The 59,248-nt window shown below is 49.2% G+C and overlaps 2 protein-coding genes, 1 non-coding gene and 1 pseudogene across 10 annotated transcripts; 3 read left to right on the top strand and 1 right to left on the bottom strand.

Annotated features, from left to right (window-relative positions):
• Positions 1-289, top strand: part of LOC101338367 (RWD domain-containing protein 1 pseudogene) — a 420-nt pseudogene extending 131 nt beyond the window's left edge.
• A 16,333-nt stretch (positions 290-16,622) lies between these two features.
• On the top strand, positions 16,623-37,351 carry ABCC10 (ATP binding cassette subfamily C member 10). 2 transcript variants are annotated; one of them, XM_033864194.2, is made up of 22 exons: positions 16,627-16,816; positions 17,063-17,234; positions 19,907-21,125; positions 22,266-22,493; positions 23,133-23,289; positions 23,518-23,627; positions 25,869-25,948; positions 26,577-26,748; positions 28,134-28,232; positions 28,646-28,835; positions 29,573-29,650; positions 29,806-30,000; positions 30,413-30,566; positions 30,761-30,950; positions 32,888-33,231; positions 33,542-33,711; positions 34,215-34,375; positions 34,661-34,914; positions 35,843-35,988; positions 36,086-36,183; positions 36,429-36,541; positions 36,867-37,351. In XM_033864194.2, the coding sequence occupies exons 2-22, from the start codon at positions 17,074-17,076 to the stop codon at positions 37,018-37,020; spliced, it is 4,473 nt and encodes a 1,490-aa protein (XP_033720085.1). In that variant the 5' UTR covers positions 16,627-16,816; positions 17,063-17,073; the 3' UTR covers positions 37,021-37,351. The 2 variants fall into 2 exon arrangements, 1 of the variants encoding a protein (XP_033720085.1); XR_012334447.1 differs by lacking the exon at positions 36,867-37,351 and having other exon boundaries at positions 16,623-16,816; positions 34,661-34,808; positions 36,429-36,524.
• On the bottom strand, positions 37,282-42,273 carry DLK2 (delta like non-canonical Notch ligand 2). 7 transcript variants are annotated; one of them, XM_033864200.2, is made up of 6 exons: positions 42,110-42,273; positions 41,138-41,264; positions 40,799-40,862; positions 39,672-39,802; positions 39,061-39,205; positions 37,282-38,201 (listed from the first exon to the last, which is right to left on the bottom strand). In XM_033864200.2, the coding sequence occupies exons 2-6, from the start codon at positions 41,211-41,213 to the stop codon at positions 37,466-37,468; spliced, it is 1,152 nt and encodes a 383-aa protein (XP_033720091.1). In that variant the 5' UTR covers positions 41,214-41,264; positions 42,110-42,273; the 3' UTR covers positions 37,282-37,465. The 7 variants fall into 7 exon arrangements, with proteins under 7 accessions (XP_033720091.1, XP_033720086.1, XP_033720089.1 ...); XM_033864195.2 differs by lacking the exon at positions 42,110-42,273 and adding an exon at positions 41,665-41,998 and having other exon boundaries at positions 41,138-41,453; XM_033864198.2 differs by lacking the exon at positions 42,110-42,273 and adding an exon at positions 41,665-41,998.
• A 1,631-nt stretch (positions 42,274-43,904) lies between these two features.
• TRNAA-UGC (transfer RNA alanine (anticodon UGC)) lies at positions 43,905-43,976 on the top strand. Its single transcript has one exon. It is a non-coding gene; the product is annotated as a tRNA-Ala (tRNA).
• Positions 43,977-59,248: the final 15,272 nt, after the last annotated feature.

Here is a 59,248-nt window from a genome sequence, read left to right as displayed (position 1 = left end):
CTCCTGTTACCATTAAGAATTTCTTAAGTTGGAAGGCCAAGTTTGATGCAGAACTCTTGGAAGTTAAAAAGAAATGAATTAAAAAGAACAAGCAGGAAAAGCTAAATTAAGTGGGAAACAGTTGTTTGAAACAGATCATAATCTTGACACATGTAATATCCAGTTCTTGGAGGATGCTGGATACAGCGTGGAGGTAGATGAGTCGTTGGTCCAGGAAATGAATCATTTGGAGCTACAGGATGAGGTGGATGATCCAGACTACCATCCTGCTGACCACAGAGCGACTTGACCAACTAGTGAACTATCCTCATCTTAGAGAGGCTTGACTGCCACAGCATCCGTGTCTATGCTGAGAGTGTGTGTTGATTTTCTTTTCTTTAGTCATAAGAAAAAATAATTTTCAGGAGAACAATTTTCTGACAGCTTTCATCATTAAACTTAATAAACTGACCTTAACATTTCAATCAATCGATCAATAAATAAAAATATTGAACTCCAGGGGCTTCCCTGGTGGCACAGTGGTTAAGAATCCACCTGCCAATGCAGGTGACACGGGTTCGAGCCCTGGTCTGGGAAGATCCCACGTGCCACCAAGCGACTAATCCCATGAGCCACAACTACTGAGCCTGCACTCTAGAGCTCTTGAGCCACAACTACTGAAGCCCACGTGCCTAGAGCCTGTGCTCCACAGCAAGAGAAGCCACCACAATGAGAAGCCCACGCACCACAACAAATAGCAACCCCCGCTCGCCACAACTAGAGAAAACCTGTGCGCAGCAACAAAGACCAAATGCAGCCAAAAATAAATTAATTAAAGTTTAAAAAAATATTGAACTCCAGGTAGTGATATGTGTGCTGAAGTGTTTAAGAGCAAATGTACTAATGTCTGTAACTTCCTTCGAAATGAATCAAAAATAAGATCCTTGAAATTGATAGAAGAAGGGATGGATAAATGGAAAGTTCTGTGATAAGGCAAATATAGTATAGTAAAATCTTAACTGTAGAAATTAGGTGCTGGGTATTTGGGCATCACTACAATTCTTGCAACTTTGTGAACATTTTCAGAATTAAATAAAAACCTCATCAGATTGTGAATCACTATATTGTACTTATATAATATTGTACATCAACTATACTTCAATAAAAAAATAAGTGTAGGAACAACCCCCCCAAAAAAAAACCTTCATTGGATGCAGATAAAGTGATTCATAAAGAGAAATGTGTAGTCCTAAATACTTATATTACAAAAGAAAAGTTAAAAATTATTCATCTAAATTTCCAGTTCAAAAACTTAAGAAGAAAACAAGCACAGTAATCTTGAAGAAAGAGGAAGAGTGGCAGTAATAAAAAATGAAAGCAGAGGGCTTCCCTGGTGGCGCAGTGGTTGAGAGTCCGCCTGCCGATGCAGGGGACAAGGGTTCGTGCCCCGGTCCGGGAAGATCCCACAAGCCACAGAACAGCTAGGCCCGTGAGCCATGGCCGCTGGGCCTGCGCGTCCGGAGGCTGTGCTCCACAACGGGAGAGGCCACGACAGAGATATGCAGAGATGGTAAAAAGACAAATAAAATAAAAATAAATATTTATTTTATTCTTTGAAATAAACTAATAAAATAAGCAAAACTCTGGCAGAATTCATTGATCAAGAGAAAAAAGAGAGAGAGCAAATAAATAATCTTAGAAAAGAGGGCTACAGATAAGTTATAGCTAGGCTACCACTAGCCCTTACAGTACCTTTGTGTGAACTAGGAAAATGTTTCCCCTGTGGGTGGCCACAGCCCTAATACCTAGGGCTTGTTACTTGGAAAGCCGGGTACAGGCTGCTCCCACTCACTCCTTGTCCAGACAAGCTTGTGCTTAAACCACCATATTGGCAGTCGTGGATCAGCATAGTTTAAAAAGTTATGAGACAATATGAACAACCTTGTGCCAATTAATTTGATAATTTGCACAAATGATTGGTTCCCTTTAAAACTACAATTTACCCAACTATATCAAGGAGACATAGACAACCTGAATAAACCTATAACCATTAAAGAAATCAAATAAGTAGTTACAAGATCTACTTTAAAAAAGCATGAAAATTCTTATTTTTTTCCTATAGTCTAGCATAATTAAACACCATTGGAATCATCTGTTTGCTAAAAGAAATAAAATACAGCTGTGAAACCATGTGGTTCTGGTGCTTTCTTTAAGGGTAAATCTGTATTCATCTTCCTGATCTTTTTTTGTGATAACTCGTCTTTTCAAGTTTTCTATTTCTTCATAGGTCAGTTTCGGTAATTTTTTTTCTTTGAGAATATCCATTTCCTCTAGTTTTTCACATTTGTTGCTGTAGAGCTGCACATAATTCTCTCAGCCTCTTTTGTGTCTGCGAATGTATCTCCTTTCTTATTCCTAACCTTGATTTTTCTTTTTTTTTTTTGCTGTACACAGGCCTCTCACCGCTGCGGCCTCTCCGGTTGCAGAGCACAGGATCCGGACGCGCAGGCCCAGCGGCCATGGCTCACAGGCCCAGCCGCTCCGTGGCACGCAGGATCTTCCCGAACCAGGGCACGAACCCGTGTCCCCTGCATCGGCAGGCGGACTCCCAACCACTGCGCCACCAGGTAAGCCCCTAACCTTGATATTTTTGCTCTCTTTTTTCCCTAACCAGATTCATGAAATGTTGATATATTTTATTGGTCTTTTCAAATAATTAACACTTGAACTTATTTTTTTCCATTCTACTATTGTTTTTGTTTTCTAATTCATTATTTTCTGTTGTTGTCTATATTATTTCTCTCCACTTGGGGTTTATTTTTTTATTTTTTATTTTTTTGCGGTACGCGGGCCTCTCACTGTTGTGGCCTCTCCCGTTGCGGAGCACAGGCTCCGGACGCGCAGGCTCAGCGGCCATGGCTCACGGGCCCAGCCGCTCCGCGGCATGTGGGACCTTCCCGGACCAGGGCACGAACCCGCGTCCCCTGCATCGGCAGGCGGACTCTCAACCACTGCGCCACCAGGGAAGCCCCACTTGGGGTTTATTTTGTCATTCTTTTCTTAGTTTCATAAAATGGGCAATGAATTCTTAAAAAAAAATTATTTCATAGTGAAATATTTAAGGCTATGCATTTTCTTCCGCTGTGTCCTGTAGGATTTTACATACAATGCTTTTCTTCATTCCTTTCTAGATGGTTTATCACTTCATTTTAAAAAGTTTTACAAACAAAATAATTATTAAATTAAAAAGAACCAGGAACCTTAATTCTAAGTAGTTATACTCTGACATAATTTCATTTCAAAACAAGACAAATTAATCACTCATTATAATTTTAGCTCTTCCCTAAAGTAATTAACTTGATTTATACACACACACACACACACACAAAATAATCTATAGACCTAACCATCTTTCCTGTAATACCTCAGAAACCTTGATTTATTAAGAACAGCAACATTAAAAAAATTGTATAAATGGGGGAAACTAGGCCTACAGGATTTCACCCTTGCAATAACAAAGATAATTTTCCTATAGAAATTCCAATTGAAAGTTTTATTTGGTGATTTAAATAAACCTTAATTTAAGGCTGTACACCTGAGCTAATCTAGCTCTTTCTTAGTACAGTTGGTATCTATCCCAATAATAGACCAGCTATCTAGCCTATTAACAGATAGGTATTATCTGAGGCTAACCTGGTTTCCTAATTAATCCCCATTTCAATTTTTTATTTCCTCTTGATCCAAAGTTGCTGTAGGCACGTGCTTCTTTTCTTCTCGTTTTTTTATTTTGTATTTCTTACATATTTTTATTTTGAAAAAAAAGTGCAAATTGTACAAATTGTAGAGCTTTTCCTGTTTTTGAGTTGTTTGAGAGTAAATTGCTACTTGTTACCCACTGCTCCTGAGTACTTTAGCAGGTATTTTCCAAAATAAGGACATTCTCCTACATAACTCCAATACAATACAAATCAACATTGATACATAACTACCATGTAATTCTCAGACTCCTTTCAAGAGTCTCTAGTCGTCCCCAAAAGATCCAGATCGTAATCATAAATAATCATACATTGCATTTCATTGTCATATCTCTTTAGTCTTATTCATCAAGAACAGTTCTTCACTCTTTGCTTGACATTCATAACCTTGACATTTTAAAAGATTACAGACCAGTTATTTCATGTCCCTCAGCTTGGGTTTGCTGGGGTTTCCTCATGATTGGATTCAGATTATGCAGCTTTGATAGGAATAGTATAGAAGGGATGATACCTTACTCTCATTGCATCCTCTCAGGTGGTGCAAGGTTTCAAACGTTCCCTCCCAGTACTGATAATGTCCACTTTCGTCACTTGATGAAGGTAGTGTCTGCCAGGCTGTGAAGTTACTTTTTTCTTTAGTAATTAATAAATATTTTGTGGGAGGTATATGAAATTGTAAATATCTCATTCCTCACTGTACATTCAATTCATTTATGTCACTATAGACTTGTGGTTTCCTATTCTAGTCAATGAATAGTAATCAGTAATTATCGTTATCTCCATTAACTCATGAATGGATAAACAAAATGTAGTATACCCATACAGTGGAATGTTATTTGGCAATAAAAAGGAGTGAAGTTTTTTTTTATATATAAATTTATTTATTTATTTTTGACTGCTTTGGGTCTTCTTTTCTGTGCGCGGGCTTTCTCCAGTTGCGGCAAGTGGGGGGCTACTCTTCGTTGCGGTGGGTGGACTTCCCACTGCGGTGGCTTCTCTTGCTGCGGAGAACAGGCTCTAGGTGCACGGGCTTCAGTAGTTGTGGCGTGTGGGCTCAATAGTTGTGCCTTGCGAGCTTAGTTGCTCTGCAGCATGTGAGATCTTCCTGGACCAGGGCTCGAACCCATGTCCCCTGCATTGGCAGGCGGATTCTTAACCACTGCGCCACCAGGGAAGTCCCAGGAATGAAGTTTCGATACATGCCATAACAGGGATAAACCTTGAAAACATTATTTTAAGTGAAAGAACCCAGACACAAAAGGACACATATTGTATGATTCCATTTATATTAAATGTCCAGAGTAAGTTAATCAACAGAAACATAAAGAGGATTACTGATCACCAGAGGCTGGGGAGAAGGAGAAATTGTGAGTGACCACTGTTAGGTTTATGGTTTCTTTTTAGGGGACTGAAAATTGTCTGGAATTAGATAGCGGTGATGTTTGCACAACCCGGTGGATATACTAAAACCATTGGATTGCGAACTTTAAAACAGGTGAATTTTATGGTATGTGAGTTATATATATATATTTAAAATAAATTTATTTATTTATTTTATTTTTTGGGCTGCATTGGGTCTTCGTTGCTGTGCCTGGGCCTTCTCTAGTTGTAGTGAGCGGGGGCTTCTCTTGTTGCAGAGCACCGGCTCTAGGCATGCAGGTTTTGGTAGTTGCAGCACGTGGGCTTCAGTAGTTGTAGCACGCAGCCTCAGTAGTTGTGGCGCAAGGGGCTTAGTTGCCCCGCGGTATGTGGGGCCTTAGTTCCCCAACCAGGGAGGGATCGAACCTGCGTCCTCTGCATTGGAAAATGGATTCTTAACCACTGGGCCACCAGGGAAGTCCCTGTTATTATTATTATTTTTAATTTATTTTTGGCTGCTTTGGGTCTTCATTGCTGCGCCTGGGCTTCCTCTTGTTGCGGCAAGTGGGGACTATTCATTGTGGTGTGTGGATTTCTCATTGCGGTGGCTTCTCTCGTTGCAGAGCACAGGCTCTAGCCGTGCGGGCTTCAGTAGTTGTGGCACACGGGCTTAGTAGTTTTGGCTCGCAGGCTCTAGAGTGCAGGCTCAGTAGTTGTGGCGCATGGGCTTAGTTGCTCGCAGCATGTGGTATCTTCCCGGACCAGGACTCAAACCTGTGTCACCTGCATTGGCAGGCAGATTCTTAACCACTGCGCCACCAGGGAAGCCCCCCTGTTATTTTTAAAAATGAAATAAATCTGCCTTTTTCACAGAGGATTGTAAGGAAAATTGCCTGTTTTGACTCTTACTGCTGAACAGAAGAAAAAGTTCCTTTCCTCAAAATTCATACCCTCAATACAGTCCTGTAGTCTATGAAAAGCACCTACAATTTGTTGGGAGAAAAACAAAGACCTTAATAAAAAAATAACCAAAATATATGAACGGACAGTTCACAAAAGAGGAATATAAATGTCTAATAAATAAATTAAACCGCTAAAAGATGATCATCTTCATAAAGTAATCAACACACATCACATTGTGGTTTTGTGATGATTAAAAGAGGCAAACACTTTCAATATTTTCAATACCAGATTCCTTCCTGTCTTTGTACTCATTTTCTCCATAATTCCCTGTAATTGGCTTCTACCTCCACACTTGCCTGAAATTGCCCTTGGTCACAAGACACCCCTCTCAATCCAAATACGAAGACCACTCCTACTCTCCCTGGAACTCTCCAAGGCTCTTGACCTCTAACCTTTCCTTCCTCGAATGCTCCTTCCAGGCTCTTCAAGGCTCATTCCCACTACCTTGGACCACTACTTGAACTCTTGACTGACCATTCCCTTTCTTTTCCTGCCCTCTAGCTTTGGCCAATTGTAGGTGGACACTTCTCTTGCGGCGGGGGGATGGAGGCTGTTCAGCATCCCACCTTATGAATATTTTATGAAGCAGACCCCACTTCTCACTATAGAAGCTGAAAATGCCAGATATTTGTTTTCCCGACCCGCTTTTGAAGCTGGGTGCTGGCACTGACCTAGGCTGGGTCAATCTGATGCAGCTATTTTAGACTTTGACTCTGGAGTTATTGGCGAAAAGAAGCAGAGTCAATGGAAGAGTGTTCCTGGCACCAGCAACTTCCAGTTTCCATGGCAGCTGTGGCAGCAGTGCCGAGCTCAGGTCGCTGCCTGATGGTGTCAACAGTGTGAGGTGTGACATCTAGTGGACAACAGTGTCCTCACTAGACACTATTTATAGAGTGGTTTGGGCCATGGTGGTAGCTGTTTAGGCTCTGAGCCTGGTTCTCCAGCTTTCCCAGTGATTCTGTGTGCTATTTTAGCTTAACTTAAAATCAGAATCTATTTCCATTGCTTGAGACTGAGAACTCTGACAAATATAGCTTTTTAGAAAGCTGTCCTCAGCTCTCTCTATATACCATCTAAAACCACACTTTTCTCTATATTTTCTAAGTCTCTATTGCATTATAAAGAATCGGTGCAACTTAGCACATTATCATTTGTTACCTTATACTTAAAATTTTCATTTTCATATGTTGTTTATGTTTATTTATGGGCCTTGTTGGGCCTGTAAATTGTCTCTCCAACAACACTGTGAACCATGAAAACAATTAAAAATAGACGATAGGGCTTCCCTGGTGGCGCAGTGGTTGAGAGTCCGCCTGCCGATGCAGGGGACAGGGGTTCGTGCCCCGGTCCGGGAAGATCCCATATGCCGCGGAGCGGCTAGGCCCGTGAGCCATGGCCGCTGAGCCTGCAGGTCCGGAGCCTGTGCTCCGCAACGGGAGAAGCCACGACAGTGAGAGGCCCGCATACCACACACACACACACACACAAAAAGGATGATAATATAGCCTTATATATTTGCTGATGGGAATGATGGGAATGGGACAAACTGAAGATAGAGGGGTGAACGGCTGACAGGCCCAATGTCCTTGAGTCGTTAAGAGGAAAGGAGATCTGTTTTTTTTTCTGGCCGTGCCTCGGGACTTGTGGGATCTTAGTCGCCCCGCCCCGGACCAGGGATTGAACCCATGCCCTTGGCAGTGAAAGCACAGAATCCTAACCACTGGACTACCAGGGAATTCCCAAAAAGAGATCTAGTGCCCAAGTCAAGGAGTTGGCCTTGGGAGCAGAGACAGTCCACCTATAGCAGGAGGAGGGCAGGCAGATGCTAGGTACAGATGCTACCAGTGGGTAGCTGTGGTGGTGGATGCCTTAATTTTCTCTGTAGATTAGGAAGCAATGTCATCAGTAGAGAATGAGAAGGGGAGAAAGTGTAGGAGGTTGGAGAAGGCACAGAACAGTCATTCAGGACAGCAGTTTGGGGAATAAGGCAACTTTCCAAGATGTTCACAGTATAGATAATTTTAAGAGACTCAGTTTCCAGATACTCAATTTCCAAATGTTCTTTTCCTAAAATTGATCTATTTTCTCAAAATAGATGCCAGCTGCCCTTCCTCAATTGCCTTTCTCCCACTTTACATAAGTCATACCTCTCACTCAGCCCAAATCTCACTATAGTTAGGCAGTGTAGCACAGTGATTATGATGGTAGCCAGTCTCCAAGATGGCTTGATTCCTGATATTCATATCCTTGAGTTGTCCTGTACCTCACTGAATCAGGTCTGGTCTATGTGATTAATGTATGACTATTGAGGCTAGGCCATAAAGGGCATTGCATCCTCCACCTTGCTCTTTTGTATTGCTTGCTCTTGGGAACGCCAACTACCACGTCATAAGGTCACTCAAGCAGCCCTAGGAGAGGTCCACGTGGAGACAAACTGAGACCTCCCCAAACAGGCAGCACCCACTCACCCATGATGTGGGTGAACTGCCCTGCAAACAGAACCACCTGCAAACAGATTCTCCTATCCCAATAGAGCATTTAATGACAAGAGCCCCAGATGATATCTTCCTGATATCTCATGAAAGACCCCTAGCCAGAATCTCCCAGAATCTCCCAGCCAAGCCATTCCTGAATTCCTGATTCATAGAAACTGTGAAAGATAATAAACGGTTCTTGTTGTTTTAAGTCACTACATTTGGTGGTAATTTTTTTTTTTGGCTGCACTGCCCAGGGATCAAGCCCACACCCCCTGCAGTGTAAGCACAGAGTCTTAACTACTGGACCACCAGGGAAGTCCTTGGCCGTAATTTTTACACAGCTGTAGATAACTGTAGGGCAGATTGCTTAACCTCTTTGAGCCTCAGTTTCCTCATGTGTAAAATAAGAATGATAACACAATAGTACCTGAATCAGGATTGTTATGAGGGTTAAATGAGTTAATATTTGTAAAGTGCTTAGAACAGAAAAGTAAAAAGTATGAATTTGTTAAATAAAAATAAATGTGATCTATTCAACACAGCACTACTGTACTGGGAGATCTAGATAGTGCAATCAGGCAAGAAAAGGAAATAAAATTTATACAGATAGGGAAGGAAGAAATAAAAACTGTTCCAATTTCAGATGGCATGATAGTCTACATAGAAGATCTCAGGGAATCTACAAAAACTCCTAGAGCTAAAAAGTGAATTCAGTGGAGTTTTAAGATACAAGGTAAATACACAAAATTCTGTAGTACTTCTATAATTAGCAACGAACACATGGAAACAAAAATTTTAAATACAATACCACTTACAATCACTCAAAAAAATGAAATAGATTTAAATCACAGTTTTAAATATAGAACATAAAATTAATAAACTTTTAGAAGAAAACATAAGAGAAAATCTTTGGATCCTAGGGCCTGGCAAAGAGCTCTTAAAATTGATACCAAAAACATGACCCATAAAAGAAAAAAACCCCATAAATTGGAATCCATCAATTCAAAAACTTTTGCTATGTGAAAAACTGTTGAGAGAATGAAAAAACATGATATAGACTGGGAGGAAATATTTGCAAACCACATATCTGACAAATACTACTATCTGGAATATATAACTAACTCTCAAAACTCTACAGTAAAAAACAAATAACCGGGCTTCCCTGGTGGCACGGTGGTTGAGAGTCCGCCTGCCGATGCAGGGGACGCGGGTTCGTGCCCTGGTCCGGGAGGATCCCACATGCCGAGGAGCAGCTGGGCTCGTGAGCCATGGCCGCTGAGCCTGCGCGTCCGGAGCCTGTGCTCTGCAACAGGAGAGGCCACAACAGTGAGAGGCCCGCGTACTGAAAAAAAAACACACACAAAAAATAACCCACTAGAAAATGGGCAAAAAGCATGAAGAGACACGTCACCAAAGAGAAGATACAAATGGAAAATAAATACATGATTAAAATTTTCAACATCACTAGCCATCAAGGAAATGCAAATTAAGGGGAGTTCCTTGGCTGGTCCAGTGGTTAGAGCTCTGAGCTTCCACTGCAGGGGGCACAGGGTTGATCCTGCAAGCTGTGAGGCACGGCAAAAAGAAAAAGAAAAAAAAAAAAAGGAAATGCAAATTAAGACTACCATTAGATATTAGGTCTATTAGATCAGTTAAAATTAAAAAAAAAAAAGTGACAGTACCAAATGCTAGTGTGGATGCAGAGAAACTGAATCTCTAGATCTCTCATGCATTGTTGATGAGAAAGTAAAATGGTATAGTCACTCTGGAAAATAGTTTGGCAGTTATTTTAAAAAACAAAGCATACATTTACCATGTAACACAGCAGCCCCACTCCTCTACATTTATCCCCACCAAATAACAATTTGCATCCACATAAAAACTGATGCATGAATGTTCATAGCAGCTTATTTGTAGTAGCCCCAAACTGAAAAAAACTGAAATGTCCCCCAGTAGGTGAATGGTAACACAAACTGTGGTACATCCACATCACGGAGTACTACTCAGCATTAAAAAGGAACAAACTTGATACATACAACAACCTGGATGGATTTCAAGGGCGTTATGCTGAGTGAAAAAAAAGCCTCAAAATGTCGCACGATTTCATTTATATAACATTCTCAAAATGACAAAATTACAGAGATAGAAAACTGATGAGGGGTTGCCGGTGATTAAGGACAGGAGTTGGGGGAGGGGTGTTGTGACTCTAAAGGGTATCAGGAGATCTTTGTGGTAATTGAATAGTTTTGTATCTTCATTGCAGAGCTGGTTACACAAATCTATACATGATAAAATGATATAAAACTTTATACACATATTGCACCAATCTGTTTTCTGGTTTTGATAATGTACTACAGTTATGTAAAATGTAACCAATGTGGGGATGCGGTGAAGTGAAGGATACAGAGGAGTCCTCTGTACTACCTTTGCAGCTTCCTGTGAATCTATAATTACTTCAAAATAAAAAGTTGAAAAAAATTCAACAAAAAAGCATGGATTAATTCCCTAGTGTGTAAAAATTTGTGGAACAAGGGCAAAAGGGTCCTCTTTCCTCAGGGTTCTGTGGTAGGACTTGCTGTCTCTTTCTGTCTTATACAGCAGACACTATGTATCCACATATGTCAAACCACAGATACAGAGGGCCAACTGCACAATGCCATTTTATACAAGGGACTTGAGCATACTCGAGTTTTAGTATCCATGGAGCTCCTGGAACCAATGCCCTGCAGGTGAGAGGGGTGGCTGTATATGTTTCTGTCTTGGGCAAGCATGATTAAGAATGGGGTATTTTGGCCCATGATGGGGTTTCCTGAATTCAGATATGTTGTGGAGTGTGGCTGGAGTGATGGTAATTTTTACCTAGCCACCTCCCCTCTTATGCTCCCTGATTACTATCAAAGACTCTCCTGAGGGAAGGCCCTGTGAGAACAAAACAAAGAGAATGTAGGTAAGAAACACAGCAGGTGATGCCACCTTATTTCATTCAAGGATAAATTCATGGCAAGATGCCATATATTCTCAATTTATTTAGCATTAAACTTCAGAGTGAGATGTTGTCATCACAGGGCCATTATTAACCTGTTTATTTTAATTGAAAGATGAAGTATTTGACAAAAGGGACTGACTTTGCCAGTACTCTTGAATGAGTTAAAAAGACACTACAAGGGGCTTCCCTGGTGGTGCAGTGGTTAAGAATCTGCTTGCTAATGCAGGGGACACAGGTTCGAGCCCTGGTCTGGGAGGATCCCACATGCTGTGGAGCAACTAAGCCCGTGTGCCACAACTACTGAGCCTGCGCGCCTAGAGCCCACGCGCCACATCTACTGAAGCCTGTGCGCTCTAGAGTCTGTGCTCGGCAACAAGAGAAGCCCACGCACTGCAACGAAGAGTAGCCCCCACTCGCCGCAACTAGAGAAAGCCCTCACGCAGCAATAAGGATCCAACGCAGCCAAAAATAATAAATAAATATAAATAAATAAATTTATTTAAAAAAAAAGTACACCACAAGATTTGGATTAGAAATGTATATTTAAAATATATAAGGGAATTTCCTGGAGGTCCAGTGGTTAGGACTCATCATGCTTTCACTGCCAAGGGCCCGGGTTTGATCCCTGGTTGGAGAACTTAAGATCCCACAAGCTGTGCGGCGTGGCCAAAAAAAGAAAAAAAATATATCATAAACACATTGTAAATTTTCCATATATTATAATGGTTTGACATCTTTAAAAAAACCTTTCTGTCTGGGGAGAGACTGCCCCTCCCAAGGTAGGTAATTCGTAAAGATAATAACTTACCTACAAGCATACCTTTCATATGTAAACCAACCAATCCAGGGTTTATATCCCCAGCTACCTTCTTATCTAACTCTCACACACCAAACCTATATTTCCCTTACCCTAAATCATGCTAGGTCTATGTGCCAGCTAACTAGGGACTACCCCTACAGCTTATAGCCCACCATAGTTATTCAAAGTAGCCAATCCTAAACTGTTTCTCTTGCTCTTCCTTGTCTTTCCCATGGAAACCCCTATAAGGGCCATGGACTATGCTTTGCCCTACCTCCTGTTCAACATTATTATCCATCAGGGAAATGCAAATTAAAACCACAATGAGATACCATCTAACACCCATTAGAATGGCTAAAATAAAAAAGATAGACAATAACAAATGTTGGCCAGGATGTGAAGAAACAGGAAATCTTACACATTGGGAAGGTAAAATGGTACCAGCAACTTTGGAAAACAGTTTGTCAGTTTCTTAAAAAGATAAACATAAATTTACCATAAGACCTAGCAATTTCACAATTAGGTATCTGCCTTAGAGAAATGAAAACCTATGTCCACACAAAAACTTTTACAGGAATGTTTATATCAGTATTATTCATAATAGCCAAAACTGGAGACAACCCAGATTTCCACCAGTGGATGAATGGATATACAAAATATGATGTATTCATACAGTATAATACTATTCAGGAATACAAAGGAAAGAAATGGAATGCAAGATTGGTTCAATATCTGAAAATCAATGAATGTGATCCATTCTATCAATAGAAAAGAAAACAAAAATTACATGTTCATCTCAGTAGACAAAGAATAATTTTACAAAACCCAATACCCTTTCACGATAAAAACGCTCAACAAATTAGGAGTAGAAGGGAACTTCCTCAACCTGATAAAGTTCATCTATGAAAAACAAATGGCTAGCATCATACTTAATGGTGAAAGACTGAATGCTCAGGGGATTGTGGTGGTGGGATGAATTGAGAGATTGGGATCAACATATATGCACTAATATGTATAAAATAGATAACTAATAAGAGCCTGCTGTATAAAAAAATTCAAAAAAAAAAAAAAGACTGGATGCTTTCCCTTGAAGATCAGGAACAAGACAAGATGTCTAATCTCACCACTTCTATTTAATATCGTAGTGGAGGTTCTAGCCAGGCTGGTTAGGCAAGAAAAAGAAATAAAAGGCATCCAAGTTGGAAAGGAAGAAGCAAAACTATTTCTGTTTATAGGTGACATGATCTTGTATATAAGAAATCCAAGGAATCCACTAGAAATTATTACAACTAATAAACAAATTCAGCAAGGTTACAGGACCCAAGATCAATATAAAAATCTATTTTATTTTTATACTCCTGTAAACAATCCAGAAAGTAAATATATAAGCCAGTGAAATAAGCCAGTCTCAAAAAGACAAATATTGTATGATTCCACTTACATGAAATACCTAGACGAGTTAAATTCATAGAGACAGAAAGCAGAATGGTGGTTGCCAGCGTCTGGAGAGAGGGGGGAATGGAGAGGTAGTATTTAATGGGTCTAGAGTTTCAGTTTGGGAAGATGGAAAAAGTACTGTAGATGGGTAGTGGTTATGAATGTGAATGTATTTAATACCACTGAACTGTGCACTTTAAATGTTTAAAATGGTAAATTTTATGTTACCACAATAAAAAGAAAAAAGGAATGAAGTACTGACACATGCTCCAACTTGGGTGAAACTTGCAAACATTATGCCAAGTGAAAGAAGCCAATCACAAAAGCCCACATAGGGAGTTCCCTGGCGGTCCAGTGGTTAGCACTTGGCGCTTTCACTGCTGTGGCCCCAGGTTCAATCCCTGCTCTGGGAACTAAGATCCCGCAAGCCACATGGCCCAAAAAACCCCCAAAGCCCACATATTATATGATTCCATTCACATAAAAGTCTAAAATAGGGAAATCGATAGAGACAGATAGACTAAGGCTGGGGATGGAGGGGGTCGAGGGGGAATAAAAGATGGATAGCTAAGGTACAGGGTTTCTTTTCTTTCTTTTCCTTTTTTTTTTTTTTTTTTAGATGCGCTGCGCAGCAGCTTGCGGTGACCTGGCAGGGAGATGATGTGGGCAGGACGAAGCCTGGGTGTGGCAGGGGCTTTGCCCAGTTTCAGTCCTAGCCACACTTGCCCCCTTGCCCTCCAGCAAATCACCTTGCTGATAATTATGGAGTAAAGTGCAGGCAGAAAGGAGGAAGTAAGCCAAGACAGGAGCAGCTAGACAGAACCTACTGCCTTGGAAAACCACCACCAAGGAGAGTTCTTCTTCATTTCAGAGGTACCTCCACTGCCCTCCCTTCAATCCCACCCCCTCCTGGGCACTCAGCTGAATGTGCCCACCCCCACTCCCACCAGCTCCACGGGTGCCTGATATGCTCAGTTCACACCAGTCTGAAAACTGAAGTAAGTTTACAAAGGTGTAGAAACTTCCTTTGGACATTCAGGTTTTGGAGAGGTTGGCCATCCTTCTGCTCTATGGATTGTGAATCATCTAGTGACCAATGATTTCCTCCTCTCCCTCTTCCGCTCTCCTCTTGCTACCTAGCTGTTACTCCAACCGTTCCCCAAAGTGGAAGGAAGGAGACAAACTTGTAGCTTTGGCTTCATTTTTCGAAACCATGGTATAAAATTTCTCCAGGAAACTTGGTGAAACTAAGGGGCCAAATGATATTGAATGCAGGAATTATTTGTTTCAAATTGTGTTTCCTCCTCTGTCTGGGAAAATGTAAATTGGTTGTTTGTGGCTGTCAGAAAGGATCCTATCGGTAGTATGACTCCTTTGCCAAAATTCTTATTGAAAATTAGGACACTGGGTTATTATGAAAATGAGGGGATCACCCCCTGCCCCACTTTCTTCAGGTGGTCAGTGGGAACTTGGGCCCTCCCGGTGTGCCTGAGCACCAAGTTGGCCATAGGTGGGGGTGGAAGGTGGTAAAGGAGGAGTAACCTTTAACAGAACCATTAACTGACCCTCTCTTCAGAAGTGGTCTCTCTAAAGAGCCCTCCTGTCCTCTGGTTCTTAGATTCCCCACAATTAACTTCACCCCATCCTGCTCATACACATGCAGTGAAACACATTTTAGCTTTGTATAGGACGATGTACTTGTTTATAGTGGCTAATATAAACTTGCAAGTAGCTCTGTATTGTTTAACTGTGTCCTGTGTTTCTTGCAACTAGATAATTAGATATAGTGGCTCGATCAATTCAAGTTAGATTTTTTTGGCAAGAATATTTTACTTTTCATAAGGAGGCACACAACTTTTGGTTGTCTCTCTTTTTGTGAGTTAGCAGCCATTGATGATCAATGCCTAAATGATCCATTAATTATTAGGGGGTGTGAAATGTACACCTACACTTCTAAATTTGTAAAAATAGGACCATTAATTTCATTTAAATATTTTTATTGAAGTATAGTTGACTTACAATGCTGTGTTAGGAACATTAACTTCTGACATTAGAGAATCTAATGAGAGGCTTCTTACTGAGATTAAATGGGATTATCATAGTTATTTGCTGAGCTATTTTCTTTGGGCGCTGCACATACTTGTGTCAGATCTATACCAATACCATGCCCCTTAAACAAATAATAAAACTAAGATGCAGAAGTGACTTGCCCAAGATCACACTGCTAAAAATTGGTGGGGTCAGGATTCAAACTGAGGTCCATTGAACTAAAAGCTTATGTTCTTCCACTGCTTTCCTAAAAGATTTATTTATTGCGTTACTACTCTAAGCAAGGCACTTGCACTTAGCACTGTAAATGAATTATTCAACTCTCTCAACACTACTTCGGTAGTGGTGTTATTGCCCCCTTTGTAATGACAAAGAAGCTAAGGTTCCTAGACGTTAGGCAACTTCCCCAAGGCCATACAGCCTTGGAGTAAGGAAGGAAATGGTTCAAGTGTCCGTAAGCGGCACGAGGCTCGCATGTTTGGCTTCCCATCGCTGTCAAGCTGTAAGAATTAGAGTGCAATGCATGTGCCTGCTAGTAAACAGTAAACAGATGGGAGCGAGTACTCTACGTGAGAGGGTATGGCTGACGCTGCATTAGAGGAGCTGAGATCAGTGCATTTGCAAGTGTCCTGAGAGGCAGCATAAGCGCGCCATAATACAAGGGGCTCGCCTCCATAGAGAGAGAGGGAGGGGGAGGGGGAGGGGGAGGCGGAGGTGGGGGGAGGGCGAGATGCGCAGGCGCACAGAAGCCCTGCAAAATTTGGGAGGTCATCCCGCCTCTAGGGGGTGCCATGCGAGCCTGGTCAGGGTCCCAAGCCGGCAGCACGCTCTTTTGCTCCCACCAGTGCTGAGGATCTCGGGATCCGGTGGAAAAACAGCTTCTTCAGGTGATAGGTTCCAGATCTCTGGGGGCGGGGACGCAGGGAGTGGGAAAAGCGAAGCCCGGCCAGGTGACCAGTCCAGAAAGCCGCCTGCTCCTGGGAGCCAAGCCAACTCCCTTTCTACCGCTGAGGTAACGCAAGAACGGGCGGTGTCTGGTTTCGGGGCGGCAGCAAGGGAAGGTCCCGCTTTGTGGGCGGGGTTGAAGGCGGGGAGGTCCGGCAGGGGACGCGCTGTCACTCTGCTCCATCCCCGCTTCCTGGTCAGCGTCCCGCCCCCTCGGGTGCCTGCTGCCTGCCTGCGCCTAGCACTTGGGAACGCGGATTCCCCTCTCTCTGGGAGGGTCCTTCCCTCCCTCCACCCTCTGCTTTCCTCTCAGGTGAGGCCTCCATGGAGCGGTTCCTGGCCCACCTGTGCGGCACCAGCGTGTCGCAGCCTCTCCCTGTGTGGGAAGGGGACACCACCGGCCACTGCTTCACCCAGCTGGTGCTCAGCGCCCTGCCCCACGCGCTCCTCGCTGTGCTCAGTGCCTGCCACTGGGGCAACCCGAGGTGGGTGCAAGAGATCTGTCCTTGTGTTCTTGCAGACCTCACTCGAAACCCACATCTCCGCGGAAGTGTAACCGAAATAGTGAGATCTCTGGAGTAGGGGGCAAAAGTAGAATAAAATGTGGGCATAACCACTCTGCAGCATTGTGGCTGTTTGGGGCAAGTTACCTGGCTTCCCTGAGCCTCATAACATTGTCGGGAGATTTAACTTAGATAATGCATTTAAGCATATAGTGCAGTGCTTGGCACATTTTTAAAGGCCTGATGCATGATAGAAATCATCACTTTTGTAGATTTTCAGATGCGCAAACACAGTTGTCACGAATTGGAGGCAAAAGTGGGTGAGCAATGTTTTTAAGCCAAAAAGGTTAACGTGTGCCGAAGATGTTGGACCAGTTTCTCACCACTTCCATCTAGGAAACCTCAGTGTTTCTAGGCTAAGAAAAGCATATGTACTCGTTGGAGAGGAAGCAGTCGGTAGAAGAGAAGAGCAAAATCAGAACCTTAATCCTTCCTGAATTTGGGGCTATAAGGTGTAGGTGCTAAACTCACCTTGATTTTGTACTTAGTTCCTGTATGTCTAGATATGGCTAAAGTTAATCTCACTCTGGCTACTGATAAGGCAGGAGGAATGTCTGGTCTGTCTTTGGGAGTCCCTAGTCCAATGGACAGACTATGTCCTTACCTAAGATGAGTTAGAGGATGATGAATCCCTTCCTTGTGTAGGAGAGGCTTCAGAATTGCTTGGTCTGGGAGTAATCCTGATTTGTCTCTTATGCAGAGACAAAAGTCTGGAGAGGGTTAGTCAGTCAGCACAGAGTGACACTGACTAACTCAGAAGGATTATCTGTGCTCAGAGGAGTATCTTTTAAAAGTTGGCCTAGGGCTTCCCTGGTGGTGCAGTCGTTGAGAGTCCGCCTGCCGATGCAGGGGACACGGGTTCGTGCCCCAGTCCGGGAGGATCCCACATGCCGCGGAGCGGCTGGGCCCGTGAGCCATGGCCGCTGAGCCAGCGCATCCAGAGCCTGTGCTCCGCAAGGGGAGAGGCCACAGCAGTGAGAGGCCCGAGTACCGAAAAAAAAAAAAAAAGTTGGCCTAGTCCTTTGGGAACTCACAGTGTAAGGAGAAGGCAAGAAAGACCAACATGTAATCCACAGAAATTGTGGTTATCTCACTTCATTTAACAGATTTTTGCAAGTTGCTGAAAAGGTTTAGAGAGATCCAGAGTCTCAGACAGGAAAGGACCTCAGAGGGCTTTGGGTCCAGACTCCTCACTGCTCACTGTGCTGATGAGGAAAATGAGATGCAGAGAAGGAAAGAGTCTTGCCTGAGTTCATAAGACTGGTTAATGGCCAGCTTGGAGCCAGTGTACCAGCCTCCAAGGGCTCACAATGTTCTTCTGTCCCCACATCTTAGAAAAAAGAATTATTAAAGGTTGACTTTTATCTGAATGTAAACCCCTCCATATAACTGTGATCACTGAATTTTTTAAAAGAAACCCAAAACATTTTAACCTACAATTAAAATTTTCAGTAACCCAGCCCTACCAACAACAAAGGGAATACAGATTTATGTGTTTTTATATGAACCTCTTCTTATATGAACCTTCAAGGTGTTCTGATATGTACTGTTGCAGGTGTGTTTTCCTGCACTTGAGTTTTTAAAAAATTAATTAATTAATTTTTGGCTGCATTGGGTCTTCATTGCTGCGCGCAGGCTTTCTCTAATTGCGGCGAGCAGGGTCTACTCTTTGTTGTGGTGCGCGGGCTTCTCATTGCAGTGGCTTCTCTTGTCGCGGAGCACAGGCTCTAGGCGCGCGGGCTTCAGTAGTTGTGGCACGCGGACTCAGTAGTTGTGGCTCGCAGGCTCTAGAACACAGGCTCAGTAGTTGTGGTGCATGGGCTTAGTTGCTCCGCGGCATGTGGGATCTTCCCAGAGCAGGGCTCGAACCCGTGTCCCCTGCATGGGCAGGTGGATTCTTAACCACTGCGCCACTAGGGAAGCCCCCCGGTACTTGATTTTTAATGCAGGCAGATAACCCTTTTGTTTATTAAAAACGCTTTTTGCAAGCCAAGATGATACAAACAAAACTGAAAAGAGGTTTTTCTTCAGCTAATGGAGTCACAAAAATGATCCACACCATCTTCTACAGCCATTGGAGAAACAGAGAGTAGAATATTCTGAGGCTTCAGAAAATTTAGGCTATAGTGTTAGTGTATAGAAGCTGTATGTAAGTCAAATTTTTATCCATCTAATAGTGCTTCGGATGAATTTAAGGGTTATTCTATGTAGATACTTTTGTAAAAATGAAAACTCATCTCTTAGTTGTTATCTGTAAGAAAATTCAGGTTTTGGGGGATTTTTTTGTTTGTTCTTTGGTGTTTTTTGTAATTGGGGTCTTCATGTTCCGTACAACATTAACTCAGAATTTTTTATTTCTGTGGCAAAAGAATGACAAGAAATGGTATAGGTAGATTAGAAAAATGGGTTAGGTTAATCCAGGAAGATTTCCTGGGAGAAAAGACCCTGAGTTCCAGAGTAAAATGGGATGGAAATAAAGTACACAGGCAGGAAAGTGAGTTGATTCCCTCTAGGTAAGTGAGTTACTGGAGGTATGTCTGGACCCTGAGTCAGCCGCGATATGCCTCCTTTTCTCTTTTCCCCCTTGTCCCCAGGAATCCAGGTTACATCCCGCGCTGCAGTCCTGGCTGGCGGGTCCGACTTGCAGCCTCCTTCCTGCTCTCCATTTTTCCACTGCTAGACCTCTTTCCAGTCGTTTTGCCACCGGGGGCAGGCCCAGGGCCCATAGGGCTAGAGGTGCTGGCCGGGGGCGTGGCAGCTGTGGCCTGGATCAGCCACAGCCTGGCCCTGTGGGTGTTGGCTCACTCCCCTCATGGCTGCTCCCGGGGGCCCTTGGCCTTGACTCTGACTGCCTTCCTGCCAGCCCCAGCCCTAGTGCTGACCCTGCTATGGCACTGCCAGCGAGGCACACTTCTGCCTCCACTTCTCCCAGGGCCCCTCTCCCGCCTATGCCTTCTCATCCTGCAGCTGGCTGCACTCTTGGCCTATGGACTGGGCTGGGCAGTCCCTGGGCGGCCACAGGAACCCTGGGCCCAGGAGCTCCTTCTCTCCGAGGGACAGGAACCCGAGGTAGCTGAAGATGGGGAGAGCTGGCTATCACGCTTTTCCTATGCCTGGCTGGCACCATTGCTGGCCCGTGGGGCCCGTGGAGAGCTCCGGCAGCCCCAGGACACTTGCCGCCTCCCCGACAGGCTGCACCCAACCTACCTAGCCCGTGTCTTCCAGGCACAATGGCAGGAGGGGACCCGAATGTGGAGGGCCCTGTATGGGGCCTTGGGGCAGCGCTACCTGGCACTTGGACTGCTGAAGCTGGTGGGAACCATGCTGGGATTCTCAGGACCCTTGCTACTGTCCCTACTGGTGGGCTTCCTGGAGGAGGGGCAGGAGCCACTAAGCAATGGCCTGCTCTATGCCCTGGGGCTGGCCGGTGGGGCCGTTCTGGGCGCTGTGCTGCAGAATCAGTATGGGTATGAGGTGCGGAAGGTGACACTTCAGGCACGGGGGGCTGTGCTGAACATCTTGTACCGAAAGGCTTTACAGCTGGGGCCCGGACGCCCTCCCACTGGGGAGATCCTGAACCTACTAGGCACCGACTCTGAGCGGCTGCTCAACTTTGCTGGGAGCTTCCATGAGGCCTGGGGCCTGCCCCTGCAGCTGGCCATTACCCTCTACCTGCTGCATCAGCAGGTGGATGTGGCCTTCGTGGGTGGTCTGATCCTGGCACTGCTGCTGGTTCCCGTCAACAAAGTGATTGCCACCCGAATCATGGCCAGCAACCAGGAGATGCTACAGCACAAGGATGCACGGGTTAAGGTGAGGGGCCGTTTGGGGTCCCTCAGTTATCCAGAGTCCCCAGGTCCTCCCATGCACTGTGCCTGAGAGAGTGAGTGTGATCTAGAAGTTGAGAGCTCAGACTGGAGAAAGACAGACATGGGTTCACATCCCAACTCTACCACTTACTAGTTTAATCACTTCAGACAAGTCACTTAACCTCTTTGGGACTTCGTTTCCTCATCTGTAAAATGAGGATAATAATAGCTTGCCTCATAACATAGTTGGAGGATCGTATGAGATACTGCTTGGCAAGTACCAGTCCCAAAGTAAGCACTAAGTAAGTGTAGCCTGTTAGGAATATTATAGTATTAGCTCGTGCAGCCCTAAGAGCAACCCTAGGAGGTAGGAGGTAACCTGTCTGGGGCCAAATGGGATTTTAGTGTTAGAGCCAGGACCCAATCTCCCACCTCCTCATCTCAGGCACAGAGCACCCCACAACCGCATGTGAAGAGGCCTAGGAGCACCCCAGCTACCTCTTAGGGGTGGGCTGTGGGGAAAGGAGTAGGTCTCTCTCCTGCCTGGGCCAACTCTAGGTGTGAGGGTCTGGCTGAGTCGTTCTGGGTTGTGCAGTGATTGTAGTACCTTTCCAGAGGGGATGATGGGCTTAGGGAATCCATACAGCGTGGTTGTCAACCTCTTACGGCAGTAGCTCCGAGTGCTAATGGGGAGGGTGGTGTCTCTGAAAGCTGGTTATGGCATGAGGCCTTTTCCCCTACCCATGACAGCTATTGACTAGTCTCCGGGGCCACCTGGGAAGGCTCCCAGTGCCTCCCTGGCTTGCAGGCTGGGGATGTTTGAATGTTAGGATTCAAGGAGTTCCTCTGGCCCTTGCCTGTCTTGCCTGGCCCTGTCATCTGCCTGACTCTGGGCTGTGGTGTGCCCTCCTACACCTGTATACTCCGATAGAAATAGTTCCCATACCACCTGACCCCCCCTTTACTTTCCGCCGCTTCATCTAGGAAGGTGGGAGGATTCCAGCTCCAGCCTGCCCCCAGCTGGAGCATATGGGGGCTCAGAATACCTGACATCTTGTGCCAGGATCCTGGGGGAGACTGAGCAGAGGAGAACACACGTGAGCAGTGTCTCCACTTTGTACTGCTCTCTTGTCCCCACCCCTAGCTCGTGACAGAGCTGCTGAGTGGCATTCGTGTCATCAAGTTCTTCGGGTGGGAGCAGGCGCTGGGGGCCCGTGTAGAGGCCTGCCGAGCTCAAGAGCTGGGGCGACTCTGGGTCATCAAGTACCTGGATGCAGCCTGTGTGTACCTGTGGGCTGCCCTGCCAGTCGTCATCTCCATCGTCATCTTCATCACCTACGTCCTCATGGGGCACCAGCTCACTGCCACCAAGGTGAGGACCAGGAGGGGAGGGGACGGCTGTAGGAATGCATGGGAGAGAAGCAGCAGCAAGGAGACTGCAGTGGAGTGAGGGGTGGACTGGGGCCCTCAGTGCTGGCTGGGAAGGAGGGATGGAGGGTCCCTGGCTGCCTTATCCTTTCCCAACCAAGGAGAAATTCTCTGAAGGGACCTTTCATCTGGAGCCTCGGATATATAACCCTTCCCTCTGCGAAGGAATTCCTTTCTTTCCTCTCCTCTTTCTGTCCTACTTCTGGTTAGGTCCCCTTATCCTCATTCTGATGGCCTTGGAGGAAAAGTTCATGATCCAGTGCAGGGTGGATCCAGTGCTGGGTATAGCCAGGTGATGTTGTACTTGGAAATTCTGAGAAGGTCTCAGAGTGAGCTAGGTGTGTGTGCTTATCAGGGAGCAACCTGGATCCCTGGAGGAGTATCTGGAATTTCTGGGATTCTTGGACTGGCCACCTCTGCCACCTCTAACCCAAGATTGTCCAGCAAGCTCCTCAGTTTTGCTGCTGCACTGTTTTCCCCTCCACAGACCTGTCTGCAGGGCCACCCATAGAGCAGGCCTTCAGATAATTCCCAAGCTTCAGGTGATGCTCCAACCTTTCCCCCCACCTTCGACCCCACTTAGGTGTTCACGGCCCTGGCACTGGTGCACATGCTTATTCTTCCCCTCAACAACTTCCCTTGGGTGATCAATGGCCTCCTGGAGGCCAAAGTGTCCCTGGACCGGATCCAGCGTTTCCTCGACCTTCCCAACCACAACCCCCAGGCCTGCTACAGCCCAGGTAAGGGGAAGCTGGAGGGCAGAACCTGGCACAGGGGAGGAGGGAACTGTAGCCCCTTGGTTGCTGTACACAGATGCTGCCAAGAGGAGCCAGAGGCAGCAGAATTTAGGCGGGACAGGTGGCCATTTCCTGGGGGAGAATCCTCAGACCAAGACTGAGGCTGAATTAGCCCTGGGCGGGTAGATTGTGGATTAGAAGCCCAAGCTGAGTGGCTTCTTCCTTGTTCAGATCCTCCGACAGAGCCATCTACAGCCTTGGAGCTACATGAAGCCCTCTTCTCCTGGGACCCAGTTGGAACCAGCCAGGACACCTTCATCAGTCACCTCGAAGTGAAGAAGGTTGGTTGGTCAGACACCCTAGTAGAATCCCCGGACTGACGAGGGACATGCAAGCTCAGTGACGGATAAACAAGGACAGAGCCAATCATAGCAAGATGGCCCAGTGGCTCTAATTACTGAGGGAAGGACCAGAGAGGTTTTGGTGAGCAGGTTCTCATTGGAGAGGAGATGATACCTTATCTCTGAATGTCAGTTTTCTAACACACAACCACTTCAGAGCAGTCACATCTCTCCCTGGTCACCAGACCATTCACATCTACCCAGTCCAGTCCAACAATTGCATTTTTCTCTCCGTGTCCCTCAGGGGCTGTTGAGTTCAGAACAGACTCCAGAACTTATCCAGCATCTTCCCCGGGGTAGGGACCTCCGGGAGAGGCCCAGCAGCATCTGCTCAGAAGGATTTTGAAAATGGTATAGATAATCCTCTATTTAGCCTGGTGAAAAGGAATCACACCCTGTGACTCACACTCTGGCATACATCATCAAAGAAGCACTTGAAAGAACATTCCTGGCAGGACGGCAACTCCTCTTCACCGAGTCCTGAGTTTTCACTCTCCCCTGACCCGTGTCCAACCCTTTGCCCCACAGCTCAACCCAGCGTCCTCCAGTGGAGCCTGAACTGCCTCTGCCGCGTTTGGCTCATGTTTCTGGCTTGCGCTGAATGTTTTGTTTTTCCTCTTAGTTCAGGCAAGACAAGGCTGGAATTTTTGAAAGGAATTTTACTAATGTGTCAGTTGGGGCTTTTTTGGATATAAGTCATAGAAACCCACTGGAGCTAGCTTAAGCCAACAAGAATTTGTAAGAAGGATATAGAGATGAATTGCGGGATCCACAGGCAAGCACGTGGGCAGATCTCAGCAGCAGCCCAGAGCCAGGCCTCGACTCGCCGAGCAGCTCCTTCCGTCTGCTTCTCTTTCTGTATCTGCCTCATTCTTCTCTCTCTGTGGACCTGCTCTCCACGAGCAGAAGACTGCAGAGAGCCCTTCCACTTACAGGCCACAGCCAGAAAGAGGGAGGCTTCCCAGGGAAGGGTCTCAGGTTGGTCTGGTGTCCACTCGAAGATAGGCTAACCCTGGCTGGCAGTGTGGGACATCACAGTCAGAGCTGCTAGGAGCCCCACCTGTTTCTTTTTTTTTTTTTTTTTGCGGTACACGGGCCTCTCACTGTTGTGGCCTCTCCCGTTGCGGAGCACAGGCTCCGGACGCGCAGGCTCAGCGGCCATGGCTCACGGGCCCAGCTGCTCTGCGGCATGTGGGATCTTCCCAGACCAGGGCACGAACCCGTGTTCCCCGCATCGGCAGGCGCACTCCCAACCACTGCGCCACCAGGGAAGCCCCCACCTGTTTCTGTGGAAGGAATTTTTTTCCATTGTGTACAAAGAGTATAGCTCCATGAATGTATGTTACAACTAAGCAAGGAAGGGAGCACAGAGAATTTTAAACTGCAAATCACAGAAATGGGTACCTGTGCAAAACATTGTTTTTGCCCTGAGCTATTAGAAATCTAGCTGCAGGGACTTCCCAGGTGGCGCAGTGGCTAAGACTCTGCCTGCCAGTGCAGGGGACACAGGTTCGAGCCCTGGTCCAGGAAGATCCCGCATGTGGCGGAGCAACTAAGCCCGTGCGCCACAACTACTGAGCCTGCTCTCTACAGCCCGCGAGCCACAACTACTGAGCCTGTGAGCCACAACTACAGAAGCCCGCACGCCTAGAGCCCATGCTCCGCAACAAGAGAAGACACCGCAATGAGAAGCCCGCACAGCACAACGAAGAGTAGCCCCCTCTCACCGCAACTAGAGAAGGCGCAAGCACAGCGATGAAGACCCAACGCAGCCAAAAATATATAAATAAACTTATTATAAAAAAGAAAAAAAAAGAAATCTAGCTGCAGGTGGAGTTAGCCAGCCCAGCATCCGGGCCCCAAAGCCTGGAGTCCTTCCTTCCCCTCACCCCATCCTGGGTCGCCTGCCTCAGACCTTTCCTTGGAAGTTCTCAGGCAGTTTTCCTCCCGTGCTCTCTGGCACACTGCTGCTCTCCAAAGGCCCTTCACACAGTGAAACTGATGCTTCTCTGAGTGGAGAATAAAACACCCTACTCCCCTGGGGCCACACGGCATCTGTCACTGAGGCACAGCTCAGCCTGTGGGGTGGAGAATTCTTTCCCTAGAGAGAAGCCTCCATGGGATGATTGCTATCCCAGGGCCTCAGGAGGGAGACCTGACACTTGTGTGGCTTCCTTGCAGGGTATGCTGGTGGGCATCGTGGGGAAGGTGGGCTGCGGGAAGAGCTCACTGCTGGCTGCCATCGCGGGAGAGCTGCACAGGTAAGCAACTTCCAGCGCCCTGTGTCCTCAGCTCTGCCCTTCGTCAGCACTTTCCTGGCCCCTGCTACATGGTGGACACCTTTTTAGAGGCCACAGGATGCCAGGATGAGCAAGACATGGTCCGTTTCTTGGGAGAGTTCTCAGTCTGTAAAGGGGAAGGAAGTGAAAGTGGGTTCTCAAAACCATCACCACAGAGTGTTAGAAGTGCTGTAATAGTGAGTGAAGAAATAAATGGAAACAGCCGGCATCAGCTACTCTTTCAGAAAGTGTGCTTGTGCACGGGAGGGATCCAGAGAGGAGCAGAGGTGTGAGGGAGGGCCTTCTTATTTCATGGTGAGAATGAATGAGTGCAGGGTGGTGGCCACACTCTCTTCTGAGCACATCGACATATGACAGCTGCTTGGCTGCAGCCGAAGAGCAATTTCTTCCCTTCCCCGTCCAGAGTGAGCCTCCAGCCTCATTAGGATCCCTCGACCTCAGTGGCTGCCCATCTAGAGAGCCATGTGACATGGAGCGGGACCCCGTGTAAAAGACAGCAATCTGGAGAGGCTTCTGAGAGGCAGGGGCTGGGCAGAAAGGGGACCAGCGGGGCGCCAGCCTCCCATGCTGCTGGCCTGGTTCTCTGCAGGCTGCGGGGGCGGGTGGCAGTGTGGAGGCTGTCCAAAGGCTTTGGCCTGGCCACCCAGGAACCCTGGATCCAGTTTGCCACCATCCGAGACAACATCCTCTTTGGGAAGACGTTTGATGCCCAGCTGTACAAGGAAGTGCTGGAAGCCTGTGCCCTCAACGATGACCTCAGCGTGAGTGCCTGGCCGCCCGCTTCCCCGCGTCCCTAACACCGCAGGTCAGAGACTTGCTTCTCTGGGAAGGGGTTGCTTGTACTCAGGCATCATTTACCCAGGACTGGCCATCAGGCTTTGATCCTCCCAGAGTGTCCAGCTTCTGCACAGGGCCTGGGTGGGGGTGGGGGGGAGACTGGGTGTTCCACACAGCAGCCGAGGGAACCCTGCAGCCTTTGGGACTAGGGGAGGGTTTCCTATGAGGCTTAGCTCTCTGTACATCTGGCTAATGATCTGATTCAAGAGGCCTTCTCCCACCTCCCACTGGAAGAGTCAAGGTTATTCTAGAGAAGTCTGGCAAGCCCATCAGACCCCCCACATCCAGAATGCTAAATTTAAGGGGGATGAGAGTCCAGCTTTCTCCCGTGACTTTCCCACCCAACCCCCATATCCCCTGCAGGACTGTCATCAGCACAACCCTGTCCAGGTAGATGTGGAACTTCCCTGGAAAGGAGGACCTTTGACTCCAACCATGGAGCATCTTATGTCCACTTATCATTTGTTTCTACATCAGGCATTTCCCAAATGCCTCCTGGGTACAGGGAGCTGTTCTGTGTACTAAGAAAAATGAATCACAAAGCTTTTCCCTCAGGGGAGCCACCATCTGGTCGACCACAGGTGCTTCCTCTGGTATGGGGACCCCTTAGCTAAGGAGACCTCTCCCAAGGCCACAGGATACCTCTTCCAAGGCTCGGGATACCTTCCTTCTCTAAAAACCTAGGAAAGTTTCACTTTGAATTTGGCCATCTTCATCCTTGCCTGTTGAAAAGGCAGGGTAGTGAGTGTGACAGAGTGGTTAAGGATCTACATTCGTGTCCTGCCCTTTGCTAGCTGTGGAATGACCTTGGGCAGGGTACTTACTCTGAACTTTGGTCTCATCTGTGAAAATGAAATAACGTCAACTTCATAAGGTTTCCGTGGGGGTCAGATGAGATGATGCCTGTAATGTGCTCAGCACATAGAAAGTGTTCAACAGGGGACTTCCCTGGCAGTCCAGTTGTTAAGACTCCGCGCTTCCACTGCAGGAGCCACGGGTTCGATCCCAGGTTGGGGAACTAAGATTCAGCATGCTGCGTGGCGCAGCCAGAAAAACAAAAAACAAAAAAAGGAAAGCTTATTAAAAATTCCTCAAGAAAAAAAAAGAAGAAAAACGTGTTCAACAAATGCTCTTTTTTGTTGGAGTTGTGGTTTGTCCCCTCTGGCTCACATACCCCAAAGTCAAGTCCAGTCTCCTCAAGTTCCCTGGCTCTCTGACCCCCTCCATCTCTTCCCTACAGAGGGATAGGAAATGGGGTGGAAAGTATTGGGGGGCTCGCTGACCAACACTGCGGTGCCTGTCCTGTCAGATCCTGCCTGCTGGGGACCAGACAGAGGTGGGGGAGAAGGGTGTGACCCTCAGCGGAGGACAGCGGGCCCGGATTGCCCTTGCTCGTGCCGTCTACCAGGTAAGTTGAAGATGGGGGAGCCCGGAGCCTCGGGAGCTTCGCTGGGGAGGGGGCAGTGTGGGGATATTTTCATAGGCATCCGGTTTCTTCCCTCTCCCCTGCATACTCCTAAGGTGTTGGTCCCTTGGCCATCCCAGCCCCCTTTTGTAGATTGAAGGCAGAATTAAAGGCTCTTTAAAAAGCATTATGTGGCTTGAGGCACTGGGACCCAGCAAAGCTGAACACTGGCCCTGGGGCACTGGCCTTGCATAACTGGAGGGAAGTCCACCCTCTGGTCTCACCACCTTCTTTACTGCTGTAGCCCCAGAGTTCCTCTCAACCATATTCCGGGATGGCCTCAAGATCACGTCCTAGGAGAGGTCTGGGTTCTGGCCAGAGGACTTGATATCCATGATGCCCCCACCTCTCCCTAGGAGAAGGAGCTCTATCTCCTTGATGACCCTCTGGCCGCCGTGGATGCGGACGTGGCCAACCACCTGCTGCACAGGTGCATCCTGGGAGTGCTGAGCCACACCACGCGGCTGCTGTGCACCCACCGCACCGAGTACCTGGAGAGGGCTGACGTGGTGCTGCTGATGGAGGCCGGGCGCCTCATCCAGGCTGGTAATGTGGGCCACCAGGGTGGGAGCCCGGCTGAGCGAGGGAGCCATCTGCTCGGGTGCGACAGATGGATTGTCAAGTGCAGACTCTGCCACCCCCTCTGTGTGTGATCTGGGCCCCGTCATACTTCTGTCTAATGGGAGACCCTCTTCTGCCTTCACAAAACTGGTGTGAGGAACAGAGAGCAGGAGGGAAAGGAGCCTGTGGCTTTGTGACGCAGGCTTTGTGACTGGGAGCTTTGGGAACTTAGAGGCCCAGGATCTCAGAAAACAGTTTGATGTCCTCGGAGAAAGGAAAGCAGTCAGGTTTAGAACAATCATTTTATTTAAAAACAAATAAACAGAAACTCTGGTGGATTATTATCCAGAGGGACATGACCATTGGCACGTTCAGTGGAGAGAAACAGGAGCAGATGAGGCTCCACCAGCGGGTTAGGAGTTCCAGGAAGCATGAGGAGAAAGCCCAGCGGTAGTGAGAGGTGCCTCTGGACAGGGTTCTCACAGGTGGCCGTGACTCTCCTCCCAGGGGTGAACATTTTCTGTCTGTGCTGATCGGACTCCAGACAGAGAGGGATGGACTTGATGGTCCTGCTCAGAGTCTGCGGGTCCAGGGCACAGCCCTGCTAGGGTAGGTCAGGGAGGGGGTCCAAAGAGCATGGGAGGTGGATTGGCTCACATGTCTAGAAAGGCATAGAATATACCCAGAAGAGCCCCCTCCTAATCTCCCCTGCTGCCTTCCAGGGCCCCCTTCTGAGATCCTGCCATTGGTACAAGCTGCCCCCAAAGCCTGGGCTGAGGATGGACAAGAGTCTGACCCAGGTACGGCCCGGGGTGAGAGGAAAGAGCCTGCTCTTCGCCACCACACTTGTAGGGAGATGTTTCTAGGAAGCTTGCCTGCCCCTGAAAACACTAAGGTTTTCAACTGTCATCCTGTAAGCTTAATACCCCCCCGCCCACCTCCCTGATTCTCACAGTCACAGCCCAATCAGTACAGAACCCAGAGAAAACAAAGGAGGGGCTGGAGGTGGAGGAGAGCACGTCTGGCCGCCTGCTGCAGGAAGAAAGCAAGAAGGAGGGCGCCGTGGCCTTCCACGTGTACCGTGCATACTGGAGGGCCGTGGGCTGGGGCCTGGCCCTCGCCATCCTCTTCTCTCTGCTCCTCATGCAAGGTAGGAGTAAACCCTGCAGGCCTTCATCCCACCCCCAGCCCTGTCGCCTAGGTCCCCATCACATCCATCACCTTGTACTAATCACTACAAAGCCCAGACACTCGACCATGTGTGGGCGACAGCTGGGACTAGAGACATGTCCCCAGTTCTGAGGGTCCCAGGAACCGGGAGCCGGGGGGGAGCGGGGATGCTCCGTAGCCTTCTTCTGATCTGCCCCCAAGGCTGACTCCCGTTCTGCAGATTCAAGATCACGCTCTCCCCAGAGTTGAAGGGTGATGGGCCCAGGAAAGAAGTGGACACTGGGGAGGACATAAGGTGGGGACGGCTGGGGAGGAGGGTGGAAACGGGGCTGTCTGAATAGAAGGAAGAAGATGAGCTGTCTGGCAGCTTTCTCCTTCCCATCCCCACCCAGCAACCAGGAATTCGGCTGACTGGTGGCTCGCCCACTGGATCGCTCAGCTGAAGGCAGCCAAGAATAGCTCCCAGGAGGCGCCAGCTCCCACCAGCCTGGGCTCCGCAGGGCCCCTGTCTGCCCAGTTGCTCTTCTTCTTCCCTGGAAGCCTCTAGTGAGTGGCTGGGGCCAGGAGCAGGCCTGGGGCTCTCAGAGTGGTTGCCAGGCAGGGAGTGAGTTGGGGGGCTGGTGTTCCAGGGCCTGTGTCTCCTGGAGGGTGGGGAGCAGTGGCGTTGGGAGGGGCCGTGGGGAAGGGACCCCTGAGTGGCCCCACTTTTGGTTACCCACAGCCCCCTCCCCACCACCCAGCACCTCAGTGTTCCCACTGCCCAAAGCTGCCCCCAATGGCTCCTCAGACATCCGTTTTTACCTCACCGTGTATGCGACCATTGCTGGCGTCAACTCCCTCTGCACCCTTCTCCGGGCAGTGCTCTTTGCAGCGGGTACCCTCCGAGCAGCCGCCACCCTGCACCGCCGCCTGCTGAGTCGAGTCCTCATGGTGAGGGGATGGGAGGGTGGGGGTGGCATGGGGGGCCCTTCCGGTACCTGGGCTCCATCAGGGGCCCGTCCCCCCTCCTGGTCCTCAGGAGAAAACAGCCCCTCACAGATGGGTGCAGCACTTGAGACCTGGAGAGGCCAAGCACAGAGCAGCTGCCTGGGTTCAAACCCAATTACTTAGGCCTATAGCTTCCTCATCTATAAAGCGGGGAGAAGAGAATCTTCCTCAGATTTACTTCCGGCGCAGAGGACTGAGTTAATCACCCCTTAGTTCACGTGAGATCCCTCTTTAATTTTATGTATTAATCCATTCCTATTTATCTGCAAACCCTGTTTTCATTTCCTCTCCTTCCCTTGATAAGCAGCCATCCTAGGTGTGTTTAATATGTATCTTTTTGGCTTTTTGCAAAATGCCTGTGTTTTGTGTGCACATAGTTTCATAAATGACATTCCTTTTCTCAGTTTTTATTTAGAGTCTTTCTAAGGTCCATCCCTGTTGCTGTGTGTATATATAGTCTGTTGCTTGCCCCATAGGTCATCATGAGGATTAATCAGTACATCGAAAGTGCTTAGGATATAGTACCTGGCATATACTAAGTGCCCAATTACAATTATTATTAACGATGTTGTTATTATTACGAAGCTCTTTTTTTGTCTGTTATCTTATTAGGGTCTCATTATAACCCTGTGAGGTGGGTACTATTATCCTCATTTTACAGATGAGGAAACAGGCTCTGAGAGTGTGTGCAACCTGGGCAAGGCTAGTTCTGTGGCCGTGAACCCAGGACACGTGGGTCTTTCCCTTGCCTCACCAGGAGCAGCTGCCCACTGTCTGCCCACATCTTCAGGCTGTGAAGGAATTAATTTCTCATAAGCTGGCTTTAGGAAATGCTTCAGCAAGCCCTTTTTTTTTTTTTTTTTTTTTTTTTTTTTTTTGCGGTACTCGGGCCTCTCACTGTTGTGGCCTCTCTCCTGTTGCGGAGCACAGGCTCCGGACGCGCAGGCTCAGCGGCCATGGCTCACGGGCCCAGCCGCTCCGCGGCATGTGGGATCTTCCCAGACCGGGGCACGAACCCATGTCCCCTGCATCGACAGGCAGACTCTCAACCACTGCGCCACCAGGGAAGCCCTCAGCAAGCCTTTTGACCTAGTGCCCTGCCTTAAGATAGGACTGATCCCCAAGTAAAGGCAGAGAGTTGGGGGACAGGGAAGGTAGAGAAAGGGAAAGGGTCTTTGAGACCGTACCTCCCAGTAGTAAGTAGTCTGAATAGCTAGCAGTTACCAAGCACCTGCTCTGTGGCAGGCAGACCCTACTAAGCTCCTGACTGCTGTCTGTGGCTTCAGTCCTGCTGTCAGCCCCGGGAGGTACAGTTTCATTACTATCCCCCTTTTTGAGATGAGGGACAGGGGCCTTGAGGAGATGAAGCCCTCTTACGTGGGGTCTCACATCTGGTAAGTGGCAGGGCTGGAATCCAAGAAGCAGTCTGACTCCGGAGCCTGAGCGCTTGACCATGGGACAGTGTGGACTTTGACTGCCGCCCTCACCACTCTGTCCCGCCACAGGCAATCAGAATGTTCCTCCTAACGTCTAACTAAGTCTCACTCATGGCCTGAAGACTCCATCTTCTGGAAAGAGATTAGCTACCTGCCCTTGAAAGGGGGGTAGGCACGCCTAGCACAGAAGTAGAGGGGTGGCCCGCCTGGCCTCTCAGGGCCCCCGCTAGCCAGAGGGATGGGAGAGACTGTCTCTTTCCCACCTGGGGTATTCTTCCTCTAAGCTCCTCCAGCCCCGCCTCAGTGCCCCCAAACTCTGGGGACACTTTACTCCTTTCCTCTTCTCTACCTTGGGCCTTTCCCCCCAGCCCACCTCCCCCAGGGGCTGCCTCCATGGCTTCTCTGCTGACCCCTGCCCTGGCCCACCCACACCCCTCCTCCCAGGCGCCGGTGACTTTCTTCGACTCCACGCCCACGGGCCGGGTCCTCAACCGCTTTTCCTCCGACGTGGCCTGTGCGGATGACAGCCTGCCCTTCATCCTCAACATCCTCCTGGCCAACGCGGCAGGCCTGCTGGGCCTCCTGGCTGTGCTGGGCTCTGGCCTGCCCTGGCTGCTGCTGCTGCTGCCGCCTTTGAGCCTCATCCACTATCGCGTGCAGCGCCACTACAGGGCCTCCTCGAGGGAGCTGCGGCGCCTGGGCAGCCTCACCCTGTCTCCTCTCTACACCCACCTGGCTGACACCTTGGCGGGCCTCCCTGTGCTCCGGGCCACTGGGACCACCTACAGGTGTGTGAGGTCCGCCTCCTCCAACCAGTGCGAGGGGGGTGAGGTGCTGGGGGGAGGGGGCACCCCTGAGAAGAAGGGGGTCGGGTCTCAGTCTCCTGAGAAGGGAAGGGTGGGTGAGGGCATAGGGGGAAGAGGAAAGAAACAGAAAAGGGGGAGAGTGACGCTGAGCAGACCCCTACGAGAGAGCACATTGGCTCCTCCGTACCACTGAGGTGCAGCCTGTGGGCGTGCAGGTCAGCTCCGAGCAGGAGGCATCCTACGGGCAGGGCGTCTGGGCAGGTCCGTGCAGCTGTGGCGTGGCTCCCCCCAGGTTTGAGGAGGAGAACCAGAGACTCCTGGAGCTAAACCAGAGGTGCCAGTTTGCTGCCAGCGCCACGATGCAGTGGCTGGACATTCGGCTACAGTTAATGGGGGCTGCAGTGGTCAGCGCCATCGCAGGCATCGCCCTGGTGCAGCACCAGCAGGGCCTCGCCAACCCAGGTGCCGCCCCGGGACCCTTCACTCTCACCTCAGAAGTGTGTTCTTCCCAGCACCTGCCCCAGACCTCTCCCTGCACTGCCCCTACAGCCCCAAGCATTTTCACCTCCCAGCCAGGGTTCCCTGTGAGGATATGTTGTCATTCTCATCACCCACGCATTTTAGAGTTGAGGAAACTGAGTCTCGAGGAGTCACTCACCCTGGTGGTCGTGGATCTGGGACTAGTCAAGTCTTCTGATCTCCGCCCCTCCCTGCTCATCCGTCCTCAGTACTTAGCAACTGGCCCTAGCCCACCTGCCTTCCACCCGTCCTCCCTCGTAGCCTTTCCACTCTGCTGCAGCCAGCCTCCTGTGGGCCTGGGCTGGCTCCTGCATCTTCTTGCATCAATGCCAGCTTCCTCTAAATGCCCACGGTCCACAGCTCAGGGTTCACCCGTTCTTCCCAGCCATCCCCACACACATCCCAGCGTCCAAGCCTCCCCTGGCAATTGTGTTCCCTTCCCCCAGGACTTGTGGGCCTGTCACTGTCCTACGCCCTGTCCCTGACGGGCCTGCTCTCCGGCTTGGTGAGCAGCTTCACACAGACAGAAGCCATGATGGTGAGCGTCGAGCGGCTGGAGGAATACTCCTGTGACCTGCCCCAGGAGCCCCAGGGCCAGCGGCCGCAGGTAGCCTGCGCCCTCACCCCAGCCTGGGTGCTAGAACCCTGAAGGATCCTCCTGACGGCCCCAGTCTCTCCCCCAGTTCCTTTCCTTGTGCCCCCCACCATTTTTTCTCTGCTCCTGTACCGTCCCCTGTGATCTTCCTGATTTTTGTGTCCATCCCACCATCACTCCTCGTTTCCCCCACCTCTCCTCTCAGGGCATCCATCCCTCATTCCTCTCCCTTCCACTCTCCTCATTCCTCCCCATCTCACCCATCTCCCTCCCTCTCCCACCCACGGACCCCACCAGCTGGGCATTGGCTGGCTGAGCCAGGGGAGCGTGGAGTTCCAGGATGTGGTGTTGGTGTACCGGCCAGGGCTGCCCAATGCCCTGGATGGGGTGACCTTCTACGTGCAGCCTGGAGAGAAGCTGGGCATCGTGGGCCGCACGGGCTCTGGCAAGTCTTCCCTGTTGTTGGTGCTCTTTCGGCTGCTAGAACCCAGTTCTGGGCGAGTGCTGCTGGACGGCGTGGACACCAGCCAGCTGGAGCTGGCCGAGCTCAGGTCTGGGGGAGGGAGGAGAGGGGACCAGACTACTGGCACTTAGAGGAAGGCCCAGTTAGGAAGGCTTTATATAAACTCAGGGCAGACAGGGTTGATCAGGTGAGACGGAGGATGGGACAAGCAGGCGAGGATAGTGAGCTGCCAGTGCTCAGGTCGGGGTTCACAGCTGTGGTCCTAAGGTTTTCACCTTCCCAGGTTCACCTTGTACTTCCCAGCATACACCTTCCGCTCTAGACCACCAGTCACTGCCTCCTGAGTCAGAGCCTCCCAGGTGCTGTGACCTCGGGCTTGGCAGGCGGTGCTTGGGACAGCTGGAGACCTGGGCCAGTTTCCTCTGGCCACAAGGGGTCTCACCTGGAGCTAAACACGCCTCCCAACCACGTTGCCCTAGTATCATTTTTTCTGAGTTCCATGATGTGGAAAAAGGTAGGGATGCTCTGTCCTAAAGCCCATTACTGATCCCAGGCCCTGGCCCTGGCCTTCCTGCCTTCTCTTCTAACCTGTGGTGGCCATAGGTTGACCATATGGCTCCTCAGGACCCGATTTCAGGCCCGCTTCCAACCTTGAAGCATCCCCTATCCAGTCATTCCTTGGTCCCCTCTGGTCATTCTTTGCCATCCACTGCTGTCCCATGATGGGAGTCAGTACCATACGGTTTAGCTCGTGCTTGTTCTGTTTTGCCCCTCAGTGAGATGTAAGCTCCTTAAGGGCAGAGTCTAGGCCTTTGGTTCCTTTGGTATTCCTCATAGCACTGGCACAGTTCTAGGTACATGGCTGACCAAGCGGGGAACAGGACGGGGGTTACCTTCAGGTCTTATCCCCAAGCTTTTCTGAAGGGCTGGACCTATAGCTAAAACCTGTGCTGGGAGCAGAAGTGGCCACATCTCCAGCCAAGACCCCCATGTCCCGTCCCGTCCTCATCCCCCAGATCCCAGCTGGCAATCATCCCCCAGGAGCCCTTTTTGTTCAGTGGAAGTGTTCGGGAAAACCTGGACCCCCGGGGTCTGTACGAGGACAGGGCCCTGTGGCAGGCCCTGGAGCAGTGCCACCTGAGTGAGGTGATCATGTCTATGGGTGAGTTCTAGGTCCTGTCCTGCATGGTGGCAGGAGTGAGCAGGGAGGGGGTTGAGGGAGGCTCAGAACTCAGGGATGAAGATGCTGCGCTTTGCAGGTGGTCTGGATGGCGAGCTGGGCGAGGGGGGCCGGAGCTTATCTCTGGGGCAGAGGCAGCTGCTGTGTCTGGCCAGGGCTCTCCTCACAGATGCCAAGGTAAGACAAGAGGAAGGGACATTCGAGAGGGCCAGGAAGAAGGCAGGGGACGTGTGAGGGGTGGGGGGTGAGGGAGTGGACTGGGAGAGGTCTCAAGGGACCTAGTTAGCGTTTCTTTTAGAGCTGGAGGTGGGGAGCTGTGGGCTGGCCTGCGCCAGACCAGGAGGCGGGGGCTGGGGCTTATGTAGCAGCCACGGCTGACTCTCTTCTCCCTCCTCCCTGCTCATCCTCTCCACATGGTCCAGATCTTGTGTATCGACGAGGCCACAGCAAGCGTGGACCAGAAGACAGACCAGCTGCTCCAGCAGACCATCTGTAAACGCTTTGCCAGCAAGACAGTGCTGACCATCGCCCACAGGTGTGTAGGCATCCAGAGTGAGAATCTAACCAGGGGCTAAGGTGTCATGGACCCATAGCCTCCCTTCCTTTCAGAAACCCCAGGGGTCAGGGCTCCAGAGATTCCAACCTCCATGAATCTCAGCTCCGTGTTCTCCAGGCACCAACCCAGGCCCTTTGTAGCACATTGTCTGAGGGAGCCTGCAGCCCCTCCCCTAGCACAGAGCCAGGGGCTGAAGCCTGTGGGGCAGGCTGGTGCTGTCCAGAGGAGAAGAGGAGGGAAAGCAGGTCAACTTTCTCTAGGGCGTCGTCCTCCATCCCCACGCTGACCACCCTCTCCCACGCAGGCTCAACACGATCCTGAACTCAGACCGGGTGTTGGTGCTGCAAGCCGGGAGGGTGGCGGAGCTGGACTCCCCCACTGTCCTGCGCAGCCAGCCCCACTCGCTGTTCCAGCAGCTGCTGCAGAGCAGCCAGCAGGGAGCCCGCTCCTCTCCCTGAGGGCCCCGCGTCCCTGCCCACAGGGCCTCCCTCTGTGCTACCCACTGCTGCCTGGTACGGGGGGCCTGCCGCTGTTTACACCCTTCTGTGGCTCTACCTCTCTCTCACCTCCGCAGAGGGGAAAAGGGTACCCTGGGCTCCTCTTTACAAACCACTCCTTCTCGGGGGCAGAGTCCTGCGGCTTCCCCAGAAGCAGGCCTCTGCTCTGGCCCTCTTGCATCTGGGACTCCAGGCGGGTTTTTTCTGACAAAGGAGCCCACGTGCACTTCCATAGTTTTATTTGATAAAGTTCCATCTTACACTCTGTATTAAAAAAATAATATTTCTGGCATGAGGCTGAGGTCCCTCAGTGTTGGGTATCCCAGCTGAGGGGTGGCGAGAAAGGGCCAATCCACTCTGAGCGGCAGAGGAGACGAAGGAGGGGGCAGGAAAACCCCCACCTCCATCACAGTGCTGTGGTCTTCCCAGGCTCAGGGGGCAAGTCAGGCGGCAGGGGGAGCCCTGCCGACAGCATGCTAACCTGACACTCCTGGTCCTGGTGCGCCGGGGCATAGTGTGGGGCAGAGTAGCAACAGGGTCCAGGGGGGCAGACACCCCGGCGCCAGGCCCTCAGGGTCAGCAACACCGTGGACAGGACCAGAGCGGCAGTGACAGCCCCAAACAGCACCACGGCCACCAGGCTGGATTCGCCCAGCCTGGCCTCTTGCCTCCGCACTACCTCCTTCACGGAGATGCGCAGCAGACCGGCGCCCCCGCTGTGGGGAACAGGCCCCGTGGCAGGTACCACCACAGCCAAGGTGGGCCCCGGGGGGATGTCCGCTATGGTGGCGGGATCTGGGACGGGTAAGACTAGCTCGCAAGTCTTGCCACCATAGCCACTTGGGCAGAGACAGTCAAAGTCGTGGACCCGGTCCCGACAGCGGGCCCCTCTCTGGCATGGGTGGCTGGCACAGTCATCCAGGTTGATGGTGCAGAAGCGCCCAGCAAAGCCCTCAGGGCAGAGGCAGGAGAAGCGGTTGATGCCGTCCAGGCAGGTGGCGCCGTTAGCACAAGGCCGCATCAGACAGTCGTCCACGTTCACCTCACAGCGGGCACCCACAAAGCCCGCCAAGCAGCGGCATGTGAAGTTGAGGGCGAAGCCCTGGTCGTCCTGGCACTGCCCGCCATTCCGGCACGGGGAGCTGAGTGGGGTGGGAGAGGGCATTTTACCGACTGCCATCTGCAGGGTAGCCCGGGTGGACATCCTGATCACTGCCACCACTACCACCCCCCTTCTAGCTATGTCACCTTGAGCCACTTTTCTGTGAGACTCAAATGCCTCATTTTAAAACTAGGATTAGGGGAATTCCCTGGCGATCCAGTGGTTAGGACTCTGCTTTCACTGCCAAGGGCCTGCGTTCGATCCCTGGTTGAGGAACTAAGATCCCACAAGCTGCACAGCACGGCCAACAAATAAATAAATAAAAGTGTTAAAGAAATTTTAAATAAGTTTTTTAAAAAAATAAAAATGGGATAAGAGCAGTACCCAGCTTCCCAAATGGTAAGGGTTAGATGAGATAATCCAGGGTCAAGCAAGTAGCAGAGGGCCTGGCCCCAAAGCAAGGCTCAAGGCAAGTGTACAGTTATTATCCACGCAGGCTCTCAGGCTTGACCTGGAAATGAGGAAGAGTCCAGACCTGTAGGCCATTTCCCCATTCACCACGAGGCATAAGGCTGCTGTGTGGAACAACTTTAGGGGCTGCGTGCCACCCTTCCTGGGAGGATGAGGGGAGTCCTAGGCCCTCAGCCTCCCCACCCAGGGGAGTCACACACTGATGTGTTACACCTCCAGCCCCTGTAGATTTTTGTTGTTGGAGAAATGGTTCACATGGTACCAAAAAAGTTGAGAAACCCTACAGATACTCTGACAGACCGGGTTTTATCTTCGAGTACCCCCGTGTGGGACTTCTGACCGTCAGCCCTAACGCTGCCCCACCATCCTCTCAACAGTCCTCTCTCCTCCATCACCAGATCCTCATCTAACCTGGGGCCAGCACTCACCCTGCCTGCTCACAGGGTCCGGCCTTGCGCTCACAGTCACGGCCGTGGAAGCCCGGTGGGCACACACAGTGGTACTTGCCGCCCCCGTCATATACGCACTGGCCTCCGTTCCGGCAGGGGGACTGTGTGGTACAGATGTGCTCATCTGGAGAGGAGACCAGGAGGGCTCGGGGTTAGCCCCTCATGTCTGGCACCCAGACCTGCCCAGGCCCCACCCAAAGTTCTGTGGGCGTGGCTCATACTACAATCCCAGCCTGGGCTGGTACAGTGTAGTGGGGGAAAACAACAACACTGAATTTGGAGTCGGGAGGCACTCAGCCCTGGCCCTGTTAGTCTGTCTCAAAGTGCCTTTGGGCAAGTTGTATCTTGCCTGTAGATCTCAGTTTCCTCATCTGTGATATGAGTACAGTTTTCCGCAGGTGTCTTGCCTACCACATAGGGTTGTGTTTAGGACCAGTTCAGACAACAGATAGGTATAAAGTCTAAAATTATAAGCTACCATATATTTTCGGGTTTGAGCCAGACACAAGAGGCGCTCAATAAATAAGGATGGACGTTCTCCCAAGACACATGGGGTCCCCAAACAACAGCTACCCTCTCTACTCCCCTACCTTTGTCACAGAACTTGCCTGCCCAGCCACTGTGACAGATGCACTGCCAGGGCTGGTGGCAGGTACCATGCTGGCAGCCAGGCATCCTCACACAGCGCTCACAGTGCAGCCCCTCCCAGCCCGGGTCACACCTGATGGGGAGAAGCACAGGGTCAGGGCTCTGGGTAGAAGGATGTGAAGAAATGGAGGAGGCAAGATCAAAGCTTCTAGGAAACAAATATGGCAGCCCCCAAGTGAAAGCAGGCCTATCCCGGGTTGATATAGGGCTGTGCAAGGTCACGGGACACATATATGGTATCAGACCATCAGACACCAGCATTCAAGTCCTGGTTCTGCACTTTGTCTAACCTTTCTGAGCCTCAGTTTTTTTCACCTGTAAACTAGGGATACACCTGGCAGGGATGTGTGGAGGAGGAAATTACGATGATGTCTAAGTGCCCCCAGCACAACTCCTGGCATGTCTGAGGTGCTTAGAAACATTTTTTCTAAAAAGAGTGACCTTGAAAGGTCATCAGGACTATCTTCCTACCCTGATTCCAGGGCAAAGGCCTGCTCTACTTCAGAGAGTCCCAAGCACCCTCGGGACCTTGCCCTGTCAGCTCATTTCCTTATGACCAGACACTCTTTTCCTCCTGCTGCAGAATTTGCCCAGCCCCACCCCAGTGAGTCAATTACTCAAATTCATCAGAAAAGACTCTCGTAAGCGCTTCTCCGCAGCAACCCTTGCAACAGCCTTTCTTTTCCAGGCTAAACCAATTCTATTTATGTCTTTCCTTTATCTCCCCTTTTCCTTATGGCTCCCACTCTCCACACTCCCTCAAGCTTTGGGTCTTTCTCCTGGTATCTTGAAGAGGAATGTTGCAGAATGCCTGGTTGGGAGAGTGAAGTGGGGAGCTGTAAGCTAGAAGAAGCAAAGGAGAGGCAAGGCAAAGGGGAACTGGGGAGGAGTAAGCACAGGGTGAAGGGCTGGCCTTCTGCCCTGTGTGCCATGTGCACGAGGGGATGGGGAGAGAGCAGTAGAGTCTTAAGCCCCTAGACATTCTGCTCTGGGGCTTGAGCTGGTTGTGGGTGTGGAGGCCCGGGAAATGTGGAGCACAGCGTTTGGGAGCACGTGCTCGGAGAGGTACCTGCAGGAGCCATCAGGCGCACAGCAGCCGTGGGCCAGGTCACAGTGGGAGCTGCAGTCATCAGCTGAAAGAGATTGATGTGAGAGGGGTGAGCCCGGGGTCAGCGCTCAGCTGCCTGAGATGCGGGGCTAGGGAGAGGATGCAGGGTCCCAGTAATTGGGTGGACTCAGCTCTGGGACAGGGCAGAACAGAGACTCAACCCATTCCAAAGGGATGTCCTGGGTGTCGCCAACCCCGCGGGTCGGAGCGCCTGCAGTGCCATCTCTGGCCGGCAGAGGTCAACGTGCAAGGGAGGGACAGCCGCACAGGGCCGTGACCTGAGCCCAGGGGAGCGCTCACCTCGGGCAGGCTTTACGGGTGCCCCCAGGATGCACAACAGGCACACGAGATGTAGGCAGCGGCAGCCGCTGGGCATGGTCAGCCCCGGCCCCGGGAGGGACAGACGGACCGCCAGACGTGCGGACACCTGTGGGACGGCACAGGCTGGGAGGCGGCCGGACGCGGAGATAGCGGCACAGATTCCGGTTCCGAGTGATAACGAGCCGAGAGGGGAGAGGGGCATCCAGACAGAAAAAAGCGGTGGGGGCAGCGGAGGGAGGGGGCTGGGAAGGTCTGAGCAGACGAGGGGATTGGAGACAGGAACCGGGAGGGGGCTCTGTAGGAAGGAGTTGAAAGATGGGCAGCGCAGAGCGAGGTCAGGACACTGGAAGGGCCGGGGAACGCAGTCGGACGGAGAGGGACAGGGAACAGCGCCGAGGGGCGTCCTCGAGCACGGGGGCGACTAGGGGGCTGGTTCCCGGCAGCGAGCAGTCTCTGCCCCCCACCTCCGACTCCCCGCAGGACTTGCTCCCGCATCCCCTTCCTACCTTCACGGCACTCGGCTCGGCCGCGGCGCGGGGCCTGGGCACCCCAGAACGCCCCCAGCCCAGCGCGCCCCTGCCCTCGCGGTCCTCACCTCGGGCTGGGAGGCGGCGCGCCCCGGGGCGCAGAGCGAGGCCGGATCCGACGGACTCAGCTGAAGGGCTGGGCCGGGGCGCTGGACCGCCCTTAGCGGGTCGCGGGGCCGGGCGCCCAGGCGGCTGCCATGCGAGCCAGCGCTGGGGAATCTGGGGCTCAAGGCGACCCCGAGCGGCGGCGGCGGCGGCGGCGGCGGCTCTTCGCACGCGCTCAGGCCGCCTGCCAGGCGCGGCGTGTGCCGGCGGAGCCCGCCTCCCCCCTCCCCTCCCGGCCCGTAGCCGGCCCGCCCCACACCCGCCCGCGCCCGGCGCCCACCCCCGGCGACGCACCGCGCACCCCCAACCCGGTGCTCACCCTTCCTCTGGGCCTCGCGCTCTCCTGGGACCCCACCCTCCGCAGCCGCCCGACCTCTCCGCACCTCGCTCTCCCTGATGGGAGGAGGAAATTATGGGAGTCTAAATGGGAGCGGACTGTAAAGGGTCGGCCAAATGTGCACAGCCGTTATTCTCCATCTCACATCTCCGCTTTCGTGACCCGCACTGCTCACCCCACGCCCCACCTCTGCTCTCACCAGCCCGCTTCCCATCACGCTTCTCATATATATCCCATGCACGTTCAGGGCACACTTGCCGCTCCTGGCCCTCCTCCTGTCACCAGCCCACGCCTCCTCCATTTGTAAATCCTACATCACCTACTTAATCTGTCTGCTCCCCTCCTCCTCCGCCCCGTCCGCTTCTTGCCGCCCTCATTGCCAACCACAACCTTCCAGGATCGATCCGTGCCTAAGTATTAGCCTGGCCCACTCACCCACCCCCTCCGTCCCTCCTTCCGTCACGTCTGTCTTTCCTACCCCACTACTTTCGTGACCACTACTGGGAAGCTTCTCTGAACTGGGAACGCCCCTGACTTTGTAAATGTGCCCCCGCAAGTTCCCACCTGTGTACCCCGGAAAACATCCATTCTTGACCTCAGGCTGATCGTCGACTGCCCCAAACTCAGAGCTCAGACTGAGAGAGTTATGTAGGGGGAGTGAGGGAGCTCTATCCCTCCAGGCTAATGGCTCAGAGATATCTGTTCAAGGCAGAGGCAAGGGCAGGAAACCGTTTCTTGTTTGCACAAGGCAAGAGGGCAGAGATCAGGACCACCATTGTCCATCTCTAGTCCTTCAAATCAAGATTTCACCAACTTTGGACTTCCCTGGTGGTTCAGTGGTTGAGAATCCGCCTGGCGGTGCGGGGGGACACGGGTTCAAACCCTGGTCCGGGAAGATCCCACATGCCATGGAGCAACTAAGCCCGTGTGCCACAACTACTGAGCCTGCGCTCTAGAGCCTGCGAGCCACAACTACTGAGCCCGCGTGCCACAACTACTGAAGCCCGCACGCCTAGAGCCCATGTTCCACAAGGGAAGCCACTGCAATGAGACACCTGCGCACTGCAACGAAGAGTAGTCCCCGCTCGCCACAACTAGAGAAAGCCCGCATGCAGCGACGAAGGCCCAACGCAGCCAAAAATGTAAAAAATAATTTAAAAAAAAGATTTCACGATCTTTAAGTTCAAAACATGGGAAGGAGGAGTCCTAGCCCGTGCAGAGCAGCTTCCCACAGACACCCCCCAACAAGTTGGAGCCGCTGGACTAATTTTTCTTGCATTCTCCATTGGACAGAACAGCCACACCCACCCTATCTTCTTAGCCACCTTCCCTGCAACTCTGATCACCTCTTTCCTCAAGAGCTTTCTAAATTTGAGTTGAGTAATGCCACAGCTCTGACCATTTATTTTAATTTTTTTCACTGAAAAACTGCAAAGAACCTATCATGTCCAAAATTACTGTAAGTCAAATAGATTATGGTATATCAACCCTATGTGACTATTAAAAGTCACCTCTTGGAAGTCTAAAGATATATTTTTTTAAAAGCTAAGAATACGTCAGGTGAAGGGAAAAAAAAGCAAGAAGCAAAACAGAATGTGTCTCAATGTTGGCAGTGATTTTTTTTTTCCTGGATGATGGAGTTATAGGTTATTTTTTCTTATTGCTGCCTTTCAACATTTCTCATCCTTCCAAAATGAATGTGTTCAACTTTTTCTTACCATAAAAGAAATTCAGTAACATTAAAGAACTTTTAGAATAAACTAAAAATTTGGGGAATTCCCTGGTGGTCCAGTGGTTAGGACTCGGCACTTGCACTGCCTTGGCCCGGGTTCAATCCCTGGTTGGGGAACTAAGATCCCACAAGCCTCGTGGTGTGGCAAAAAAAAAAAAAAAAAAAGTAAAATGTTAAAAATCACTCATGATTCTATTTGCTTCATAAAACCACTGCTGTTGTTTGACTCCTTTTCCTATCCAGCTGTTTTTACACAGAACCTGTAATGTTATATCCTGCTTTTTTTTTACTCCTCATCATATATTGATAGTCCTTAAAATCATAATTTTTGTTATGGCTGCATGATAGTCTATGAAATAGATACACCCAAATTTAACCTAGCCCTCATTATTGGATACTTAGGTTGTATTTACTTTTTGCCATTATAAATTCATTCAACAAATATTTACTGAGCACCTATGTGTTACTACTCCATGCCAGACATCATCCTAGGCACTGGGGCAGGCACTGGGGCTACAGCTCCCAGATAAATAAAAGTGCTACAAATTTTCATGCATATAGATTTTTTCCCCATGTTTTAGGTTCCTTCCTTAAGATAGAGTCTGAATTGATGAGTGACTGACTCAAAGTTGTGAAAAATGAAGAGTTCCTTTTCATTAATGAAATTCACTCGCATTCACTGATGAAACAATAAAGATACTTGAAGCTTTAGAAGTTGATACCATCAGATTGTATCACTTACTACTCCCTCATGCTTTGAAGATTTTAGCACCTGGCTTGTCACTCTCTTCACTCTCACTTCTGTCAAATTCTTGGTGATGCCTGATTTGGTACCACATAGACAATTTTTCCAACATGTGCGATAGTTTGTTTGCAAAGATGACCACGCCAGTTCCTCTTGTCCCACATGACACTTTGCAGTGATTTTGCTGCTCCTTGCAACAAGAGGTGGAGTCTGTTTCTCAACCCCTTGCATCTGGGCTGGTCCTAGGACTTGTTTTGACTAACAGAATGTGGCAGAAATGACACTGTGTAAGTCCCCAGAGTCTGGGCTTCAAGAGCTCTTGCAGCTTCCCCTTTGCCCTCTTAGAAAACTTCCAACATCATGTAGAGAAGTCCAGTCTGGCCTGCTGGAAGATGAGACGCCACATGAAGGAGAGCTGAGATGCCCTGAGCAACATCCACCCCATATGAGGTCCTGTTACCCAGCCCCAGTCAAGCTTCCAGCTGACTGCAGCCTCATGAGAGAGCCCTGGCAAGACCAAGAGAAGAACCGCTCAGCAGAGCGCAGCCATATTACCAGATCAACGGTGGATGAGCAGATAAATCGTCGGTAAACAGATAAATGGTGAGTGTTTTAAGCCACTATGTTTTGGGATGTTGTTAATATGGCAGTAGATAACCAATAAAACCAGCTTCCCATCGCCTTGGTTTCTTCTCCACCAATGAGAAGGATGTTCCCACCCAAACCTTGTTACTACCAATTGCTTCACACAGTCCATAATCTCAGTTTTAAGTATCACACTTTCCTATTACCAACTCCTATCTTTTCAGCCCGTCGTACCTGGACTCAAACAATTCTGGATACTTAAGTATGTTTACTTTTTTGCCATTATAAATGAATTCAACAAATATTGAACTTGGATCCACTGGGATCACTCATAAGGGTCACCAGACACTTCGCCTTCATGGGCCCCTCCCTCTATGAGAGAATATTAAAAGTTATATTTTATGATTACCTTGGTATCAGGATGAATATAATCCAGGCTGGATCCATTATTATATATTCATTTTTATTATATTCACTTTTTTCTTCTGATTTTAAACATTAAAATTAAAATATTTTGTGGGCCCCTAAAACTATTGTGGGCCTTCGGCACTATGCCTCCAGGGATAAGACAGCCCTGTCTCTCATCCATTGATCCTACCCCCTTTTCAGCAACACCGACCCCCATCACATCCACCCTTCCCTCCTTACCCAGCTTTGATTCAATGATCTATCATTATCATCAGCTCCTTGCATATACCAACTCCCCGGCCCTTCTCTCCCATCATATTCATCTGGGAAGACCCCACCGCGGTGACTTCTCCAGCCTGCACCCAAGCAGCTGAACGTGGCCAGAAATAACACATATCTAGGCTGACTGGTCTCCCTTAAATTCATGCCCTCAAACACCCTTTGTGTTGACCATCCATGCTCCTGCCTTTCCCCAGTTCTGTGCACTCTCTCAGCCCCCTCGACGGCTATTTTTACTTCCTCCTCTCTCCTCCAAACCTCCAGCCCCTCCTGTTCCTCCTCCCTCTGCTGGTGGTCTTGTTTCCAACTTCATGAAGAAAATAGAAGCAGTCTGAAGAGAATTTCCACGTGCTTCCTCCGCCTACCTACATCTGTCTCCATACACTCGCATCTGTTACCATTGATGCGATGCCAGTGTTCTTACACAGGTGAAGCCCTCCCTCCTCCTGGGCACTAGTTCCCATCCCTTCTCACCTGTGTTACTATGGGGCCCCAGCGGTTCTCCACATCCCCTCTGCATCATCAGTTTGCTCTCTATGAGACCATTTTCATCATCCTGTCTCCCATCTTAAAATAACTTCCCTCAATCCCGTATTCTCTTCCAGCTACATTTTTCTGCTTCTCTTTACTGAAAACTCTTCAGAAACATTTGTCTATACCTGCTGTCTTCGCCTCGTCTCCTCTCATTTTCTGTGGAACCCACTCTTGCCCCATCACTCCACGAGATTTACTCTTGTCAAGGTCACCAGTGTCCTCACCATTACCAAATCCAACAGTTGCTTCTCAGTCTTCATCTTGATGGCTCTGTAAGCTGCACTGGACACAGTGGTTCCCTGGGCTTCTAGGCTCAATCTCAGGAGCCTCTCTACCTACCACAATGGCCGCCCCTCCTCAGTCTCCTTTGCTTCCTCCTCATCCTTCCAATTTCTTCCACAGCCCCAGGGCTCAATCCTCAGACCTCTTCTCTTTTCATTTATTTACTTATTTGGTTGCACTGGGTCTTAGTTGTGGCAGGCAGGCTCCTTAGTTGCAGCTTGCCGGCTCCTTAGTTGTGGCATGTGAACGCTTAGTTGCAGCATGCATGTGGGATCTAGTTCCCTGACCAGGGATCAAACCCGGGCCCCCTGCACTGGGGGCATGGACTCTTAACCACTGCGCCACCAGGGAAATCCCCCTCTTCTCTTTTCTACCTTCACCCACTCCCTTCGTGATCTCATCCAGCCTAATGACTTTAAATACTACCTCTAAGCTAATGACTCCCAAGTTTATATTTCCAGCTAAGATGTATCCTTGAAATCCAGCCTCGTGTATCCAACTGCCTGCTTGACGTCTCCACTTAACCACTGTCCAATAAGCAACTGAGACCTAGCATGTTCAAATGCAAACTCCTGATTTCCAGCCCCCAATAGTCTTCCTATGTCAGTCTCACCCGTATCAGTGAATGGCCAAGTGTTTTAGGCTAAAATCCTTGGCATCATACTTAACTCTCCTCTTTCTCTCACATCCCATGTCCTGCAAATCCTGTCGACTCTGCCTCCAACCGAGAATTTGTCCGCTTTCCACAATCTGACCTCTAACACTTGGGTCCAAGCCCCACTATCTCCTTCCTGGACCACTGCAACAGCTTCCTAATGGATCTTCTATTATCATGAAGCAGCTGAGGTGATCCTGATAAAGTGGAAGGCAGCTAAATGCCATGTGATATTCTAAACTGAATCCTGAAACAGAAAAAAAAAAAACATTAGCGGAAAAACTGGTGAAGTCTGCGTAAAGTCTGGAGTTTAGTTTACACAAGGTACCAATACTGGCTTCATAGTTCTGACAAATGTACCACGGTAATGTATAATGTTAACACTGGGGCAAACTGGGTGAATGGTATATGGGAACTGTCTTTACTATCTTTACAAACTTCCTGTAAGTTGAAAATTATTCGGGGACTTCCCTGGTGGTCCAGTGGGTGAGACTCGGCGCTCCCAATGCAGGAGTCCCAGGTTCGATCCCTGGTCAGGGAACTAGATCCCACATGCATGTCACAACTAAAAGAGCCCGCATGCCTCAACGAAGATCCGGTGTGCCACAACTAAGACCTGGCAGAGCCTAAATAAATATTTTTTTAAAAAGGAAAATTATTCAAAATAAAATGTTTATTTAAGAGATAGAGGTCATAATTAAGTCACATCTCTGCCCAAAACCTTCCAGTGGATCCCATCTGACCTTGTTCCCTACATTCCCCCTGCCTTGCTCTGCTCCAGCTAAATTGGCCTCTGTGTTGATCCTCGAACACATCAAGCATGTTCCCTGCCTCAGGAGCTTTGCACTAGCTGTTCCCTCTTCCTGAAATGCTCTTACTCAGATATTTTTGCAGTTCACTCCCCCCATTTCATTCAGTCTTCTGTTCAAATTTCATTTTAGTAAAGAGGCCCTCCCTGGTTATCCTACATAATAACCCCATTCCCACCCCTGGCATATTTCCATTACCCTACTTTATTTTTCCCCAGAACACTTTTTCCACCCGACATGTGTATGTATTAGCATATTGATATATAGACTTGCTGCCTCTACTGGATTATAAACTCCGTGAGGGGAAGGACTTTATTTTTCTTTACTGCTGTAACCCAGCTCTTGATTTATCATATCACATCTTGTACTGTGTAGCACTGAATTTGTTTTTCTGTCTTTATTGAGACTTGGGTTTGTTTCATGGTCAGGGTGCAAGATTTAGGTTGATGGTGTGTTCACTGCTTTCTCATAAGTTGGAAGAAGAAAAAAAGATGAATTTTCTGTGGGCTAGGCCCTTCCATTTAATCCTTACCCCACCCCTGCAAGACAGGCATTACTACTTTTTTTTTGACAGGCGTTACTATTATTCTGGTTTCGTGGATGAGGAAGGAGGAGATACAAGGGGTTAGGTGACTCCCCCAAGGTCACAGAGCTAGTGAGTGATGAAGCCAGGGCTTTGACCCAGGCTGGCCTTTGCCCTGTGCCAAGCTACCGATCTAGGCAATTGTACAAGGGTATAGCAGATTGTGGTCTCCAAAAGCTGCTGCCACAAGATCTCCCACCCCACATGCTCTTCTTATGTGACTTTGACATTCCTCCCCTTGAGAGATAGGGTCTACGTTCCCTCCCCTTGCCTTTAGACAGGCTTGTAGCTATGGTGGAAGTGATGCTATGTGACTTCTGAGGTTAGATCACAAAATATGATTCAGGTTTGACCTGATTCTCTTGGGACACTTGCCTTTGGAGACCTGAGTTGCTGTGTAACCAGTCCGATTGCCCTGAGGTCACCATGCTGTGAGGAACCCAAACTAGCCCCAGTGGAGAGGCCACATGGAGAGGACCTGAGACACATGGCTAAACAGAGAGGCCCGGAGAGCCCAGCTGCTCCAGCTCCTGCTGTTTCAGCTCCAACTGACAGTTGCATGAGAGACAAAGTCAGAACCGCCCAGCTGAGCGCTTCCTGAATCACCCACAGGAATCTGAGAGATAATACAATGATTGTTGTCTTAAGCCACTAAGTTTTGAGGTGATTTGTTATATTCGGTGATAGATACCTGGAACAAAGGAAGTAACAAAATGTCAGAAGCATTCAGTGGGCAAGTCCCTTCTTTCTGGCCCTAAGTTTCCCTTGTAAACAGTGGGCATTAACTCAGTGGCCTCTAAAGATGGTTTCAGCCCTAATGGTTGGTGCTTATCCGTAATGATGCCACATCCCTCATTGTCCATTTTTTGCTGCCTCCTTAATACCCAGTCATTATCCCACCACACCATTATTCCCAGAGAGAAAACGAATGCCCTCCAACATCAAGGAATGTCTGTGGATCTGCTGGGGAAAGGAGATGGGCGCCTCTGGCCCTAATCTGCTTGAGATGTCTTGAAGTGGAGGTGTGGTGTAGTGAAGTAAAATGAACAGGATTTGGAATCTGGCCACTGATTGGCATTGGCTGTGTGACCTCTGAGAAAGTCTCATAACTTTTTGGGCCTCAGTCTCCTCGTTTGTAAAATAGGGAGAATAGTACCAGCCTTCCTCTCTAACGGGGTTGCTGCGAGGGCAGGATGAGATAGTGTGTGTACAAGCGAAGATATGTGTATAGGAGGTGGGAGAGTGGAGGCTGGGGTGAGTGGTTGCTGAGGCTTTGGGGAGGGGGTGGTCCCTGGTAAAGTCAGTTTCCTGCCCTGGAGTAGGAGAAGGGGTTAGTGATGAGAGCAATAATGGGAAGTTGAACTGGGCTGTTCTGGGCTGTGCTGGGGCTTCTATCTCAGCATCTGTTTCTGTTCCACTATCTTTTTTTTTTTTTTTTTGGTAGCACTGGGTCTTAGTTGTGGCAGGCAGCCTCCTTAGTTGTGGCAGGGGGGCTCCTTAGTTGCGGCTCGTGGGCTTCTTAATTGCGGCTCACCAGCTCTTTAGTTGTGACATGCATGTGGGATCTAGTTCCCTGACCGGGGATCGAACCCAGGCCCCCTGCACTGGGAGCGTGGAGTCTTAAGCACTGTGCCACCACGGAAGTCCCCCGTTCCAGTATCTTTGAGAATCCACTACTAGGGGTGGAAGCACGTTGACGTAAAGGACACCACTAAGTCCAGGCTTCGGCCTCTGCAAAACTTTCTAACACACACACCCCTCGCCTATTTAACAGTCACCCAGGAAAGAGGGCTTGTCTCACTGCTTGGATTTCCAAGAATCCCCTGAAACAAACCTATTTCTGGCAGAGAACTTTCTATTCTCTGGGTAACTGAGGCTTCAAACCTTAAAGCCATCCTCACCTCCTCTCTCTCCTCTATTCCCTTGTTCAGGCTGCTCACCAAACGTTGTCCAGTCCTCTTTCTCCTGGGACCCTGGGTCCATTCGGTCTCACTGTCTCAGTCCTTGTCCACCTTCCTCACCACACCAGACTCAAGACAAGCATTTCCTACCTGGTCTCTCAGCTTCAGAACTTCTTCTTCCTCCCACGCACCTGTTCTGCAGCATGCCTTGAGGTTAAACACTCCGCATCACCATCCTTGTCACCTCCCTCCCTGGCTCAGCAGCCTGAGATTGCTCCTATTACTCTTCAGGCCATGTGATGTCAAGGCAAGAGTACCAGAAGCTGCTTCAAATCCTGGCTCCATCATCCGCAGCTGACTGACCTTCAGGAGATAACTAACTTCTCTGAGCCTCAAGGTCCTCGCTGATAAAAGAGAGGAACACCCTATGTACCAGGCACTGTTCTAAGCACTTTACGTGCATGAACTCATCTGAGCATTACAACTCTGTGAGGTAGGTACGATGCTTAACCCTATTTTACAGATGGGGAAACTGAGGCACAGAGCACTTCAGTCATTTGCCCATGTTTTGCAGCTAGTTAACTGCAGGATAGCAACCCAGGCAGTCTGTTTCAGACACCCTGCTCTCTTTTTTTTTTTTTTTTTGGCCGCGCCTTGCATGTGGAATCTTAGTTCCCTGACCAGGGATCACACCCTCGCCCCCTGCAGTGGAAGCAAGGAGTCCTAACCACTGGACCACCAGGGAAGTCCATCAAAGACCCTGCTCTTATCCTTGGGAAAAGTGACTGGTATGGGCTGTCTGGTGCTAATCAATTCTTGTCTTTAATTTCTGCTTCACAATACAACTTAGTGGCTCCTCTTCGGAGGACTTTGGGAACAGGTTGGGCTGGAAGACTGATGACTTTGGGATTCTCCTAAACCTACCTGAATAGTGGCCTCTTTTGGAGGGGTGCCAGTAGACATCTGAGACTCATTTCTGGCTTTGATCCCAGACCCTACCAGTAACTACTGCTCTAGAATACCCCAGATTCCCAACCCCTTGGATTTCCCACTTCCCTGAGCATTTCCTTTCTGAGTACCTGCCAATCAACCCTTCCTCCAGGGCCCCCAGCCACGTGGATTCATCTTTTTGGCCTTCCCACCCATCACCTTGGGGGCGGGTTCCCAGGTTCCCTTCCTCTCTCCCTAATCTCCTTTCAAACCAAAAGTTTTGTGTATTACCAACACCAAATAAGGATGCAGAGACAAGAGAACAGGGAGCAAGAGGAGCTCCTCATTCATTTGCATATTCATTGACCCACCCACAGATATTTCTCTTTCTCCCCATCAGAGCCTCACTTATGGTCAGGGACTGGGAAGGGATCACAGATGCTCAGTAAGCATTAGTCAAATGAGTGCAACAATTAATACGAATGAAAACAGGTACTGGGCCTTGACCTCAAGCAGCTTACAGTCTAGTAGGGCAGGCACACCCATTCACTACCCACACACCCCAAGTAAACAGGGGACCAGATGCACCTGTGGGGCCTGGACCTCACGGAGATCCAGGGGCACGCAGGCCTGGCCCTTGTCCTCACCAGGTAAGGGACAATCATCTGCCTGCTTGTTTTGTCCTGCCACTGCCCCTCCAAGCCAGTTCTGACCAGTCCAACAAGTAGGGGCTGCAGGTGGGCACTGAATTGGTGCAGGGAGGGAGTCAGGTGTACCCATGTCATCCCACCCTTCGCTGGGCCTTTCTGCCAGCACAGGGCCCTGACACAAATGCCCTCCCCCTCTGGTTGTTTCCTGTCCTCCACCCCCACCTCTCCCTCATAGCAGGAGTTGGAGGCAGCTGCTCAAGGCCTGAAATCTAAACCAACTATTGTGCCCCTCCTTTTGGCTTTGTTTGACTATGGGTGTTGTGGGGGGAGAGGGCTTATTATGCGCCTTAGGGGCTCCCTGAGGCGTGCCAAGTCTCAGGCCCTGGATGCCACACTTGGGGTATCTGGAGATACCTGCTCAGGGAAAGGAAGGAAGCTGGATGAGGGTAGATGCTGACTGTGGGCCTTGGGTTAGTTGAGAAGTGGCAGAGGGGGACACTTTGCCCGCTGATGTGCTAAGTGTGCAGTCGCGCAGTTAGTGTCCAAATGTCAAGAGAGGGGATGCATCCATTTGGAATCATGAGAGTTTGCAGATTCCTGTGCACAGGTCTGAAAGGGCAAGAGGTTCACCCATATCCAGAACTATGAGTGTAAAGCATAGCACTACCAGTGCCCATGAGGGGGTGGTGGAGGAGACAGCCCAGGCAGGTCCTGCTCCAGCCTCTCCAGCAGCCGCTAAAGGAGCCATCCCAGGAGGTTTACCTGAAGCTTCCGGGAGCTGGGCCTCCTCTTTTAACATTTCATGTATGAACAGTTACTTGGTCTATGGGACAGCACGAACATTCAAGGCCAAGTTTCAGGTACAGACCTGGGATGGAGGGAAGCCCTCTTGATTCGGCAAAGAGACAGGGGATGGCAGAACAACCCAGATGCTACTGGGTCAGAGTGAAGTTGGACCTGCCAAACAGGCCCCAGTGCCATCCAGAAGAGGGAGGTAAGCTGGTGCTTCTGCACTTTCTGAGCTTCCCCAGGACTCAAAATTGAAGTCTGAGAAGGGAGGCACCTGCCCAAAGTCTGAGTGGGGAGACAAGCCCTGCCCTCAGGGAGCCCACCAGAAGCCAGAAGACAAGACTCAGTATCATATAAAGATATACGGGATGTATATTTTAAAGTTGTTTTTTTTTTACTGGAAATATTTTTATTGTGGTAAAATATATATAATATTTTCTATTGTAGCCAACTTTAAGTGTACAATTCAGTGGCATTAACATTGATTGCCAACATTCACATTATTGTACAACGATCACCAGTATCCGGCTCCAGAATTTTTCATCTTCCCAAACTGAAACTCTACACCCATTAAATACTAACTCCCCATCCCCCATTCCGCAGCACCTGGCAACCACCATTCTATTTTCTGTCTCTAAGAATGTGATTACTCTAGGAACCTCGTATAAGTGGAATCGTGGAGTATTTGTGACTGGCTTAATGTACATAGCATGGTGCCTTCAAAGTGCATCCATGCTGTAGCATGTGTCAGAATTTCCTTTTTACGGCTGAAAAATATTATATTGTGTGTATATACCACATTTTGTTAGTCCATTTGTGCTTTACAGTTGGGTTGCTTCCACCTTTTGGCTATTGTAATAGTGCTGCTGTGCATAGCATTATTTCATATATATCAGTGAAGAAATATTTATTTGAGTTCCTGCCTTTATTAAGTATCTGTTAAGAGTTAAGTGGGTTTAAGAATATTTAAGAATACAAGATCCTGCAAAGATTCAAGGTCTTGATTTATTTATTTTAAAAAATCTTTATTTATTTGGCTGCATTGGGTCTTAGTTGCAACATGTGGGCTCTTACCTGGGCCCCCTGCATTGGGAGTGCAGAGTCTTAACCACTGGACCACCAGGGAAGTCCCTATTTATTTATTTATTTATGGTCTTTAAAATTACATTTCTTTGGGACTTCCCTGGTGGCCCAGTGGTTAAGAATCCGCCTGCCAATGCAGGAGACACGGGTTTGAGCCCTGGTCCGGGAAGATCCCACATGCCGAGGAGCAGCTAAGCCCATGTGCCACAACTACTGAGCCTGAGCTCTAGAGCCTGTGAGCCACAACTACTGAGCCCGCGTGCCACAACTACTGAAGCCCGGGCGCCTAGAGCCTGTGCTCGGCAACAAGAGAAGCTGCCGCAATGAGAAGCCCACGCACTGCAACGAAGAGTAGCCCCCGCTTGCCGCAGCTAGAGAAAGCCTGTGCACAGCAATGAAGACCCAATGCAGCCAAAAATATAAATAACTAAAAATAAATAAATTTAAAAAATTACATTTCTTAGACTCCCATCAAATTCAACATCCCAAGTTAGGAAAAAGACATTTATACATAATAAAAGCTTATCCACCAGTGTGGCAGTCATGGACTTCTATTAATAGACAGAAGAATTAGGAAATGTGTACAACTTAAATCTAGGGAAGCAGACTGAGTTTTCACCTCTTGAGGTTTTGAAAACATTGTCAACCAGGTAAATAGGGCTCAGCTTGTCTAATCAGGTCATAAATGAGAAGATAGGTAGCCTTTCGGCTTCAAACTATTAGTAGATAATGTCAGTTGCAACCAGAATGGCTGAATATGGTTTAAGGCCCTTCAAGCTAACATGATGAACAGTTCAAAGGACTATGGGTCTGAACCCAGGATGGTTTCAGCTCTTTTCCCAGCAGTTTCCTCCAATACCTGCAGCTAAAATTGCTGTCTTATTCTAAGACCCACTTCTTCTTCCTTTTTAAAATTGTTATTGAAGTAGAGTTGATTTACAATGTTGTGTTACTTTCTGCTGCACAGCACAGTGATTCAGTTATACATATATGTATGTTCTCCTTCATATTCTTTTCCATCATGCTTAATCACAGGATATTGAATATAGTTCCCTGTGCTATACAATATGACCTTGTTGTTTATCCATCCTATATATAATAGTTTGCACCTGCCAATCCCAAATTCCCAATCTTTCCCTCCCCTAACCCCCCTACCCCTTGGCAACCACAAGTCTGTTCTCTATGTTTGTATGTTTCTGTTTCGTAGATATGTTCCTTTGTGTCATATTTTAGATTCATATATAAGTGATATAGGGTATTTGTCTTTCTCTTTCTGACTTACTTCACTTAGTATGATAATCTCTAGGTCCATCCAGGTTGCTGCAAATGGCATTATTTCATTCCTTTTTATGGCTGAGTAATATATATATATATATATATATATATATATGTATATATATATATGCCATAGGTTCTTTATCCACTCATCTGTTGATGGACATTTAGGTTGTTTCCATGTCTTGGCTATTGTAAATAATGCTGCTATGAACATAGGGGCGAATGTATCCTAAGACCCACTTCCATTCCGAAGCTCTCTTCTGCTAAGTGTGGACACCACACAAACATTCGTTGCAATGGGGAGACTGGATCTACATGAGTGAAATCAGGAGAAAGAACTGTCTCGGACCTGCGTGGATTGTGACCTGGGAAATACTTGCCCATGCTTACTCAGGTGGGCCCTACAGCCCCTGTAGCCCTGTGGACACGAAGGTACAGTCATGAAAACTACCATCAAAAGGTAGTTAGCTTGACTCTACCACAAATTGCAGCTACTTCGTAAAACCCTGAAAGCCTAGAAGAGATCTTTAATCTTTACCGCCTTCCTCATAGTTCTTTTACAGTGAGAGCGAACAAGTATGTAATTGTGGTCTAATGAATGTATAGGTACACACGCATGTGTGCATTTGTACGTCCATGGAGAAAGGAGTGATGAGGTCAGCCAGCCTCCTCATAGTAAAAAGAACTTTATCTTACATATTCTAAAAGTTAAAAACTCTGGAGGACTGTGACTCCCTTTCTTTTCAAAGGTATATTTATGTTTACTGACACTTTCCCTGTTTACAAAATATAAACTTAAATCGTTTCTCAGATTTATATACCCTAAGTTTGTTTACCTGACAGTTCATGGGCCTCCCTCCTCCTCTGGATCCCAAAACAGTTTAGGGAAAAGTAGAGAGACGATCTTTCTTTTCTCTTTCTTCTTTCAGTCAGATTCCTTTAGCAAAGAGTAAAAGTCATCTCAAAAAAATCTGAGTTTGTGGTCTTATATCGCAATGAATGTCACATTTTGAAAGTAGTGTATGGACAATTTAAAGGGAACCATGTGGAAACGTACAATGACCGGGAACCCTTATTTGATGAAGTTCTGCAAGAACCAATATAATTGATTCATTTAGTATAATTTTATTAAATTAATAATAATAAACAGTTGAATGGGATTGAAAAACGTGGACAGGATGAGAAATAAAGATGACTGACCCCTCCTTCCAAGGGCCTGGGGATCTTTGCTGAGGTTTTATTTGTTGTGCTGTTGGAGGAGTGAGTGCTTGAGGCCAGCTCCACCAAGGGACAAACTGGGCTCCCAACCCTCCGCCCAGGGAAATGGGACACCTCTCCACTCTAAAATGTTGATGAGCTGTAGAGGGGAGAAGAACAGGGGAGCAGATGGAATTCCTGGACAATTGTTCCGGCTGTCACCAGAGAAGACAGGCAGGAGGGAGCACTGGATAATTTACAGAGGAACAGATGCTGAGGCTCCTCCGGAACCATCTGGCCAAAAGAGGCCTGGGCTCGGGGTGGATTTCGTCTTTAGATCTGAGTAAACTCCTCAGCCTCCTGCCCATCCCATTTCCTCTACCTGAACTGGGGCTTTCCCAGGAGAGCTCTGCTCCCTGAGGACCCTGCTCCAGAGTTCCACCTGGCCCTCATCCTACTCCCTCCCTCCCTTGCTGCGTTTGGCTTCTGTCTTCGTTCTCATTCTTGATATGGCCAAGTTTGGCCTTAGGGACCTGTACCTTCCATTTATACATTTCCCTATTTTACAGTATTTTCAATTTCTTCTCCCCATCACTACATTCCAAAATCCCCCTATCACTTATCTCCATGCCATTTATTCATTCAATAAACATTTATTGAGTACCTACTATACCAGGCATTGCTTTAGATACAGTAATGAATGAGAAAAAGTCCCAGAGCTCTGGAGTTTGCATTATAGTGGGAGATGGTCAACAAACAAACAAAAATATAATATGTCAGATAGTGATAAGTGCTGTGAAAGAAAACATTAAAGCAGGGTAAGGGAGAGTGATTGGGGATGTTGTTTTAGATAGTTTGGCCAGGGAAGGCTTCTCTGAGGTGGTAACATTTGAGCAGAGACACAATGAGAGGAAATATCTGGAGGAAGCACATCCCAGGCACAGGGAAGAGCAAACCTAAAAGCCCTGAGGCAGGAGTATTCTTAGTGAGTGGCAGAATGCTATGCTATTTATTTCTTAAGTATTTATTGTGTGCCAGGCACCTGCTAGGGAATATGAAGATGTAATCAGATGTAGTTTTTGCCCTGAAGGAGCAGCAGTTTAGTGAGAGACACAACATGTAAATAAATAATTACAGCACAGGTAGCTAAAATGAAGTTATGTGCAAGTGGCTAGAGATACCCAGCAAAAGGAGCACCAAATCCAATCTAGGATATTGGGAAAGGCTTCCTGGAGGAGGTGATAATTTGAGTTGAGGGCTGAAGGAGGAGTAGGAATTCATAATGCAAGGGGAGGAGAGGGCTTGGACGTTTTCAGGCCTAATGGCGAAGAAGCTGGGTCTTAGAGACTTCCATGTGGCAAGTTAAGAAACTGCCTTTTATCCTTTGGGTGATGGGGAACCAGTGCTGCAACTCCCTCACTATATTTTTGTGCTGTTTCCCCTCAGTCTTTTTTGGTTTTGTTTTTTGAATACCAGAATCTTTCCTCACTTTTCTCGCTATCGCCCTGCTCCTGACACCTCCTTCCTTCTTCTGCTGCCAGGCCACCAAAGCCTGCTCTTACGAGTTCCCCGTCTTCCCACCTTGTCTGGCGCCCCACTATTCCCCAGTTGGAAGCCACGCCCCCGTGACCACGCCCCCGATGACGCACGGCGCCTAGTGCGTGGGGATTCCCGCGGCCGTGACCACTACCCGGCCTGCCCTGCGGCAAGATGGCGGTCTGAAGGGAGTGGGCAGCGGCAGAAAGTTTGTTGTGGGATTGGAGTAGTCGGGCCGGGAGTTTAGACTTGTAGGAGATCATGGGGACACCAACATGGAGTTGGGACGGAGGAAGGACTAGCACCGGGGTTAAGAAGAGGAAATGGAGTGGTGGAAGGTTGGAGGCGGAGAGAAAAAAAGGCGATAGGAATGGAGGGGAGGGGGCCTAGATTCCAGTGGTAGCCCTGGGGCAGGGGATCCGAGGCGGGGCAACCAGAAGTAGGTACGCAGCCCCGGAGAAGCAGAGTCACGAACTGGAGCGGAACTTCTTAGCGGAGAGTAAAAAGCCTGGAGTGTGGGGCGGAGGCCCGACCGTACCAGGCCGGTGGGAGCGGAAAGGGGTCTTTTCCGTGGAGGAGGAGAGTAGGGAAAGGGGGAAGAGAGACTTAAGGATGTTGGGCAGGTTTGGTAAAGAGGGAACTAAAGCCAATCTAATGACCATCTTCTAGACTTAGATCAGCCTTTTCACAGTTCTTATAGCAGCATCTGCCCCAATTTCAGCTGAAGACTCAGGGGCCCCAGGGACTGGAAGAAATCACAATACTTGGAAAGAAGAAGAGGTAGCGACTTGCCCCAGCTCAACCCCAGAGCGGGTAAGGTGGCCTCCGGTGACAGGCTGGCATGCTCCCTGGGAGCGGAGCAGGATGCATGGGCTACGAGTGATGCTGAAAATTATTTAATCTGAGAAGGGCACTCTTCTATAGAGGCTGCCCTTTGCCTGTGGTCCCTAAGTTAATGTTCTCCTTAGATCTCACGCTGATTTTTGAGAGTTGGGTGTAGAATTGAGCCGTGTATGCCTTCACCTGTGCAGGCGAACGTGGGCAAGAGCATAGAGATCAGGCTGAAAGTATTTGAACACATCCCTGTCACAAGCAGTGCATTCATGCTCACTGTATTTTCTTTGATCTCCCCATCACATCTTCAG

This window comes from Tursiops truncatus, chromosome 10, assembly GCF_011762595.2.
Source record: "Tursiops truncatus isolate mTurTru1 chromosome 10, mTurTru1.mat.Y, whole genome shotgun sequence".
Lineage (NCBI taxonomy): Eukaryota > Metazoa > Chordata > Mammalia > Artiodactyla > Delphinidae > Tursiops > Tursiops truncatus.
This window is presented reverse-complemented; position numbering and strand designations above follow the sequence as displayed.

What these genes read in the sequence shown, in the direction of transcription:
- ABCC10 (XM_033864194.2), top strand. Translation starts at nt 17,074, where the DNA reads ATGGAGCGGTTCCTGGCCCACCTGTGCGGCACCAGCGTGTCGCAGCCT. An exon ending in CGGGCGCCTCATCCAGGCTG is followed by an intron (nt 28,836 to 29,572) that starts GTAATGTGGGCC and finishes GCTGCCTTCCAG; the next exon opens with GGCCCCCTTCTGAGATCCTG. An exon ending in TGCTGAGTCGAGTCCTCATG is followed by an intron (nt 30,951 to 32,887) that starts GTGAGGGGATGG and finishes CCCTCCTCCCAG; the next exon opens with GCGCCGGTGACTTTCTTCGA.
- DLK2 (XM_033864195.2), bottom strand. Translation starts at nt 41,360, where the DNA reads ATGCCCCTCTCCCCTCTCGGCTCGTTATCACTCGGAACCGGAATCTGT. An exon ending in ACCCGTAAAGCCTGCCCGAG is followed by an intron (nt 40,863 to 41,137) that starts GTGAGCGCTCCC and finishes AATCTCTTTCAG; the next exon opens with CTGATGACTGCAGCTCCCAC. An exon ending in GCGCCTGATGGCTCCTGCAG is followed by an intron (nt 39,803 to 40,798) that starts GTACCTCTCCGA and finishes TCTCCCCATCAG; the next exon opens with GTGTGACCCGGGCTGGGAGG.